This window comes from Labeo rohita, chromosome 7 (genome assembly GCF_022985175.1).
Source record: "Labeo rohita strain BAU-BD-2019 chromosome 7, IGBB_LRoh.1.0, whole genome shotgun sequence".
NCBI lineage: Eukaryota > Metazoa > Chordata > Actinopteri > Cypriniformes > Cyprinidae > Labeo > Labeo rohita.
In genome coordinates this window covers 42,059,856-42,131,944 of record NC_066875.1, presented here as the reverse complement: position 1 = coordinate 42,131,944, position 72,089 = coordinate 42,059,856, and the positions used below count along the sequence as shown (strand labels likewise).

At 34.1% G+C, this 72,089-nt stretch overlaps 6 protein-coding genes and 1 long non-coding RNA gene across 13 annotated transcripts in view; 5 read left to right on the top strand and 2 right to left on the bottom strand.

Annotated features, from left to right (window-relative positions):
- The window catches only part of LOC127167991 (A-kinase anchor protein 13), a 97,295-nt gene extending 93,297 nt beyond the window's left edge, over positions 1-3,998 (bottom strand). For 2 of the 6 annotated variants that reach the window (XM_051114436.1, XM_051114439.1), the window contains exon 1: positions 3,821-3,997. The gene's annotated coding sequence lies outside the window, so the exon portion shown is untranslated. Of the gene's footprint in view, positions 1-2,176; positions 2,324-3,820 lie in introns of those variants that run through there. The other 4 variants (XM_051114440.1, XM_051114442.1, XM_051114438.1 and 1 more) reach the window with 3 other exon arrangements.
- Positions 3,999-6,897: 2,899 nt separating this feature from the next.
- LOC127167839 (uncharacterized) lies at positions 6,898-11,699 on the top strand. The gene is made up of 5 exons (XR_007828032.1): positions 6,898-9,337; positions 9,613-9,695; positions 9,990-10,039; positions 10,226-10,347; positions 10,651-11,699. It is a non-coding gene; the product is annotated as an uncharacterized LOC127167839 (long non-coding RNA).
- A 3,481-nt stretch (positions 11,700-15,180) lies between these two features.
- Positions 15,181-31,610, top strand: sv2ba (synaptic vesicle glycoprotein 2Ba). Its single transcript, XM_051113947.1, has 13 exons — positions 15,181-15,301; positions 18,825-19,491; positions 21,401-21,581; positions 22,599-22,750; positions 22,941-23,074; positions 23,648-23,737; positions 23,923-24,036; positions 24,268-24,356; positions 25,136-25,300; positions 25,924-26,057; positions 28,044-28,247; positions 28,342-28,501; positions 30,435-31,610. Exons 2-13 carry the CDS (start codon positions 19,029-19,031, stop codon positions 30,616-30,618), a joined length of 2,070 nt encoding a protein of 689 aa, XP_050969904.1. The 5' UTR covers positions 15,181-15,301; positions 18,825-19,028; the 3' UTR covers positions 30,619-31,610.
- Positions 31,611-35,874: 4,264 nt separating this feature from the next.
- On the top strand, positions 35,875-37,753 carry mespba (mesoderm posterior ba). Its single transcript, XM_051113757.1, has 2 exons — positions 35,875-36,564; positions 37,660-37,753. Exons 1-2 carry the CDS (start codon positions 35,875-35,877, stop codon positions 37,711-37,713), a joined length of 744 nt encoding a protein of 247 aa, XP_050969714.1. The 3' UTR covers positions 37,714-37,753.
- Positions 37,754-39,048: 1,295 nt separating this feature from the next.
- On the top strand, positions 39,049-43,820 carry LOC127167728 (zinc-binding protein A33-like). The gene is made up of 4 exons (XM_051113921.1): positions 39,049-39,184; positions 41,023-41,262; positions 41,440-41,466; positions 41,556-43,820. Exons 2-4 carry the CDS (start codon positions 41,025-41,027, stop codon positions 42,101-42,103), a joined length of 813 nt encoding a protein of 270 aa, XP_050969878.1. The 5' UTR covers positions 39,049-39,184; positions 41,023-41,024; the 3' UTR covers positions 42,104-43,820.
- Positions 43,821-52,279: 8,459 nt separating this feature from the next.
- Positions 52,280-53,726, top strand: mespaa (mesoderm posterior aa). The gene is made up of 2 exons (XM_051113699.1): positions 52,280-52,858; positions 53,634-53,726. The coding sequence occupies exons 1-2, from the start codon at positions 52,280-52,282 to the stop codon at positions 53,724-53,726; spliced, it is 672 nt and encodes a 223-aa protein (XP_050969656.1).
- Positions 53,727-56,766: 3,040 nt separating this feature from the next.
- Positions 56,767-70,632, bottom strand: anpepla (alanyl (membrane) aminopeptidase-like a). 2 transcript variants are annotated; one of them, XM_051115998.1, is made up of 19 exons: positions 69,788-70,631; positions 69,057-69,199; positions 67,684-67,823; positions 67,114-67,240; positions 66,854-67,008; positions 66,631-66,744; positions 65,125-65,268; positions 64,971-65,036; positions 64,807-64,872; positions 63,324-63,499; positions 63,028-63,235; positions 62,726-62,781; positions 62,486-62,633; positions 62,302-62,393; positions 61,447-61,557; positions 59,711-59,878; positions 59,023-59,163; positions 58,864-58,945; positions 56,767-57,158 (listed from the first exon to the last, which is right to left on the bottom strand). In XM_051115998.1, the coding sequence occupies exons 1-19, from the start codon at positions 70,390-70,392 to the stop codon at positions 57,006-57,008; spliced, it is 2,895 nt and encodes a 964-aa protein (XP_050971955.1). In that variant the 5' UTR covers positions 70,393-70,631; the 3' UTR covers positions 56,767-57,005. The 2 variants fall into 2 exon arrangements, with proteins under 2 accessions (XP_050971955.1, XP_050971956.1); XM_051115999.1 differs by lacking the exon at positions 66,631-66,744 and having other exon boundaries at positions 69,788-70,632.
- Between the last annotated feature and the right edge of the window lie 1,457 nt (positions 70,633-72,089).

The following is a 72,089-nucleotide window of genomic DNA, read 5'->3' as shown; positions in this document are numbered from 1 at the left end:
AATAAATTATCTTTTAAAATATATTAAAATGGATAAGAGTTATTTTAAGTTGCAATAATATTTCACAATTTAATTTCATTTTGCTGTATTTTTGATCAAATAAATGGCGCCTTCACTTTTTAAAAATAATGGTTCCAAATGGGTTTTTTTGCAGTCATGCCATAAAAATGTGTATGTATGTGTGATGTATGTACAGTTGAGGTCAAAAGTTGACATACACCTTGCAAAACTGGCAAAATCTTAATTATTTTACCAAAATAAGAAGGATCATACAAAATGCATGTTTTTATTTTATTTAGTAGTGACCTGAAATGGTATTTCACATAAAAGAGGCTTACATTTAGTCAACAAGAGAAAATAATAGTTGAATTTATATATTATATATTATATTATTAAAAATATATTAAAACATATTTTTATATATTTTTAGTGAAAGTGGTTCATGAGTCCCTTGCTTGTCCTGAACAGTTAAACTGCCCACTATCCTTCAGAAAAATCCCGCAAAAGGTCTTCTAGAAAAGGTCCCACACATTCCTTGGTTTTTCAGCATCTTTATGTTTTTGAACTCTTTCCAACAATGACTGTATGATTTTGAGAACCATCTTTTCACACCAAGGACAACTGAGGGACTCATATGCAACTACTACAGAAGGTTCAAATGCTCACTGATGCTCCAGAAAGAAAAACAATGCATTAAAGCCAGGGGGTGAAACTTTTGAAAAGAATGAAGATGTGTACATTTCTCTTATTCTGCCTAAATATCTTTTTTTTTTTTCATTTATTACTGCCCTTCAGAAGCTACAGAAGATATTTCCATGCTTCCCAGAAGACAGAACAAGTTAAATTTACCCTGATCTTCAAACTCCAAATGTTTTCACCCCCAGCTCTTGATGCATTGTGTTTCTTTCTGGAGCATCAGTGAGCATTTGAACATTCTGTAATAGTTGCATTTGAGTCCCTCAGTTGTCCTCAGTGTGAAAAAATGGATCTCAAAATCATACAGTCATTGTTGGAAAGGGTTCAAATACACAAAAATGCTGAAAAACCAAAGAATTTGTGGGACCTGAGGGACAGGGCAAACAGGGCAAACACTTGTACTAAAAAAAAAAAAAACACAGCTGTGGATCATTCAGGTAACAACACAGTATTAAGTATCAAGTGTATGTAAACTTTTGAACAATTTTATAAATTCAACTATTATTTTCTCTTATGGACTATATGTAAACGTCTGTGAAATAATGTATTCAGGTCGGTACTAAATAAAAAATAACATGCATTTTGTATGATACCAGATTCTGCAAGGACTGAACTTTTGAACTTTATTTTGAAAGTCTGAATTTTTTGCTTGACAGTACATTCGTTCACAATTATTACCACATAGATCACCAGATTGTACAATCTCACACAACAAAATACTAGATTTTGCAATAGACACTACAGAGAAATGCTTTATTCAATTCTAGGACAACTTGATGCACAAAAGAGTGTTTTAGCCTCACACAATTAAACCTTGGGACCTTGTAGCGCCGATTATATGATAAACAAAATCATTACACAGCACATGATTTGAGTCAAAAACAATTATTAACCAGCCTTAAGAGATTCTTATAAGATTATTCATATATCTTTTCAAGAACCTGCCCTACAGTCTTCAACAGCTTTGTTTTTAACATACTGTAAGAGACAAACCCATGACCACAGACATCAAGAATAGTATTTTGGGTTCTGCAAAGAACCTTCCAGAGAACAGTTCCTTTTACTTGGTGTAAACAACATTTTAATCATCTAAAGAAGCCTCTTCTACTATAAAGAACCTTTTGTGCAAAGAAGAGTTTCCACAGATTCTTCATGGAACCATAAAAGCCAATAAAGATTTTTTTATTTTTTAATAGTGAATATTAAAAAATCTTGTCAACCCCAAACCTTTAAATGGTAAGGTATAATATACTAGTTCAGCTTGTTGTTTACTCATGCTCACTCCTGTAGGTACCGCTTTGCACTTCATGTGACATATGACAGCATGATGTAACAACTTTAAACGACTGAAACTAGATTTAAAAGAAATCTAGTGTTTCTAAAACTGCCAATCACATTTAATTTGCCCTTTAATTGGCTCAGAACTCATGCCACAGGTATTTAATCCATATATTTCAAACATCCTCAGATGACATCTTACCTCAGATCTTAAGATCTCCAAGCTGAGTCCAGCAGAGCTCATAGATCCATTATTTCAGCATATTATGTGAATTAAACATAGCAAAAAGCACACCTGAATCTTCATGCATCTCCAGTGCATGGCAGGTTAGGTCACAGCGCTGATTACCGTGAGCTAAATGCGGCTTTGTGTTTGGCAGCAGATAAGAGCCGTGTGATGTCATGGGTGGGGGAGGACGAGGAGGCCGTGGCTCAGGTGTCTGTTTCCAAGAGCACTTGAGCAACAGAGGCCACTACTGCTGCTCGCTGTGCCGCCTGATGCCTGTCTGATTAATGTTCTCCTACCTGATGCTCTCAAAACCAGCTGCTATTGCGGTTTACTCCTGCTGTTTTACTCCCAGGGAGTGGTTACCCTATTTATGGGTCAACACTTACCCGTATTGCCTTACTAACCTCACATTGTGAAAACTGAAGGAGGAAACCCTGCCGAAAAAACACTAAAAACAACAACCACCAGAAAACTACCGTAGTGTGTTTTCACGACACGTCATCAGTCTGCTATATTGGTGCCAATGAAACAAACAAAACTCACATATTTTGCTGATTATTGCTGCTTAGAATGCTCAGGTATTGTCATGTCTGGGCCGTACTAATCGGTTGGACCAGGAAAAACATTTGGAGTACTACAGACTGGCAAAAGTTATAGCGAATCAAGGAGAAGAGTGCAAAAAAACTGTCTGAGGAACAAAAGGCATTTGTGGTTAGCCAAACTAAACCAGGATTTCCAGGGCAAGAATCTTGACAACATTTGTGTTTGTTCTTATCGTTTCCAGTCAGTGAAATATTAGGCTAATATCTTAATTAACACCGCTTGTACATATCTTTGCCACCTATTAACTTCAGCTAAAAATATTGCGCCCCTTCCTGCGTACTATGTCCTTCTCCATGTGAATTAGCAGCTTCCACACGTTTTTTCTGTGGTTTACACAGCATTAATTAGCAGAACCACGTTTTCAGTAGTACATTATTTGTACAATTCATGCTGTTGTTTACATCCGATTATAGCCATTATGGCCGCGCATCCGGGCAACTCACCAGAACGTAACTAATCGCATTAGTGGATTGATTTGAATAAAAAATTAACATTTCAATTACAGCATTTCATTTTCGTATGATATTACATTACATGAGCCAAATAAATAAATAAACTTACCTCTAAATGTAACCCCGCATTATTTCTCAGATTAACTAAGTTTAAATGTACAGTTAAATTAGATATCACTACGCTTTTAAACAGAGTTAAAACTTTTTTGTATTGCATTGAAGGCTTTTATTTAAAAATCTCAAAATTTTAGGTTTTAAAGACATAGGCTAAAGAATAAAACAGTATTTATTTAAACACTTTCATTAAATACTAGGTTCTGTGCACCTGTTGGCTTTTTAACAAGATGAAATCGATAGTCAAATTAAATTTCCAACTAATAAGCTGCCTTAAGAGTAAACGTGTAGAAACATAAAACCTGTTTTGATGTTTCCCTTGTTAAACGCGCGTCCATTATAATACATGCCGAGTGTATCCAGAAAGTAACGTTATAACTGAACAAAAGCTGTCAAGCATTCACAATCCTCTATATTTCTCCAAGTGGGCATGAAATGAACCACTTACCTCTTAACTGAACACGTCTCTACCGCCGTATTTTGCCTTTAAGACGCATGAAGATGCAAATAAACTGGAAACCAGTCAGATGAAATCCACGTTTCATGATACTCTTTGAGGAAATATATTAACCGTGATCTTTAACCAGCGGGAGCCAAATGTTGATGATCAAAAAACTTTCCTATCAGTTTTTTTGCGTCTTCCAAGCGGTGGCCCAGAAACCCGAATCCACTATTGAGACGCATTGAAATCTTATGTCGTTTTTCTCTTTACTACAGACGTTTGTACGCTGAAAAGCGTAATCATTTATGTTTATTATTTATAAAGAATAGAATTTGACTATCAAACAGTACTGCGCTTCAGTAATCTCTCTAAAATTATCACACAAAACACTTTATTCTGTAATCACAATCGAATGTGATTGGTCCATCTTCATCAGCGATGAGAAAATAATCAGGTGTCACGTGACATTGGCTGCGTCAACATCGGGTTGAATAATAATTTACACCTAAATAATGGCTCTAAAAACGTTGCTCTACACTGAAATGAAAATACTCAGGAAATAGTCAAAATATAAAAATTATTATTTAGACCCAGCGTACCTTGGCTAATCACAGACAACCTTCGGGACGTTTAAGCCACGCCCATCTTATTATTTCGCTTGAGAATAAAAGGAAACATTATTTTGTTGTGCGTCTCTACTAAAGACATTTAAAGAATTTAGTTTCTAAAACCGGTAAATTAACAACATTGTATTGATTATTTTGCCTTATGCACTTCTAATCTACCTTTTTTTTCTTTGAGGATGTTAACAGTTGAATATTTTCAATAAGATATGTCATCAGCAGGTGTTTTAGAGTTTGTTGTGCCGCCCCCTAGCGATAAGTAAATAGACTGCATTTCAAAAACATGATGTCTAGACATGAGAGCATTTTTTTATTTACTTTTTTATTTATTTTTGGCAAATTGAGGACAGTAAGCAACATTTTAAGCCATAAAAGGGAAACATATGATCATATTAACAAAATAAATAGCTTCTAAATATATACATTCGGTACTGGGCTGTCAAAGTTAAAGTGTGCACTACTTATGATATTAATAAAATAAATTTATCATAATTATTTTATTATGTTTACAATCACTAAATGTAATTATTTTAATTTCCTTTCCAAAGACTGGTCAGAAGTCAATATAAATTCTATTTTTTCTACTTCTCTTATAATATATATAAACATTACAAATCTTATTATATATATATATATATATATATATATATATATATATATATATTAGAGTTAATTAAGAGTTAATCCCATGTGAATTATTAAACATTAAAAAAACTATTAAAATAATTAAAAATAAATATTTCCATATTTTAACCATTTTAGTAAAATGCCAAAAAAACTGAATACTTTGTATTAATTTTTGAAAACAATTACTTTTAACAATAATAATAATAATAATTACTAATATTACATTTACTATTTATTTAATAGTTTAATCATTTTAATTTAGACACATCCAATATACAGTTTTTTTTCATTATTTATTAATTTATTTATTTGCGTCTTATTGGATTTTGTTCAGTGAAAAATAAGATTAATCATGTACTCATTTGTGAATTTTAAAACATTAAAAAAAACTTTTAAAATAATTAAAAAAAATAAATATTTCCATATTTTAACAATTTCAGTAAAATGCCAATAAAATCTAAATACTTTATAATTATTTTGAGTACTTAGTTAGTAATATTACATTTAATATTTTTTTTTTTCACACAGTATAAATTAATTTTCACACATCCAAAAAAAACACCTGCCTTTTTATTATTATGATTAATTAATTTATTTATTTATATGTGTGTCACTTATTGGACTTTTATCTGTGAAAACATAAGAGTTAATCTCATGTACTTTGTGAATTTTTTAACATTTTTTTAAAAACCTTTTAAAATAAATATTTCCATATTTGAACAATTTTAGTAAAATGACAATAAAAGCTAAATATTTTAGATTTATTTTGAAAACAATTATTTAGTTAATAATATTACATTTAATATATTTTCTTACACAGTACAAATTAATTTTCACACATCCAAAGACACAGCTGCCATTTTATTTTATATTTTTGGGTTTTTTAAAAAGTTTTTAAAAACTTATCCAAGATATCTTGCACTGGAACAACAAGACTCTAGATGAAAAGTTCAGTGTGAAACAGTAGAAAAGTGCTTACAGCTGACACTATTAACCCTTTAAAAACAAATAACATTTCCAACACACACTATTTGCATATATACAGTGAGGCGCTGCTTGTGTGCGTTGTGAATGAAAGTTCAGGGGTCTCTGAATAATGAGCTTCATGATCCTCAATGAACTGTCTACAGTGTTTAGAAAGCCCTGGATGAGCCTTCTCTCCTCCCCAGCAGAGTTCTGGTGTTAGATAAATAAGGAAACAGTGAAAGAAAAGACTCTTCTCTCTGTGTCACGCTGAGATGCACTTCAACGCAATTGCCATAGTCAGAGTAGGGGGGAACGTGAAGTGAATTTCAATATCCCGTCTGCAATCCGTTGCTCCCAGTCTGCCACCAATGAAGAGAGATGGGAAACAAGCCTGACACAATGAAGTACATTGCCAGCTTTGTCCCGTCACAAAAGCTGTTTTGTACGTTGAAGGACTTGCTGGAGGAGGAAAGTAACGGTGACAGGGTGACAGGGTGACAGCGTGGGCTGTCAGACTCGGGCCAGCTATGTCAAAGTTGATTCATGTAGATTTAGGAACATTTTATGGTGGTCAACAATGTTGTTGTGTTTTTTCACTTAAATGTGGACTGTACTGCTACTATTGAAGATTTAAAAAGATTTAATGTAACTTAACAGATTTAATGTAAGCTGTAGAATATCACTTTTAGGAAAGAGTGCCATTTGTGTCCCCTTTATTGACTACTAATATAATTAATGATACTGGAAGATACTGAACTTATTGTATTACTTATTTTTGTTTGATATTTCTAACTGTTTAATGTTTACAAAAGAAAAAAAAACATTTGGGGGGGGGGGGATGGGCATGCCTTTTATTGTGTTAGGACAGTAGAGAGATGACAGGAAAGAGCGGAGCTGGATCGCCAAAGGACCTCGAGACGGGAATCGAACTCGGGTCGCAGTGAGCAGAGGCTTACCACAAGGCTATTGGTGTCCACTTGTTTATCTGTTACACAACCGTTCAAAAGTTTAGGGTTGGTAAGATTTGTAATGTTTTAAAGGACCTCACTTATGCTCACCAAGGCTGCATTTGATCATAAAATATAGTAATATTGTGAAATATTACAATTTAACATAACAAACTTATTTCTATAAAATATATGTAATATCTTTTAATGATGATCATTTTTTTTTCAGCTAAATTTTTTAGCTAAAAAAAAACAATTATTATCAACATTATTATAATTTAATACTTAGTGGAAACTGAATCCTTTTTTTGCACGATATCTTCACTGATGAACAGAATTTCAAAAGAACAGCATTTATTTCAAACAGAATATAAATAGAAATAATATAAATAAACATCTTTACTTTTGATTAGTTTAATCCATCTTTCCGGAATAAAAGTTTTTTTTTTTTACTTACTCAAATATTTTAAATTTATGTTTAGGAGACACTTTTATCCAAAGCAACTTACAAATGAGGGCAAAACAACAAAAGAGCGACAATATTTATTTATTTATTTATTTGCTAGTAGTAGAGGAAACGTCACCAAGGCTCGCCCCAATCGCTACAGTGATCGAAAGTACAAAATCGCTCATAACTAGGGCTGTTCGATTCTGAAAATTTTGGAATCGAGTCCGATTCCGATTCCTGGTTCTGGAATCCTTTAGATTCGATTCCAAGAATCGATTCCTCACTGTTGTTTTCGATTCTTTTTCAATTCTTATTTTGTTTAGAGTGGAGGAACCTAATTTCGCCATGACTGTAGGATATAAAGGTCTTAGAAAGCAGACTTATCATAATAGGAAGCTTTATTTTAAAAAAAAAATTATGATATATTTTTGTATTTAAGTTGTAATTTTGTGTGCATTGCACATGAAATTAGTCACAGCCCACAGCGCAGTTCAGCTGAATGATGTGTACTTCAACTGTATGCTTTGCGCAAAATGAACAAACTGTACACTGAAACAAAATAACCAGAACAACAACACTAATATACAGTGTTGGGGGTAAATGTGAACATGCATTAATTCATCTCACTCAAAAACAAAAAACAAAAAACAGATTCAGTATTTCTCAAAATGAATAAAAACGCAGAACGCAGAATATGATGCAACCCTGCAATAATTAAACATGTTAAAACAAATATCCTTTATGTATTTAATCCCATTTTATTAACCAGTGTCTTTGCTGCTGTTAACTTTCGATGATGCAATTCAACCATACTAATAAGCAAAAATTACTTTAGATATATTAATATTTGTGCTTCATTTTTTTATTACTGAAGAGTGATCTCCTGCATAAATCTTTTCTTTCAGTCTGAGGTGAATTCATTTCACTTTTGGTGTAAAATGGCTTTTACATTAGAATTGTTTTATAATAAAAACTAAGAAGCAAGCCCTGCCCAGATTTTAAAAGTAAGGCAAAAGTAGCGTAACGCATTACTTTGCATACAAAGTGAATACGTAACGTAATTAGTTACTTTTTCGGGCAGTAACACAAAATTGTAATGCATTATTTTTAAAAGTAACTTTCCTCAACACTGCTAATAAGAGTTCCTTGTTTATCTGTAAATCAGATGGGCTCTCGGCCACTGATCTGCACTGTAGAAAAAATCCGTAAAAATACAGTACAATATACCCTAATAATTACAGGAAATTTTCCGTTTTTGGTTTTTACAGGTGTTTTTCCGTATTTTTGAATTACGCTTTGCATTGTGGGAACAAGAACGTTGATGGCTTACATAGGCGCGAAAACAGTGAAGAGAAGACGCGGAGAGTTTCTCGGTCAAAGTTTCATTTTAATGTCGGCTTTCGAATTTGGGAAACATGTTTTTCATATACTCTTAGTGGTAAACGAGTTAAATGTCACATAAATTGTTTACGTAACGTTAACTTAGTTGCTGTCTGGCTTGTTTGGCAAATGAACGTCAGAGCTGTCGCACTCAACATTTCTCTGCATATCGTCAGACATCTTCCTCGTGGAGTTTTCTGCCAAAGGAGGTAAGGTTTGACCTTTTATTGTCTTTTTTACACACACACGGAAGATAAAATGCAAAACGGAAACTAATTCGGTAACGTTACTAGCAAGCTGTCTGTGAAGCGACTGTGTAAACAGAGGCCTCCGATGCGCGGTAACCGCGCCAGATGCCGCTTGCCAGTAACGTTAACGTCAGCTCCTCGAGTTATCTTTATCACTCTAATGGACAAATGCACACGACATTATGTCAAAATGACCGCTGTGTTTCTTTCGTTTTCTTTTTTAATGACAGGATGTGATTGCTGCTGTACTGTGAATCTCAAGCACACCCTCATTCTTATCATGGGTTTGTATTCTGTTTTATTAAGAGTTTTATTTTACATTAGTGTTAAGTATCAGAAAGAAAATAGTTACTGAGTCATTTATTCTGTTGACTTTCACAACAATGTGAAGTTGTTTGCTGTCTGATGCGTCGGAAGCCACGTCACAGACAACGTGCTAACGTTACCAAAATGATTGGATTGATTACTTTTGCATGTTATCATCCTTGTGTGTATAAGGTGTGTTCAAACTGCTTGTCATTATGTATATGGTAATTTTGTAATGTCTTTTGTGTTTAAGGTGATGGGCAGTTCAAGAAGTTAATGACCACTGTTGCGGTTGTGAGCTACAAATACCCAGAAGAGGCGGCACTTCATACAGAAGTAAGCAACACGTATGTTATGAAATGTGTATCTGTTTATTTAATTGAAAATAATGAAGTATATTGTTAGACACAGATGATCTGACAAGCTCGTATGACAGATGTAAATGGAGACTATTGGAAATGTCAGTTAAGCAATTTATACACAGATGTTTTAATTGGCAAGTATTAGGGTTAGCAGTTCATTTAATGATCTTAAAATACTGTATGATTGATTTTTCCATCTCCAACCTGCATGTTACTCTGTAGTTCAGTTTCATTTATTTCATTTTTATCATTATTCCATTTCTTTTAGAGTTTTCCTGTGAAGAAATCCTAAATGAGGGTTGAGATGAAGGCAACCAGGTGGGTTTGTATTCTATTTCATTTAACATTAGTGTTCAATATTGAAAAGAAATTGAGTCCTTTGAGTCATTTATTCTGTTGACTTTTACAACAATGTGAAGTTGTTTGCTGAACACGCCTTCAAAGGTGTTCAGAGATGCTTGTCCTTATGTATATGGTCATTTTGTAATGTCTTTTTTGTTTAAGGTGATGGGCAGTTCAAGATTGCTGTCGTTTGAGAAGTTAATGAACAAACCTTCTTTCCTGTTGCGGTTGTGAGCTACAAAATACCCAGAGGAGGCGGCACTTACTCTGGAGCTCATACAGAAGTAAGCAACACGTATGTTATAAAAAGTGTATAAAGCATTTGGTCGTGTTGCTGTTTATTTAGTTGAAGATAATGAAGTATATTTTAGGACATAGTTGATTTGACAAGCTCATATGACTGATGCACATGGAGACTATTGGAAATGTAAGTTAAGCAATGTGTAAACAATTGGAAAGTATTATGGATTGCAGTTGATTTAATTAACTTAAAATACTGTATGACTACTTTTCCACTCCAAGCTGCATATTACTCTGTAGTTCAGTTTAATTCATTTCATTTTTTTTGTCATATCCATTTCTTTTAGAATTTTCCTGTGAAGAAATCCTGAACGTGGTTTGAGATGAAGGCAACCAAGTGGCTGTGCATTCCTCCAAGACTCTTGCATGAACAATTTTGGAAATCCATGTAATATTTGAGTTTTCAAATTGAAAAAAATGGCACTTGCATTAAACATGCAGTTAAATGGGAAATAATACATCCCCTATAATGAATTGCATCACTTCAATGATATTTCTGGTACAATGAACTTCAAAATTCTGTTGTCAAGCCACTGGAGTCACATACTTTATACCTTTCTGGACCTTGAAAATGGTAGTTGCATAGACAATCAATAGAGGGACAGAAAGTACCCAGATTTTTCTGCCGCTCCATGTTAGATTAGCCCCCTCTATCTCTGCCTTCAAGTCTGCTCTAAAGACATCTTTTCTCTCTTGCTTTCAATACTCCTTGAACTCTATTCCATTGTTGCTTTTATTGTTGTTTTTATTTTTGATACTTTTGTTGTGCTAATTTTATGTCTGAGATTTTCTTATTCTACTATGTTCAGCACTTTGGTCAACTCTGGTTGTTTTTAAATGTGATTTATATATAAATATTGTATTGTATTGTAACTAAAAATACTCTTAATTTGTGTTCCAAAAATGAATGAAAGTCTTATGGGTTTGGAAAGGTATGAGGCTGAGTAATTGACTGAATTAACATTTTTGTGTGAACGATTCCTCTAAACAATATTGTTTTCTCTTATAAGAAAAAAAAGTTTTGAGCCTTGACTGTTTTACAGTTTGAAGTTTAAATTTTGTGACCACTTTTTAGTGCAACACCTGTATTGTACAGATGCTCATGTTTTCTTTTTCTTTTTTTTTTTTAATTCTGTCCTTTACTGTTTAAAGCTAAACTGTCTTTTACAATACAGCCATTTTGCCTGAGTTAACACATTGTTAAATGAATTTAGTATTTGATATTGTTTAGTCCTAACCCACTTAAGGCAAACAAAAGCCATTGAATGCACTTTTAAGAATGTTTACATGAAGTAAAAATAAACCATGTTCACTTTGTATATTGTGCTGGATTTATTTGCTTAATGTATATATAAATATATAAATATACCATTAAAACAGAAAAAGTCCTGTTTTTTTTTTACCCGTGGCAGACTGTAAATTAACAGACTGTAAATTTACGGTACAAAGTCCAGGTAACGAGCTGCCAGTACTTTTTCCGTTTTTTTACGATTTTTTTTTTTTTTACAGTGTGTGCTCGGCGTTTTCTTTAAGAATTAGCATTGGTTGATAGAAAGGTTAATAAATAGCCGTTTATTTAAGATGGAAATCAAGATCCTCGATCATGATCTTCTGGGGAGTCGATTCCCCTTTCGAATCCCGACGCCTCGGAATCGATTCTTTTTGGAATCAACTCCCAGCCCTACTCATAACTTCTAAACCGTCAGTCGCAGGCTGGAGTGTCTTATGTCGTTGGAATCCTTGGCTCATGGTGGACAAAACGCATGTCCCAGATTTTATCGTGAGTCTGCCTAAATTTTCAGGTATTTCACATTTTTTGAAAAACCTACTTTTGCGAAATAGTTCTAGGTTTTTCTCCCGACCGGAATCAACCCAGTACAGAAAGCTTCTCTGGAGAGTGAATATCAATAATTATCCAAAAAAAAAAAAAAAAAAAAAAAAAAAAAATCATTATGATATTAAATAAAGATCATGTTCCATGAAGATATTACTGTAAATATACCAAAACTTAATTTTTGCTTAGTAATATGTATTGCTAAGAACTTCATTTGGATAACTTTAAAGGTGATTTTCTCAATATTTATATTGGACCCTCAGATTCCAGATATTCAAAGAGTTGTATGTCTGACAAATATTGTCCTGTCCTAACAAACCATCAGAAATGTTGAAATTTGCTCTTTGGGATGCTATAACGGGGTTGTTAAGAAAAGGGGCCTGTCCAAATGTACCCAAAATCCTATAAAAAGCCTAAAGGAAAACTCAAAATTTTGCAAAACCTGCTGAGCACATGCAACATGTGATTCTGAACAAGCATGCAAAGTTTTAAAGGGATCAGACCACAGCTGGTGTTATAGGAGTCATAAACATTTAAAAAAAAACATCATATTTCTATGGATTTGCCAAAAATGTGTTTTTACAATCATTTATTTAGCTGGATTTAGGTAGGTAGTTTTTTTTAACAAATAAAACAAGTAGATAGAATAGAAAGTTCAAGTGTTAGAGTGTATACTGCAGAATATTTTAAAAATAGTAAGATAATGTTCCATTCCTTACTTGCTATTTTCAGTCCATGGAAAACGCTAGATGGCGCCTTTCAGTCTTTTAATGTGGAGAAGGCCTAGATTTGAGGATAAAGTCATAAATCTGAAGACCAGATACAAAATGTTAGTCAGTGGAGTCTCTGTACTTTTGTGAAACCTTTACATAACATGAGATTATTTATCATTGAGCAAGAACTACCTAAAGAAATTAAATACTTGGGTTCATCACTTATTACATTGAGACTCGCATGTCTGTCAGGTGACTGGAACTGCGGTCACGCTCCAATCAGCTCTGATGGTTTTGATTGGGTCAGTTTGCTTGTGACGCTTTGCTGTCTTTCCTTCCCACCTCTGTTCTCTTAATACTGTGGGATTACACTCGCAGACCTGGAAAACAAGATCAGTGGAGGAAGAGACTGACCGTGTATGACACCAACACAAACCGTCAAATAAACTGTCAATTAATGGAAGATATTTTTCTATAGTTTCTTATACGTTATAATTTACAGAGCACTGATCCATGTTAAATATACTCTGACAAACTGTTAAAAAATGCTATTATAAATAATATTTTTTAAATTGATATCAAAATGGTACCTTTTAAAATTAAGTACAATTAAATTAAATGAAAATAACAGGAATTATCAAGTGAGCTCCTAATACCTGTGATTCAAAAATGAAATGAAATGAAATTAAATTAAATTAAATTAAAGTATAATAGGGATTATTAGTAGAACATTTAATACCTGCAATTCAAAAAATGAATGAATAATAAAAAAAATTATATATTAAATAAAAATAAAAACAAAATAAAACAAAATAAAACAAAATAAAATAAAATAAAATAAATAAAAGTTGGCTCCAGAACGCTGATCCATGTTAAACATACTCTGGCAAACTGTTAGAAAATGCCATTATTATTATTATTATTATTATTATTATTATTATTAATAATTAATTAATTAATTTATTTATTTATTTATTTTTTTTTATTAATTTATTATTATTTTAAAATTAATATTATATTATTTTAATATCAATAATAGTACTTTTTTTAATAAAACAAAATAAACTCAAATTAATTAAATTAAATTAAAATAATAAGAATTATTACTGGAGCTCTTAATACCTGTGATTAAAAAGTTCAATTAAATTAAATTATTAAATTAAATTAAATTAAATTAAATTAAATTAAATTAAATTAAATTAAATTAAATTATTAGTATTTATTATTAGTAGAACATTAAATACCTGTAATTCAAAAAATGAATGAATAATAAAAAATAAAATAAAATAAAATAAAATAAAATGAATAATAAAAGATGGCTCCAGAACGTTGATCCATGTTATAATAGTAAGTATAACGGTACTTTTTTTTAAAATAAAATGAAATAAAATAAAATGAAAATAATAGGAATTATTAGTGGAGCTCTTGATACCTGAGATCCAAAAATTAAATTAAATTAAATTAAATTAATTAAACTCACAAGACATTAAATGTGGTGCATTAAGTAGTTTGCCATCTGACAAGGTCTGAGAACAACTGTGTTAAAACAAGGATTTGTGGAGGTGAAGCTGGTCTTACAGTAGATCAACTGCCCACTTAGTAAGTTTAGATGAATCGGTGGGAGGGGAAAGTAAAGAGGCGGAGCAAGTGGAGAAAACACAGGGAATATGTGATCTAAAAATAGCCAATGGTTCTGTTGGGGTGGAGCTAATCCTCTTTGCAGCAGAATTACTGGCTGTGGGATTAGGCAGCTTTACTGTGGGCAAGACATCTACCCTCTATAATACTGTCCCGGAGCAGGCCGTACAAACTAACTCTGAACATCGCCGGAAATGGGCATTTCACTTCAGCTAGTTAAGCCATATTGTGTCCTAAAGGAACACAAAAAGTTTCGAAAAGACATTACACTTCGACGCAAGCAAACCTTTCAGGCTATGAAAGCTAAAAGGAATAAATTTGTCTATTCAAAGGCTATAATCTGTGCTTAATAAGTTAAACATGAAATGTTTAGTTAACATTTCTCATTCAGGACCTTCTCAGTGATTATTTAGCATCAGTGGCATCATAAGCTTGTGAGGAAAAATCATTTACATTCATGATTGTAATAGTATTCTGCTCACCAAAACATGCAATAGCATCTGATTCGGTCTATTCATGTGTTTTTTAAACTGGACTCTACCATTTGTTCTGGCAGCATCAAGTGTAGGGAGAATCCATCTGGATGAGCCGGAGGCGCTGATCATGAGGTCGACCCATAATCCTCTGGTCTGCCCAACAGCCTCCTGTTAAGGTGACATGTAGGGCTTGCCTTCTGAAACTCTGCCAGGATTTCCCTTTGGATTTTTAAAATTTGTATCAAACACCATAAGACATAAAGGAATAATAATTCTGGTAAGTTCATTTAATTTCATTTTAATTTTAAGATCTTAAAACTGCTTTCAAAGCCAGTTTTTAAATCACGCTTGTATTTAGTGATAAACTTAAAATGTCTGTACAAATGACAAATCACAATATTTGACAGTATCTATTTGGATCACAACAGTGAAATGAAAACCGTAAGCAGAGATTAGAATTCTAGTTTGAAAGTGACTGTTGCATGCTAGTATTTTGCAGATCTATAAAGCTGATGGAAAAGCTTCATGACATGTTGCCTTTCATTGCAGATTGTTTATTGACTTTTAGCCATTGACATTTTTGGTCCCGTCTGTCCTCCAATGAGATTACAATTATAAAATGACGGGTCTAAAACAAAAATAGGTATTAAAAAAAATGTTAAGTATATATATTTTTTCTTACATTTAGCTTTAAAACAAATTGCATTAAACAAATATCATTTCATTTTAAAATAATTTGTCTTTTTTTAAAAAAAATAAAAGATCTTGCACAGCTGAATCTGTAGCACGTATGTCAAGTAAGCATTCATAATAATTATATATATATATATATTTATATATATATATATATCCTACACACAACTCAAACTTGCTTAATATTCTTTTTGTGAATTTGTTAAGCAAATAAGCACATATATTTAAACTAACGTTTCTCAGTTCACCAGTTTTAAAAATTGATTTTTTTTATTACTAAAAAATATTTTAATACAGATCAATGTCAGATAGTGACAACAAACAATTAAAATATATCTGAATGAAGAATGTTGATACAGGGTTAAAGGTGACTGCCATTGTCCAGAGGCTACAGGTGACACGCTTAAGCAAATGTGCCCTTCAGACTTGCCCTCTGTTAGGTACCGTCTCCTCCCGGTGACATCACTAAAGATCCGCCCACACCATGTGCACTTTCAGCCGTATAAGGATATATCACCTAACGGAGAGGATGGCACAAATGAATTTAGTGGGAAGATTGTATAAACACTTAATTATTGATTTCAGTTTAGCTTTCAGATGTTAGAGCATATTTTAAATGAAATTAAAAATTTAAATGAATAAAATATTACCATTATTAATTATTAATAACTTATTATTATTATTATGATTAATGTAGGTTATTGACATTTTAATATGTATTAGTTGTGGTAGTAGTAGTAGGCCTAGTAGTTTTGTTTTTTTGTTTTTGTTTTTTTTTATGTCATCTACTTTAATAATTTGCCTTGATATATATATATATATATATATATATATATACCATTTTTATTCAGGCATTCAGAGCATTGTAAACAGTTGAACATCATGATATAATCATATAGTCCACATAGACCTAACTGCATGCATTTGCCAGGTTTGTTTTAGTTTATTTTGTCTAAAGTCTAAAGTTATGTAATGGCCATCTGGGACCGTCAGATCATGATGACCAGGTCAGGATGGGATACTCAGTGAATGCAGATGTATTCTCTCAGTAATCTCTTTTTGACCATTTTTAATATTTGGGCAAGGGACAACTGTCAGTGTTCAGGGACAAATGGCTCAATTTTTGATATTCTGAAAAACTGTGTGGTTTTTTTTTTTTTTTTAACTAGTTCTTTATATCTGTTTTGATTTTATACGCCAAATCGTATACTCTGTTGTACTCCAAACATTTGAATATTCACCCTCCAAATTTAATCTGGCCTTCTGGGAATGAATAAAATTCATCTGTTTTTAAGCTGGATTAAATCATAGCTCTCACTTGGAAAGCAAGAGAAAATATGGCACATGTCAGGGCACAAGAAAAGCAGTGTGTCTTTATAGCACTTAGACATTTTTTTCATATTGCCAGTGTCCTGATCCATTGCTAAATAGACACACATGAATATGTGCATTGCCATAAAAGCTGCCACATTTTGATGCATTGACATTTATTTATCAGGTCTGCAAATACATAACTATTCGATATCTCGTCTCTTGCATGGTCAGATCAAATGCTTTATGTGATGCTACTGCATTTTCATTGAAAATATAACTCTGTTAACATTAGTTCCGGATAGCCATATTTATTTTTCTTGAATGAGAACAAGGCTGAGGCATCGACGTGAAGTTTGTTCAGTAAGTTGTAGCTGATGTGATGAACCAATAGTCTAATTATTTAGAACCCGTTCCCCTTTTTTAAATACCTGGAACGAATGACATTCCGTTCCATTTAAAATTCTCGCGCGTGCGTTTGGAATACCGTACGAAAATATTCTGGCAGTAGGCTAGTGTTGTTAACTGCTTCATTAACAGTGAATTTCGATTACAGAACGAATGACTAATGAGTCGGTTCTTTTTAGTGAATCAAACATGTGCGCGACTCTCACACAATTGACTAGTGAGTCGGTTCTTTTTAGTGAGTCAAACATATAGCGCAACTCTCATTCGAATGACTAGTGAGTCGGTTCTCTTTAGTGAATCAAACATATAACGCCACCGGTATAGCTCGATTCTCATACGAATGATTAGTGAGTCGGTTCTTTTTAGTGAATCAAACATGTAACGCCACCAGTGTAGCGTGATTCTCATATGAATGACTTGTGAGTGGGTTCTTTTTAGTGAATAAACCATATTGTGCGACTAGTGAAGCGCGATTCTCGTATGAATGCTCAGTGAGTCGGTTCTTTTAAACATATAGCGCGACCGGTGTAGCGCGATGCTCATACGAATTATTAGTGAGTCGGTTCTTTTTAATGAATTAAACATATAGCGCGATCAATGTAGCGTGATTCTCATATGAATGATTAGTGAGTCGGTTCTTTTCAGTGAATCAAACATATAGCGCGACCACTGTAGCGTGATTCTCATACGAATGGCCAGTGAGTCGGTTCTTTTTAGTGAATCAAACATATATAACATATATCACGACCAGTGTAGCGCGATTCTCATCCGAATGACCAGTGAGTCGGTTCTTTTTAGTGAATCAAACCAGTGTAGCGCAATTCTCACACGAATGACTAGTGAGTCGGTTCTTTTTAGTGAGTCAAACATATAGCGCAACTCTCATTCGAATGATTAGTGAGTCGGTTCTCTTTAGTGAATCAAACATATAACGCCACCGGTATAGCTCAGTTGTCATACGAATGATTAGTGAGTCGGTTCTTTTTAGTGAATCAAACATATAGCGCGACCAGTGTAGCGTGATTCTCATACGAATGAGTCGGTTCTTTTTAGTGAATCAAACCAGTGTAGCGCAATTCTCACACGAAGGACTAGTGAGTCGGTTCTTTTTAGTGAATCAAACCAGTGTAGCGCAATTCTCATACGAATGACTAATTATTTGGTTCTTTTTTTTTTAACTTTGAATCAAACATTTGAATCAAACACACACGCAAAAGATTGTAAAAATGAATTACAGTAAACAGCTTTTGTTAGATGAAATTAATTTGGCAGTGGAATTGCGTTGTTTTTTTGTTTGTTTGTTTGTTTTTTCGAATTTTAGCAGTCCATTGAATGGACTGCACATCCAAAATTATGGACTTTTACTAACTATGTTCTTTTTCCTTCAGGTTTAGCATGTGGCCTTGTGTAGAACCGACCAAAGGGAACTAACTCATTTGTCATAAATACTGAGGCCTTGACATAAGCCAGGTGCAATTTATATTTTTAAACCTCTTTTGGATTTGGAACTCTCACCAAAGACTCAGAGATTCTGGGGATTATACTTATTTAGCTATTTTTTGTGTTCAAAAATATAACAAATTCAAGCCAAAATGGATGACCCTTACCACAATAACATCAATCAGCAAGGAGAAACGTATCCCACATACGGAGAAGGAGGAGAGTACACTTACCCCTATCAGACAGACTTCCCTCCTCAGGAGGAGGAAGATGCTGCTAGTGATGTCACCGAGGGGCATGATGAAGATGATCAGATGTACGAGGGCGAGTACCAGGGCATCCCTCATCCGGACGAGATCAAGGAGGCGCGGAGAGCCGCCCGAAGGGAGGCCCGCATGAAGGCCAGGATGGCAGCTGAGGTGGAGGAGGAAACGTTGCCTGAACAATACGAGTCCATTATGGAAGACTGCGGTCACGGCCGCTTCCAGTGGACCCTCTTCACGGTGCTGGGTCTGGCCCTGATGGCTGATGGGGTGGAGTGCTTCGTAGTGAGTTTCGCCCTGCCCAGTGCTGAGAAGGACATGTGCCTGTCGAATGCTGACAAGGGCATGCTTGGTGAGTGAAGGAATGGGGATTCGATTCAGATTTATGATCAGACTCAATCAATTTGAGTCAATCAAGTCTTTGTTTGTAGGAAAGCCCAATCAAAAATTCGACTTATTTTTAATGTGGTTCAATACAGAGTTTTCAGAACTAAAAACAAAATGTGAAGTAAGTATAATAGCAAATGTAAATGCTCTTCACGTGCTTTTGAAGAACATATTTTCTAGATGTCCCAGAGGGTTTCATATTTGTCAAATCAACATCTAGACCTAAACCATTTTAATCTGGGTTGATACATAAATAATTTAAAAAGTAAAATGATGTCCCGCATTTCACAAATGGTTCCTGATCATCTCTATGTAATTACTTACATTTCAATAATTTTGTATTTAGTTTAAATTTAATAATAAATCATTAATAGTAAATAATGATATAAATATAGTTAATTTCCCCTGCAATGTATTATTAATTATTATTATTACTATGTTGTTGTTGTTAATAAGTAATATTTATATTTCACAAGACAGTAAAGACAATTATAATGTTATTAAAAAATAATAAAAATAAACTTTCCATTCATCAAAGAATTCTGAAAAGTATTAAACAGCACAACTCTTTACAACATTTAATAATAAAGAAGAAATATTTCTCAAAGACCAAATCAGTGTGTTAGAATGAAAATTCAGCTTTGCCATATCACAGGAATGAATTATATTTTTAAATATATTCAAATAGAAAGCAGTTATTTTAAATTGTAATAGTATGTCATAATATTACTATTTTTACTATATTTCTTTGTGTACTGTTATTTTTTCATTTTTATTTTTTGGCGGTGATGACAGAACTACAGCACAGGTCAAATAAGAACGTTTCTCTGATCTCGTGCCATAGAAAGGAAGAGCAGGAAAAGTTTCAATCAGGGATGAAAGTAGTCTGCTGTCTAGTACGGTGTGTAATCCTTTGGGAGGTTCACAATCCCTGCCACGTGCCTGATAATCACTTATCCCATTCTCTAATTAGCTGTTTGAGACTGTGTGTGCATGAGTAAGAGAGAGAGAGAAGCAGATCACTGAAAAATGCAAGAGAGACGCTGTGTGATATTCTGATGCTTTTGTTAAATATTGATTGTCCAGACTAATAAATACTGTACCTTAAGCCCTATTTGGACAGAACTAGTTTTACAGTGAGACTAGTAAAACTAGCAAATTATCTTCTGTTTTTTGGCAAACTCAATGGTCCTCTGAGGAATCTAATCCCATCTGAATGTCAGTGTCTATGACTGCTGATATTGTATTATCCCAACACTTCTCTTCATGTGTTTTTGGCCTACCTGAGTTACCATTTGCATGCATCGGACGAAAAAATTAAATAATAAAAATTCATAAGAAAAGCCAAATCACGGAAGCTGACTGGCCATTTTAACATCACCGTCACCATCCTGCTGAAAAAAGCCAGCTAAAACCAGCCTAAGCTGGTTTTGGAGGGGTTTTGGCCATTTCTTTAGCTGGTCAGGCTGGGAGACCACCTGTGACAACCAGTTAAAACCAGCTTGGCCAGGCTGGGAGACAAGCTAAAACCAGCTACTTCCATCTTAAACCAGCTTAGACCAGCCAACCCGCTTAGGCTGTTTTTAGCAGTGGGTTTATTATGAGCAGGCACTTTTTTGTAAACTCATGTGAAGTAGATTTAAAAAGTGTTTTTATAATAAAATATTTTATTAGACATATATGCCCTATTTGATGCAAACAACCACATCATGACTAGAAATTTCTTTTTGCACGAAATTAAAATTCATAATTTTTTCAAACAAAAAAGCTAGAAACTTGTTTTTAACTTAAATTTTACAGAAGTACCATATAGATCTATTATGATTTATTGTGTTATTGTTCCTCAGTAGCTGACTTTTGTTTTCTGTGTTTAGGATTAATAGTGTACGTGGGGATGATGATCGGCGCTGTCCTGTGGGGCGGTCTGGCTGATAAACTGGGCAGACGACAATGTTTACTCTACGCACTGGCCATCAACTGCATCTTCTCCTTCCTGTCTTGTTTCGCACAGGGTTACGGCTTCTTCATCTTCTTCAGACTCTGCTCAGGAATCGGGTGAGACTCGCTGAAACCAGCAGGAATTAATATATGCATATTCACTCCTGATTTAAAGTTTGGAATCAAAAAGTTTTACCGTTTTCGAATGCATTCAGTCGATCTGATGGTCTGGCGGTCGCACTTTTAACATAGCTTAGCATAGATCATTGAATCTGATTAGACCGATAGCATATTGCTCAAAAATGACCATACATAATGACAATATTTTTCCTATTAAAACTTGACTCTTCTGTAGTTACATTGTGTACTAAGACTGACGGAAAATGAAAAGTTGTGATTTTCTAGGCTGATATGGCTAGGAACTATACTCTCATTCTGGCGTAATAATCAAGGAACTTTGCTGCCGTACCATGGGTGCATGGGAGTGAAAGTGACCGGCACTAAGTTTGTGTAGATGCAGAGTTGCAGCCGGCAGAGTTGACTCTCACAGAGAGAAGAGAGGGGTGGGGCGAGCAGAGCTCATTAACATTTAAAGCAACCTCGACCAGAACAGGATGATTTTTGCAGAGCTGATTTTGGCAATGGTTTACACAACCATAGAGAATTTTTAACCAAAGTATATTATAGACTTTTCATTAAGACCCTAAAGAATCATATCAACTTGTGGAAAATGGGCATCCGATGACCCCTTTAAATTTTAAGACTAAGCTCTATTTTTGGCATCGGCTTGTCAGATGTTTCGTTCAGTTATTACTGTCTCATAACAATGACTCATGCATATTTAGCGGATTTACTCACATCATTTTTTACACTCGCGTTTGTCATTCTTGAAGTGGTATACATAGATGTTTGGTCCTCTTAGGCAAACAAAACTTTTCTTCGAATTGTGAATGGATTATGTAGAGAAAACAAGCAAATGACACTCCTATTACGAGAAAGTAATCTGTGCGTACGGTCAATTGTTGTAGATTACTGCAAGGAGGAAATATCGTACTATACTGGCTTTATGGTAAAATTACATTTTATTAGTCAGTTAAATGATATTAAGACAATGTCTCTGATAATCTCCTGCAGGATTGGTGGCTCAATCCCTGTTGTGTACACATACTTCGCTGAGTTCCTGCAGATGGATAAGAGAGGAGAACATCTAAGCTGGCTGTGCTTGTTCTGGATGCTCGGAGGACTGTACGCTTCCTTCACCGCATGGGGAATCATCCCACATTATGGTCATTCATCATAAATCATAATTAGATAACAAAAGAACTGCAGTGAGCAAAGAACTGAAAATAAATATATGTGTGAATCAACAGTATACAATATTAGAAGTTTTCTTGAAGTACCAAAACCGCTTGTCAAGATTCATGTTGTCATTTTTCTGCTGAGGTTTCTGAGGGTTTGGGGTGTTTTTTGTCACAGGCTGGGGTTTCAGTATGGGAACAGAATTCCAGTTCCACAGTTGGAGAGTGTTTGTGCTGGTTTGTTTCCTTCCCTCTGTGGCTGCTCTCGCTGGGCTGGTATTCATGCCAGAAAGTCCCCGTTTTCTCCTGGAGGTAACATAATAAATGATAATTAACTAGAATGGCACAGAGAATTTTAGCAGGTTTTTTGTCACATAAATGTATTTATTTAGACATATTTATTTATATTTATTTTATTATTTATATTATTATTTATAAATAATTTGTTTGTAGAAAAAATTAATTAAACAAGTATATTATATATTTTATTTTTTATTTATTTTTGGCTTTTTTATTTAAATTGATATCCATTATTAAAAAGTATAAAAAAAGCACAAAAACCTGCACAACATTTTCTTTATATACAGTCCATAATAATACAAAAATGCTCAGTGCATAATAAAAAAGTGCTGTCATACAAAACATTTATGATTTCTAAAACAGTAATGAAATAAATGCATAAATAAGATGTCAATAAAATAACAAAACATTAGGTGATATTAATTTTAGTTTTTTTTTTTTAATTGTATTGTATTGTATTGTATTTTTAAGGCACAAAGTATATTCCTTTTGTATAAAAATAAGTTAAAAAAATAATCGGCACAGACCATGGCAAGAAAGCCCTGTGCTAAACAAAATTCATGGTTTTTATTTTGTGAATTTCAGACTGCAAGACACGACGAAGCCTGGATGATCCTGAGGCAGGTTCACGACACCAACTGGAGGGCGAAGGGAGAACCAGAGAGAGTGTTTCAAGTAAAGATGTCCACTTTTATACTACCAGACTACCAGACTACTACCAAATAACTGACCCTAGAAAAGCATCTCTGATCCCTGTCTGTGATGAGTTTACTGAGACTTTTTTTAATAACTGAATTGGCGACACCTTATAAATCCTGTTATGTGGCTCAGCTTACATGCTCTTATCTTATCTCTTTCAGGTTTCGCAGATCAAAATGCCTCAAACACAGGATGACGAGTTCATAGAGATTCAGAGTGAAACTGGCACTGCCTTCCAGAGATTCATGGTCAGACACATGACCCTAGTTAAACAGGTATGCTAACATTTCTTTGAAAGTGCAGTCCGTATCTTCCAACATGTTCTTTCTCGTCCTGCACCATTTGAGCTAAAGACCTGAATGATGGTTAAAAGTATGAGGCTTGTTAAGGAGAGGTGTACTGTTACTTTTCTAAGTGATCAGAATTACAGGTTTTGTCGGGCAGATGATAAAAGTGTTGAAACATGGATGTTAAGATGTTTGTTTTGTTTCCAATGTTCTCCAAAGGTCATGAAGAACCTGATGTCACTCGCCGCACCTGATCTCAGACTCAATGGTTTGTTCATTGCCATCGTGTGGTTTACAATGGCCTTCAGGTGAGCAGCTTTTGATATAGCATGTTTATAGCTGACCTACACTACCAGTCAAAATTTTTGAACAGTAAGATTTTTAAAGTTTTTTTTTAAAGAAGTCTCTACTTCAAAAACTGTAAACTTATGAAATATTTAAAATAACTGTTTTATATTTGAATATATTTTAAAAAGTAATTTATTCCTGTGACTAAAGCTAAATTTTTCACATCATTACTCCAGTCTTCAGTGTCACATGATCCTTCAGAAATCATTCTAATATGCAGATTTGCATATTAAATTTTAAACTTTTTTTGAGCAGAAAATCAGAATATTAGAATGATTTCTGAAGGATCATGTGACTGGAACAATGATTCTAAAATTTCAGCTTTGAGATCACAGAAGTAAATTAAAATATATAAATACATTTTAGAATACATTTTTAAATATATTCAAATAGAAAACAGTTATTTTAAATAGTAAAAATATTTCAGAATTTTACTGTTTTTGCTGTACTTTGGATCAAATAAACGCAGGCTTGTTGAGCAGAAGAGACTTTAAAAAAAAAACATTTAACATCTTGCTGTTCAAAAACTTTTGACTGGTAGCGTAGCTTCTTGCTATGTTCTACGTCGCCTATCCTAACAGTCAGAGAACCTCATAAATGATTGTTGTAAAATGTTCTTTAGTCGCCATCATGTCTGGATCTTGTAAATAATGATCTCTCTGTAGGTGTTAGGTATGTAGCAAAATGACTTCTTTAATAGTAAACAACGTACAGTATTAATCCACCTTCCACCACACAGCTATTATGGCCTGGGTGCGTGGTTTCCTGACCAGATCAAGTACCTCCAATTTGAGGAGTATGAGTCCAACGTCAAGATCTTTCATCGTGAGAAAGTGGAACGCTTTCATTTCAACTTCACTCTGCAAAATCAGGTCCACAAGGAGGGGGAGTATATTCATGACAGGTACATTTATTTATTCATTTACAGTAATACACATTCTAGATTATTAACTTAACTGTCTCTGTCTTGATATATATGATGTTTTATAGAATGAAGGACTATTGCAGGCACATTATTGTTTTAAAGTTTAGGGTTGGTAGAATTTTTAAAAAATGTTTTTGAAAGAAGTCTCTTATGCTCACCAAGACTGCATTTATTTGATCAAAAATACAATAAAAACAGTAATATTGTAAAATATTATTATAATTTAAAATAACTGCTTTCTACTTTAATATATTTAAAAATGTAATTTATTTCTGTGATGCAAAGCTGAATTTTCAGCATCACTACTCCAGTCTTCAGTGTCACATGATCCTTCAGAAATCATTCTGATATGCTGATTTGCTGCTCAAAAATCACTTTTGAAAACGTTTTCTTTTCAGGATTTTTTGAATTGAAAGTTCAGAAGAAAAGCTTTTATTTGAAATAGAAATATTTTGTAACATTATAAATATCTTCACAGTCACTATTGATGAAATGAATGCATCCTTGCTGTAAAGTATACATTTCTATACTGACCCCAGACATTTGAATGGTAATGCTTGTGTATTGGTTTATCAGCCAGTTTTATGTACTTTGCATTCCAGGTTTATCAGCATAGAAATAAGAAACGTGAAGTTTGAAGAATCACTCTTTGAGAACTGTTATTTTGAGGACGTCAGATCAACAGACACCTTCTTTGAGAACTGCACCCTTAAAAACACAGTCTTCTACAATACTGGTATTCAATTCATACATTTTTGTATATATTAGGGTACAACGGGGCTAAGAAGCCCCAGGGTAAAAGACGCCTTTGATATTATTTTCCTCTAAACCTCTAGATGGCAAAAAAACGTGGTGTAGCACTTTTCAAAACATCCGCTTTTCAAGATACACGTGCAAATTTGGCTGATCCTTGATGCGATTGTGAACAGGATGTCGATTCTGTGCTTAATGATCTAATATTTGATGCTTTTAAAAATATTGTAGATTTAAAGGGGTCATCGGATGACAATTTTCCACAAGTTGATATGATTCTTTAGGGTCTTAATGAAAAGTCTATAACATGCTTTGGTTAAAATTTCTCAATGGTAGTGTAAATAACACCTTTTTTACCTTGTCAAAATCAGCTCTGCAAAAATCATCCTGTTCTGGTCGAGGTTGCTTTAAATGTTAATGAGCTCTGCTCGCCCCGCCCCTCTCGTCTCTTTGTGGAGTGACGAGCCTGTTTACTTTAGTCGCAATTAGCTGCGTTTAGCCACTAAACTTGCTAACTAGCACATTATTAGGAAAGGCGATTGCAAAGATTCATAAAAAAACCCTTATACTCACTTCTGCTGTAGGTGAAGCTGGATCACAAATGATTCGCGTGAACGTAGACACATTTATGTAGATGGGGAGGCGCATTCCCTTCACAAACAAATGTAATCCACTGCATCTTCAGCAGCTCAGATGTCAGGAGTAAATGACGACCACTATGTTCATTATTACATCCAGCAACACAACACCTCAGTCGCTCAATCGGAGATATTCTTGTCTAACTTACATCCCTGCTCCGGCATCCAAACAATGGAGGTGGGACTGTTACAGCTGATTTAAGACGGGTCTGAGTTAAGATGCTCATGTCAATCAACTATCGTGGGAGCGGCCTCTGTTGGTGTGACGCCTTACTGATTTGCAAAAAGGGGATATTATTTTTACAGATTAATTAAAAACCACTTCATGGATTTTTATCATTATAGTGTAGATTTGTACATACACTGCCAACACCCATTAATGTTCAAACAATATGTAAAAGTGAACTTTGCATCCGGTGACCCCTTTAAGTAGCAGAATTGCTAAAATTCTTTAATATATGTTGAGATAAAGGTCTTCTTTTTGATTTTCAGTTTTGTTTAAGATAATTAAGGCAACAGTTTTTAAATAACAAAAGAATATGTAAAAGTATGGTATTTGGGGTAAAAGCACCCCTGCTGTTGGGGCTAAAAGGCTCAATAATTAACATGATAATTAATAGAAGGCTGACTTTTCCATTTATTGACATGACATTGTTAGATTCAGATGGTAAATATCATATATTATGTTGGGTGTCCGTCACCATGTTTAGAATGAAACCATCATATTTAAAAACATGCTATTAATTATACAATATAATAAAATATAATTTTTTGTTACTACTGTAAATCTATATTAAATTACTACGAGATCTCCTTCAATGCTTTCAGAATCTTTACATTTTAAAATTATTTTGTTTCTGTATTTTAAAATGTATGTTTCATATTTTAATGACAGTATATTTACAGAACAAAAAATACTTATTTTATTTATCAAAATAAGCAGAAAATAGTACAAACTTTGCTAAGGTGATTGTTTTGAACAAGTATTACCTTAGACATTATTTTAAAAAAACATTATTTTAGCTATTATATCAACACTGTGTACCTTCTGCCCCTTTGCAACCTCATATATTTATACGATTTTTAAACAAAATAAACGAATTGTATGATTAATTTTCACACAAAATCTGTTGGTCCATAAATGTTCAATACAAACGTATATATTTTTCTGCACTCATACACTTCGGGCACATTGAAAAGCACATTTTTTTCTTAGGGTGTGCCTTTAGCCCTGTTGTAGCCTATATATTAACCTTCAATCTATTAGATTTATGAATGATATTTTGGGGTTTTTCTTTCACTAACTATCCGTTTTATCACATTTCTTGCAGACCTGTGGGAAGATTCCAAGTTCATTAACTGTAAGCTGCACAATACAACATTTCTGCACCCCAAAAAAGGCTGCCATCTAAATTTCCAAGAGGAAAATGACATCGTGATCTATCTAGTCAGCTTCCTGGGTAGTTTGTCTGTATTACCTGGCAACATCATAGCAGGTCTATTAATGGACAAAATAGGACGGCTTAAAATTATAGGTGAGTGGTTACACAAAACACTTGATGCTTTGTCAATAAGTTTCAGTGGGTTTAAAGTATCTAAAAGAATTGTGAATTGTGTGTGTGTTTGCAGGGGGCTCCATGTTAGGCTCCGCTCTCTGCACGTTCTTCCTGCTCCTGTGCTTCAGTCAGTGGGCCGTCGTCCTGTTCCAGTGCCTGTTCTTCGCAGCCGGTGCGGCAGCTTGGAACGGCATTGAGGTCATCACAGTGGAGCTCTATCCAGCCTCAAAAAGGTACAAAAGATCATCACTAAAAGATATCTCTAATTCTTAAAATTCATACGAGGCAAATGGTTTAAAAACAGCCTTTAAATAGGTTCTTAAAACTGCACTTTTTGAACTATACTACAATTAAAAGATTTTTAAAATGTTTTTGAATGAAGCCTCACCAAGGCTGCATTTATCAAAAATAGCAATATGGAAATATTATTACTTTTTTCCTATTTGAATATATTTTAAAATGTAATTTATTCCTGTGATGCAAAGCTGAAATTTTAGAAGTCATTACTTCAGTTTTCAGTGTCACATGATCCTTCAGAAATCATTCTAATATGCTTGATGTTTTGATGACTTGGAGCTCAAAAAACAAATTTTAATAATATCTATACTAAAAAAGTGCTGGTTAATATTTTTGTTAATTTTTTTCAGGATTCTGATGAATAAAAAGTTCAAAAGAACAGCATTTATTTGAAAAGAAAGCTTTTGTAACATTATAAATTGCTTTACTGATACTTTTGATCAAATCAGTCCATCCTTACTTAATAAAAGTATAAATGTTTTCATCATACTAACCTTATAAACTTAAAAGTTTTGTAAATAGTAGCATAAATCCTTGAAAGATTTAGATAAATAAAATTCTTTGATATTATGCTGTGGTCAAGATGTAAAGCATAAAACGAAATAAACTATTTATATACACTACTGTTCAAAAGTTTGAGGTCAGTAAAATTTTTAATGATTTTAAAAGAAGTATCTTATGCTCACCAAGGTTGCATCTTTGTAATAAAATATACAGTGAAAATAGCAATATTGTGCAACATTATTACAATTTAAAATAACTGTTTTCTATTTTAATATTTTTTGAAAAAATTTTTTTTTCTATAATGGCAAAGCTGAATTTTCAGCAGTCATTACTCCAGTCTTCAGTAAAATTATTAGAAATTCATTCAAATCAAATCAAAAAGAAATAATTCTAAGTTGATTTGTCACTCAAGAAACATTTTTTATTATTATCAATGTTGAAAACATTTGTGCTGCTTTATACTATTGTGGAAACCATGGCAAATCATAAAATGTCTTAAAAATAAAATTAAAAATGCCTTTACTATCACTTTTTTATCAATTTTATTGCGTTCTTGCTGAATAAATAAGTTAAATAAATAAATAAATAAACCTTACTGGTCCTAAACATTTGAACAGTAGTGTATAAATGTTTAAAATATCTTTGTTACAATATATACCATATTTATTTGATTTATTTTAGTGCTGTCAAATGATTAATCGCGAATAATTGCATCCAAAATAAAACGTTTAATATATGTGCGTATATTGTGTATATTTATGTATTTATAAATATTTAATATTTATAAATATTTTGAAAATATTTACAGTACATGCATATATTTATATTCATATAACTGAAATGTTTTTAATATATAAACAACATATTTTTGTTAAATATATACATGCATGTGTGCGTATTTATATATACATAATAAATAAAGAGTACACATACATAATGTAAATGAAAACTGTTATTTTGCATGCGAATAATCGCGATTAATCATTTGACAGCACTAACTTACTTATGAAATTGAGGCTGTATGAAATAGAAGCATGTTCAATATGCTTTGTTAATCTATTTACCTATTGTTTTTTTTGTTTGTTTGCTCTCTTTGTTTTGTTTCTTCTTTAATTTTGCTTTGTGTATTATTTTGTGAGGTGTACCGTCTCGTACAGTCTATAAGTTACCAAATTTTCACACCTACTTTCAAGTTTTTGTCTGGAAATAATATAATTTGAACGATCCAGTTACACAACAGTGCAACATATAAAACAACCTGAACTTCAATGCCTCACAGCCTCATTTACATCAAATTAAACATGATGTTGACTCTGAATAAAGACAATAACACTGTGCTCACTCATCCATCATTTGTGTCCTCAGAGCCACAGCTTTCGGTGTGCTGAATGGCACATGTAAACTGGCAGCTATCATTAGCACTTTCATCTTCGGCAAGTTTATCGGCATCACCAAGATCATCCCCATCATTCTGTCTTTCTCGGCGCTAGTGTGCGGAGGACTGCTAGCGTTTAAGTTACCCGAGACACGAGAGGTGATTCTTCAGTGAAAAAGCCAAACTCCTCAAGGCCTCAGCGCTTGGTCCAGCTGGACACTGGATGACCGCATGCTGGACTGCTGAACACTGACAGCAAAAGGGCTGAATCATGTAAAGCTGATATGGTGTCATGTTAGAACCAATGTACTGTGGTATTACTGTACTTTCATAGTATTACTTCTCTTAAACTAAAGTTGTAGAGCATATGTTTGTTTAAAGTGTTCACACTGGCTATATTTTGAGTATATTTTGAGAAATCCAAAATTGTGGACAAATGGGGAAATATGTTTTCTGCGATTACACAAAATGATTTAGAGCCAAGTACTGATATCAAATTTCCATTTTATATTGGAAGAAATAATGAATTTGACAATTAGTTCAATGAGATCGCTATATTTTATGGTTATTTAATATGTAAAAATTGAGTTCTTTTTGCATTTTTGGTGCAGAAATCTTTACCAGCGTTTGGTCATCAGCTAGTTTTTGTTGTGTTGTATTTGTTAATACCGTGGTATATATTTATTTCATATTAGATAATTATGTTTTCACTGTGTTTTAACTCTGATTCCCATCTTTTCAACTATTGTTTGTCATGCCTTTTCATTAGAAAATGACCATACTACATAAAAATGACAATGTTTGTATGAAGATAGACATTTTTTGAATTTGACTTATGTGAAGTGTGTATAATGCTCATTTCCTCTGAGAAAATGTGTAGATTATGTGATTTTGTTTTTATTTTTCTTATTTCTTTTAACATATGTGAATAAGAATTATGAAAGGAACAGCTCATAACAAAAGAAAGGTCACAGAAAAGGTTATTCAAATTTATTTTATTTTAATGGGTCAACATTGATTACATACGAAAGGGCCTCAAAAGGGCCTCCATTGCAAGTCTTAAAAGCTTTATGTCAAATCTAAAATATATTCTTTTTATATTTTATGTTCAAAAATTGAAATATCAAAAAAAATCTAATTAATCTAATGTTTTTGTTTGTTCTGGTTTGTGATGGTATAAAAATAAAATAAAAAACATAATTTTACTTTTGATTTTTAGTGACTCGTGTTCTTTCTCAGCCCAATATACTGAAAGAAGATGAGAAAACCACAGTGTTTTGGTCTTATTTTAAGTTCCCATGCTTTTCTGTGAGTATGTGAGCATGGAAAGGCAATTGTAAAAACAAGGCCAGGGCTCACGTGTGAATCGGTCACACCTCTTGTGAGGGTCACTTACTTATGCAAAGGTGTGAAACAAAAATCTAGATAATTCTTTCACCAGATTTACTAGTTTATAAGATGCTGTGCCTTCTTATAAAAGCTAAATATGCTGCTTTTCTAATTTATTTATTTTTTTAACCTTAAGTTTGTGGCTGCGTATTGTTTTCCTCTTAGCACAGCTGTATTTATTCATTTACGAATCAACTTTAGCATTATTATTGAGTGATGTCAAACAGGGAATTTGATTGTGCAATAACAGTTTTATTCACGCACAATGTGCTTCTCAGTTTAAATCTACTCTGTGATTACGTTACTTGTCACGTTTCATACCAAGGGTGTGAAAGGCCTCACTTTATACGATCTTGCCAGACCACAGTAAAGAAATTTATTTTAAGTAAATAAGTAACTAAGTACAGTAACTAAAGTCAAAGCTGGTAACATCCAAACTGCCAAATGTGCAAATGCATCATGATGTATGTTTCCCCTTTAAAAATAAGCCATGAGGAAAAGATATTTTAGCTGAATTTCTGTGGGAGTTTGACAGAAGCTTGCAGACGAGTGGAAAGACACACACAGGTGCCAGCTTCACTCATTCTTCTGCAATACGGACTACGAGGTGCCAAATCTAGCACGCTACTCATTCACTCTCACACTACAGAAAGACAGAAAGGAGGCGAGCTGGAGGTCACAGCATCGGTCACAGAGGTCAGAGAATCTCAAGAAATGAATCTAGAAGATTAGTCAAAAGAATTATGACAAACAAAACAAACAAAAGCTAATATTTATTTGAAAACCTCAGTGTAGCTGACATGATAACATGATTGAAAATAACTTTGTTGTAGCAGGTTATTATGGATAAGCTGTTTAGAATCAGAATCAGAATCAGAAAGAGCTTTATTGCCAAATTTATTTAGTGCGACTGATTCGCTTTTCCTGTGTGCTTTCCGTAAATACAATGTGTTTTGTTTTTTATTGAGATTTTATTGTTGTTTTCTTTTCCAGTAAGCATATGGACAAGACTTCCAGTTCATTAGCCGGTTCATAGGTATAGGAAAATAACGAGAAGCATAACAACATGTAGTAAACATGTAGTAAACAAAAGGAAGAAAGGAGAAAAAAGAAAATTACATAAAATTCAATGCTTTCAGAGCATTACAGGTTTCCAGTGCTTTTTTGTTTTTTGATTGTTCCAAAATATTTACATACAATGTAAAGTCAATAATAAAATGGGGAAAATTTGGTCTACATTGAGCCCACTTTTTCTTATGTATACAGTATTTTCCTAACAAAATAAGCAATTGTATAATTACACACTTTCGTCATGTTCAAACAGTCACGCAACAACAAACGTCATCACTAGTATAGCTACAAGGCACGTTCTGCTTGGCATCGGCAACAACGATATCGAAATTTCCAACATTCCTGCTCCGGCTTGGGTTCAAGACTCTCCAGCAATTTGAAGACATCTTCTCGAATCAAAATCCAGTTTGAAGAATAAACTCGACAGGTGGCATCACGCTAGCAACACGCTAACAAGCACACTCACTTTACTTCTAATACTTCTAAACTGATAAATTGTGTATGCTATGTATCATTTATTTATTAAAAATATCGACCAGAAATGAATGCAAAGGCAATTTTAATGCTACAAAAGATTTATATTATAAATAAATGCTTTTCTTTCTATCAAATAATACAATTTTTAAAATATGTAAATGTTTCCTAAACTGTCAATCAGCATATTTGAATGATTTCTGTAGGATAATGTGACAGTGAAGACTTAAAAATCATCTTTGTCATTACAGGAATAAATTACATTTTAAAATTTATTAAGAAATTTCACAATATTACTGCTTTACTGTATTTTAGTTAAATAAATACAGTCTTGGTGAGCATAAGATATTTAAAAAAAATTAAAAGGTCTTACCATCTCGAAACTTTTCATTGGTACCCTGTACATTATGCATTTAATACATATTGATGCTTTTCCATTTAATAAAATTACAGTTGAAGTCAAGATTGTGCAAAATGTTAATTATTTTGCCAAAATGCATGTTATTTTTTTAGTACTGACCTGAATAAGATATTGTACATAAAAGATATTTACATATAGTAGTCCACAAGAGAAAATAATAGTTGATTTTATAAAAATTACCCCATTCAAAAGTTAACATACACTAGATTCTGTTTTTTTTCTTTTTATACTTGTTCATGAGTCCCTTGTTTGTCCTGAACAGTTAAACTGCCTGCTGTTCTTCAGAAAAATCCTTAAGCTCTCACAAATTTTTAGTTTTTTCAGCATTTGTATTTGAACCCTTTCCAACAATGACTGTATGATTTTAAGATGCATCTTCTCATGCTGAGGACAACTGAGAGATTCATATGCAACTATTACAGAAGGTTCAAACACTCACTGATGCTTCAGAAGGAAACACAATGCATTAAGAGCCGGGGGTGAAAACTTTTGAACAGAATGAAGATGTGTACATTTTTCTTATTTTGCCTAAATATCATATTTTTTCATTTAGTACTGCCCTTCAGAAGCTACAGAAAAGACTTATAAGTTTTCCAGAAGACAAAATTATTTAAATTTACTCTGATCTTCAAAATCAAAAAGTTTTCAAATACACAAAAATGCTGGAAAATCAAATAATTTGTGGGACCTGAAGGATTTTTCTGAAGAACAGCAGGCAGTTTAACTGTTCAGGACAAACAAGGGACTCATAAACGACTATCACTAAACAAAAAAACAGTTCATTCAGGAAACAACACAGTATTAAGAATTAAGTGTATGTAAACTTTTGAATGTGTCAATTTTATAAATTCAACTGCTATTTTCTCATGGACTATATGGAAATGTCTTTTATGTGAAATATCTTATTCAGGTATAAATAGTAAATAAAAAATAACATGCATTTTGTAAAATAATTAACATTTTGCAGATTCTGCAAGGTGTAAACTTCTGACTTTAACTGTATGTTAATATAATTGTTTTTCTAAAAACAAGTTATATATTTCTAACTCTACACTGATCAGTCAATCAGATACAATTAGTTTTTTTTTTTATAATGAACTCATTGTCACTTTGAATCTCTGAATGAGACACACTTGACTGACTGCAGTGACTATCTCCACCACTAAACTGCAAACCTGGTCACCAGTGTGTGTGAATGTCACACCTCAAGTGTAATCTACTAATGGAGTTTATTAAGCATCATTAAACATCATTAAGGTCAATTATGCTGCTTAGCTCTTTGAAATACAACCCGTACAAACAACTAGCAGTAGTTTTGAATTATTGGGCTGAGGATTGGGACTATATCTTATATATAATTAGCTGTAGGCTGCTTCCACTGATACTGGGAAAAATTGTATGATTAAACTGCTTTATCTTACTAGTTTAACCTAAACAATTTGAAAGTACTATTGAAACACTGTTTATTTGATATACATTTGATATATATTATAAGATTTGGGGTCAAGATTTTTTTATGTTGTTAAAAGAAGTCTCTTATGTTTACCAAGGCTGCATTTATTTGAATAAAAATATAGTAAAAACAGCAATGCTGTGAAATATTATTACAAGTTAAAATAACTGTTTTCTATTTTAAAATATACTGAAATGTAATTTATTTCTGTGATGCAAAGCAGAATTTTCAGCATCATTACTCCAGTCTTCAGTGTCACATAATCCTTCAGATATTAAAAAATGTTTTTTGTTTTTTTTTTATTATCAAAGTCAAATTATCAGAGTGAATTTCCTAGATAAATCAGAATTGATTAAACAGAACTCATTGTTTGGTCAGTTGCACAAGATCAGTTTTCTGGTAGAGTCTGCACTGGTTTGTTGTTTTGAAGAGGAGTCAAAATTCACACCTCTGCTCCTGTGGCCTCTCAGAGTCTTTCCCAGACAGACCCAAGCCGAGTCCTGGGGTCTGAGAGACAGCGATGGCTACCGTGAGCCTGCAGAGGTGTCACCTCGCACCTCTGAGTCCAACATATAAACCTCCAGCCCTCCGTCCAGCCTTCATTCACCCTCAGAGTCACAATATGGAAAGCTCAAGCCACAGCCAGCAGAACCAGTGGAGCTGTTCAAGCTCAGAATCCGAGTTTTACAGCGTTTCCTCTCCAGACACCGTCTCGCCAGATCCGTCCATGGACCGGGGCTTCTCCCCATCTCACCAGGCCCAGCCTGCATGCTCAAAATCATTCAAACCTGCAGGTGTTGGCAAGAGAAAACGCAGACTACGGCTGAAGAACCCGAGTGAGCAACGACAGAACGCCAGTGAGAAGGAGAAGCTGAGGATGAGGGATCTGACCAAGGCTCTTCACCATCTCAGGACCTACCTGCCTCCGTCCGTAGCTCCCGTAGGCCAAACTCTGACCAAGATTGAGACGCTAAGGCTCACCATACGCTACATCTCGTTTCTGTCTGCTCAGCTGGGTCTCAGTGAAGAGGAGCTGAACCACAGGAAGAACATGAACTCCAACGGCTGCTCATATTCTCCAGAGATCGTTGGTTATTTTCAGTGCAGGTCTATGGCTGGAGATTGGGTTGAGCAAGGACAGGGTTACGCTCACTGTGAGGGTTGCTCTGGTCATACAGGGCAGTGTGATGAGATCAGAATGGATCAGTATGGTGGTTCCTCACAGCAGCATTCAACAGAGCAAAACTTCTCTGCAAATATAGATGCCTTCCTCCAGTCACAACAGTGTGCTCAAACAACACAGACATACCAGGTATGTAAATAATACTTTTTATGTATTTTTTAAAATTATTTATTATAGTATATATTTTTAAATTATATTTAAATGTAATTTAAAATATACACTACCTTTCAAACGTGTTAGAATCGGTAAAATTTTAATGATTTTTAAAGTCTTTTCTGCTCACCAAGCTTGCATTTATTTGGTTCAAAGTACAGCAAAAACAGTACAATTTTGAAATATGTTTACTATTTAAAATAACTGCTTTATATTTAAAATGTAATTTATTCCTGTGATCAAAGCTGAATTTTCAGCATCATTACTCCAGTCTCATGATCATTCAGAAATCATTCTGATATTTTGATTTGCTGCTCAAAAAACATTTATTATTATTATTATTATGATGGTGAAGTAGAATTTTTCAGGTTTCTTTGATGAATGGAAAGCATTTATCTGAAATAGAAGAGACTTCTTTAAAAAGTTTAAAAATCTTACTGTTCAAAAACTTTTGACTGGTAGTGTATTTTTATAATTTTAATTATGTTTTTTATATAATTATACATTTAAATATAATTTATTATATAACTACTATATAAAAAATACTGCAAAAGCATTAAAATAATCATTAGATATGTACATCTGTATATGTACATACATTAGATATACATTAGGTACATTTTAAAATCATTTTAATGTGGGAGGGTCAATTAAATATTTAGCTGAATTTCATTTTAAGTGAAACTGTTCACTATTTTCGATTTTTCAACATTTTAAATAACCCAAATCTATTTTAATTTTTTATTAAATTGACATTTTTTTTTTATTTTTTTGCAGTGTGATTAAATAGCTTTTTGCTGTGTCTAAAAACATAAATGTACAAATATTCAATTTATCAACCTATGTAACAATCTACATGCTGAATATTTAACAAATACATTTGAAAGATATTTATAGATGATAAAATAATATCTGAATTACGATTAAAAATTGTTATGAGCGTTGAATCCAAGGCAATTTTCTTACTTGGAATATAATACTACCATCAGTGTAATTTAACTAACAGTTGAAAATGAACAGATCAAACTTAGATGTACTGTACTCTAACCAATTCTCTATCCTCTGTTTCAGGTCTATGGCAGAAACTTTGGCTATCATCTTGTTCCTCAGGCCTACTGGAGCTGACAGCAGAATTGTCTCCATTACACCCAAAGCAAGACTGAGGCCTACTACTGTATTGTGTACAGTAGAAAGCAATAAATGTGAAGTTAATCCTGTTATTTTTGTAATTTAAGTTTTATGTGTTATCCATGTCTGTCCTATGTAAATACAAACTATATTTGATACGTATTTATAATAAAACATGTATTATTCAAAGTTGTTTCTCTTTTCTTGTTATTTATTGGTATTTCCAAATATTACTGGTGTTTCACATGTTGATAACTTTTTTTTTTTTTTTTTAGATTTTATATACTATTATTAAAAATAAATATCTATCATTTATAAACAGAAAAACAAATTTATTTTATATTGCAAACATTAAAGTAGAAGTTCACTTCCAGAACCAAAATTGACATATAATTTACTATATAATAGGGAAAAAAATCAGGAATTATCTCCATATAATGGACTTTAATGGTGCCTCTTTTTCTTCCCCAACTTCAAAATCATCTTACATCGCTGCAGAAGTACCGACCCAGTGTTTACAAAGTAAACATACAAAAAAGATCAAAAAAAAAAAGAAAAAAAAAGGTGAAACAGCGATGTAGGTGATTTTGACATTGAAGAAGAAAACGAGATGGGAGTTTTACGACATACCCTAACTGTATTGAGACTACGCATGTGCATTGGAGAGACAAGACAAGACGAGCATTTGAGGTTAAAAAGTATATAAATTGTCAATTTGTTTCGAAAATTACTGATCATTTCGCTAGATTAGACCCTTCTTCTTCAGCTGGGATCATTTAGAGCCCTGGAAAGCTGCATTTAGACTGCATTTTGGAATTTCAAACTTGGGGGCACCATTGAAGTCTGTTATATGGAGAAAATACCTGAAATGTTTTCCTTAAGAAACATAATTTCTTACTGACTGAAGAAAAAAAACACAAACATCTTGGATGACAAGGGGATGAGAATTGTTCTGGAAGTGGACTTCTCCACTTAAAATTGGCTATCTGACATTATCCATTAACATTGATGACTGGAGAATCAGCTTTACCGTCAACTAGCCTAGTCAGCTAGTGGCATGAAAAACTGCTGTCAAAGTTAAATTGCATGTAAAATGTTGTAGCTGCTTGTAATAATAGCATCTGAATAAAGAAAAATCACTTTCTATGAGTAGATCATTGATATTTTTGTACTCTTATTGTCTATGAATAATCTGTATACATCATGCAGCATTTGTCCTTTAGAAACTCTTACGAGATGTTGCCAAACAATCAACCTTTTCTAAGTAGGCTATTATATTTTAGTTACGACCTACAGAAATATGGGAGGAGCTCTGACATAGGCTAACTGTAATTCAGCGAGAGAAAAAGTGAAAGTAACTTCACAGATGATAACAATATACGGACGCCTGAAACTATAAACGTCTTTAAACATTAGAATATTCACTGAGCCATTCAAAGACCCTTGTGGAAACATCTGATACCCACAGGTAAGTGATAGAAATAAAAGAGAGATTGTTTAGCAGGGTTTATGTCAAACTGTTGGCCTAGTAAGCGGAATAGGAACAGGTTTAAGCACGTAAAATATACGATCAGTTATCAGAATTGTAAGTATGTCGTTTGATGGCAAAAGCAAAGTCTAAAAAAAGTCCAAAAAGATTTTTCTGTATCAATATAAACTGATATACGAAACACGCAATGAAACTGATGAGACGTGGACTATGGACAGTTATTTTTCAGACGCAAAATCTATGGATGGAAAGCATTTAAAATTAATGCAAGAGGTGTGTTCTGTTTGAAGCGGCGCTGCACACACCGATCGGTGCATGACATCAAAATACCGCAAGAACGATTAAAGAGCAGACGGCTTCTTATGGTGTGGAATCGCTCTCGCGGTACTTTGATGTCAAACACTGATCGGTCTACGCAGCGCTGCTTTAAGAAGAACACAGGTAATGTAGTCAGTTTACCGCTATCCACCTCATTCCTGCGCTCCGTGACACTTTGCGCAAATTATGGGTATAACCTCCTTTAAGATGTAAATAATCAGTGAAAGGCTCGCTCTATAAACGAGTAAATCTGTATTATGTAGTAACATACATTGCCTTAATCAAAAATGTTTTTAGTAGCATTGCATAATACTATTTCAAATTGATTTCAGTCGTTTAGATAATAAATAGTATTTACCTGTGAAAGAGACGTGAAGATTTGAGGAGAAAAACAAGAGATTCGTTGTGCATTCCAGGGAATTGTTAATGAGATATATCATACATCATATGGGGAGATAGTCATTTTTCATACTATTACAGTGAAATGCAAAGAAAAAAGATGTGGAAATCATATGGGAAAGAATACAGCGACTGAAAAAAAGCTCTTGCCATATTTTTTCTTGTTATAACATGTCAAGTTAAAATAACAAGTGTTATGTTATTCTCATGATTTCTACATAAAATAAATACTGGTGATACTCAGATGTAAACAACAGCATGGATTGCACAGTTAATGTACTACTGAATACCTTGTTCTGCTAATTACACTGTCTAAACCACAGACAAAAAACTGTGTGGAAGCTGCTAAATCAAACTCTATAGAGAAGGACTTGGTAGGGGCGCAATATTTTGACATACTAAAGTTAATAGGTAAAGATACACACAAGCAGTATTAATTAAGATATAAGCCTGATATTTTCACCTGCCTGACTGGAAATGATAAGAACAAACACAAATGTTGTCAAGATTCTTGCCCTGGAAATCCTGGTTCAGTTTGGCCAACCACAAATGCCTTTTGTTCCTCAGACAGTTTTTTGCACTCTTCTCTTTAATTTCTTATAACTTTTGGCAGTCTATAGTTTTAGGTCCGACCAATTAGTACAGCCCAAAACATGACCATAATTGGTCATTTTCAGCAGCAGTAATCAGCTAAATTTTCGTGTTTTGTTCGATAGCATTGTTTACATTCAGTGCCACCGATATGGCCAAGTAATGACGTGTCCTGAAAACACTCTATTTAGTGTCCCAAAATGTTTTTTTTTTTCTTTTTAAGTTAGATTTTTGGGCTTTTTTGTGCCTTTAATGGACAGGACAGGAAAGTACTGGGCAGAGAGAGGGGAGCAGGATCCACAAAGGACCTCAAGACGGGATTTGAACTCGGGTCGCCGCAAGCACAGTTGTGTTATATGTCCCAAAAATGTTTTAACCCATTTTGCACCTGTGTTGTTAGTAGATTACCTACACCCAACTGATTATCATAGGTTCTGAGAAACATGAATTGTCAAGGCAAGTATCTGATTATAGTGAGGGTAATTTATCATCAATATTTCTCTTTCCAGATATGACATCCTCCAGTGCTCTACTGACTGAGGAGCTTCAGTGCTCTATATGTCTGGATGTGTTCACTGATCCAGTCAGCACTCCATGTGGACACAACTTCTGTAAGAACTGCCTGAGCCAGTGCTGGGACAACAGTCAGACATGCAAGTGTCCATACTGTAAAGAAACATTCAACCACAGGCCTGATCTCAAGATTAATATGACACTACGAATGGTTGTCGATTATTTTAAAATGAAAGGTACTGCAGAACACAAGTGACAGTATTTAGCATTAGTTTAGTATTTTTTATTTAAAATATATGTGAAATGCTGTTTGCAATCATAATATGTAATAAATCCCTAAAGCCTGCCTATAATTCCACACATAAAAATATCTCAAAGATCTCATGATCTTTTATTGTCATTTGTCTCTACAGAGCTTAAGAGGAGGCAGCAGTATGCAGGTACAGTTACTGTTTGCACAACACTGGTTTACATTTATATACTCACAGCTTCATATTCTCTTTGTGATTCATATTCTCTGTTTTCTCAGTGGATGTGACTCTGGATCCTGATACAGCTAATCCATATCTCATCCTGTCCGATGGCGGGAAACAAGTGAGACATGGAGACATTAAACAAAAGCTCCCAAATAACCCAGAGAGATTTGATTACTATGTAAGTGTCCTGGGAAAGCAGGGATTCTCCTCAGGGAGGTTTTATTTTGAGGTGCAGGTGAAGGGAAAGACTGCCTGGGCTTTAGGAGTGGCCAGAGAATCTACAAAGAGGAAGGGAGACATCATACTGAATCCCAGGAATGGATACTGGACTGTATGGCTGTTTTATTGGAATGAATATGCGGCTTTCTCTGGTCGCCCTGTCCCGCTGTCTCTGAGAGTGAAGCCACAGCGGATAGGGGTGTTTGTGGATTATGAGGAGGGTCTGGTCTCCTTCTATGATGCGGAGACCAGCTCTCATATCTACTCTTTCACTGGCCAGTCTTTCACTGAGAAACTCTATCCATATTTTAGTCCATCCTTTGGATATAATGGTACAAACGTAACCCCACTGATTATCACACCTGTCAGTTGCAAAAAATGAATCTACACCATTAGTATGAAACACAAGATGAAAATAATGCTTTTCATAATAACATCTGGAAATATTATACTGAGAAGTGGACAAATTGGTCTGTATGAAAAAAAAGAAGAAAAACAAAACAGAAACTGATAAGGTAATAGACGTCCATCATCATTTGTTCCATATTTAATAAAAATACAACTTTGTTGTATTACTTTAAATATACAGTTGAATCAAAAATCAAAAGCAGAATAAAATGGCACGGTCCAAACGAAGGGACCCTTAACCTAATATTTTGTTTCACGACCCTTACAGGCAGTGATTTCTCTGTAGATCCTAATGTGCTTCTGCACCCGTCAACATGTACTGTGGCTTATCAAGATGCTGATTAGACAGCATGATTATTGCACAGGTGTGCCTTAGGCTTGCCATAATAAAAGGCCACTCTAAAAAGTGCAGTTTTACTGTATTAGGGGGGTCCGGGGGGGGGTCCGAAAACCAGTCAGTATCTCACCATTTGCCTCATGCAACAATGGGCCTCAGGATCTCGCCATAGTATCTCTGTGCATTCAAAATGCCATCAATAAAATGCACCTGTGTTCGCTGTCCATAACATACGCATGCCCATACCATAACCCCACGGCCACCATGGGCCACTCGATCCACAACGTTGACATCAGCAAACCACACCTGTGAGGTGGATGGATTATCTTGGCAAAGAAGAAGTGCCCGTTACACAGCTCATGAAAAATCGGGGCAAAAACAAAAGTGTTGCGTTTATAATTTTGGTCAGTTTAGATGTTCAATAGCATTCAGATCGAGGTTCTTATTAGGCCACTTCACAATAGTCCAATGTTTTGTCCTTAGCATTTCTATGTGTTTTGGGTCATTATCCTGTTAAAGGACCCATGACCTGTGACTGAGACAGAGCTTTCTTAAAATGGTCAGTACATATCGCTGTAGAATGCCTTGGTGGTTTTGAGATTTCATTGTGTACTGCACAAACACTTTCAAAGTGGAATTGGTGTTCTTTTTTCATCTGTGGACTATCCTTTTAATGCTTCCCAAAAAGCTCTAGTTTTGTCTTGTCCGTCCAAAGGACATTGTACCAGAAGCATTAAAAGGATAGTTCACCTAAAAATTTAATTTGATGTTTAAATGCTTTCCCCCAGGGCATCCAAGATGTAGGTGACTTTGTTTCTTCAGTAGAACACAAACAAAGATTTTTAACTCAAACCATTGCAGTCTGTCATATAATGGCAGTCAATGGGATCAACAGCTTTGAGAGTCAAAAAAAAAAACATACACAGACAAAACCAAATTAAACCCTGCAGCTCATGATGATACATCGAGGTGTTAAAACACGAAATAATCGGTCTATGCAAGAAACTGAACCGTATTTATATCCTTTTTTTTTTTTTACCTCTGATCCACTGCAATGTCCCCATGGCCATTTATAAATTTAATATGTCTGGTTTTCGGTCTCATCTGCTTCAAGCTGTTTTTATCTGTACAAAACAGCTTGTTTTGCTGCTTAATATTGCAAACTGGTGTGTCTTAAAATATTATTTTAACGTATTATCTTAATTATGAACACAGTGGTTTGTAGTGCAAACTGTTTTACCGTTTACTGCACTTCGTTATTCCTTCTCGTTATTTCCCTATGTCAGCTTATGTACTGGAAATGCTGCTTTTTTTCAGTTTTTCATATCTACTGTAAGTACATATTTTAAATATTAAAAAGCTATATAACATTTCTCATTTATTTAATCATGTTTAAAACAATCAAGTCATTTATTTTTATTCTCTCCACCTGTTGAAGTGAAATTACATAGGCGTATAAAATGATGCAGCAAGTTTTACATCAAAATGATTTCAGAATCTTAGTAAATACTGGAATACACAACAGATCATACACGTACTGTATATTAATAGTCACAGAGGAAAAAATGTCCATCATACATTAAATGTCTGAGGATCATACACAACCAGACATTCAAGTCGTTCAGATCACAATGATGTTGTTGCAAGGAGACACGTGACAAATGAAAAACAATGCGTGTTTGAAAATCAGCTAAAAATATCAAACATTTTGACTACTCTCCAACTGGATGGAATAGTCTGCTGATATCTCTTCTTTATGATCTGACAGAAACATCAGTCTCAATATTAACAGTTTCTAACTATAAGTTTGGGAGACGTTCGGGTTTATTTTATAAGTTGCTGTTTACCTCACTTCCTTAAAAAGAAGAAGAACAGTCTACAGCTGAAAAATGGTGTGCAATCACTCCGTGTTGTCGCTAGATGGTGATAGTAATCAGAGGGAAATACACACTCTACAGAAGAGGAGGCGTTTTGGCGTTTTGAGCGGCACTGAAGAGTTCTGACGACGCTACAACGTATGTCTCAAAATTTAACCATGAATAGAACATAACAATTAAAACCAAGTTAGTTCGATAAACGAATTCCAAGACATTGGTTTCATTCAAATGCTCATTTGTTGGACTTACCTGTTAAATATCTAGATGGTGCTGATATGATAGAGATACCAAATTTAAAACCTTATAAAATACTTTTTCCTTCCGTAATGACATATTAGAGACAATTCTATAAAAGTTACACACTTTAATTATGTTTCTATTTAACGTTTTTAGTGCCGTCAAATTAATCACGACTAATCGCATCCAAAATAAATGTTTTTGTGTACATAATATATGTGTGTGTGCTGTGTATATTTATTATGTATACATAGACACATACACACCCACACGGAAATAACCTATATAAACATATAAACACATATGTGACATATATAAAATTGGCCGTTTTCCTATATTATATGTACATATATGTGCATATAATATAGGAAAACGGCCAATTTTATATATGTCACATATATTAAAAACCTATATCAAAACCTATATTAAAACATATGTTTATATAGGTTATTTCCGTGTGGGTGTGTATGTGTCTATGTATACATAATAAATATACACAGCACACACACATATATTATGTACACAAAAACATTTATTTTGGATGCGATTAGTCGTGATTAATTAATAGTTATTGCCTTGATAATAGAAAATATGAGCTAGGCATCATGTATGACAGTTGCCAAAGTGAGATATGAGCTAAAATGACCAGATCCTGCCATGAGCTATATAGGAGACATATCTTGTATGTACATATAGGGCTTTTTTGTGGATATAAAGAAGCAATACAGGAGACCTATATGGCCTGTATATGCACATATATGCACCTCAATTTTGCCTATATGTGGCATATATACGCATATATGCAGCATATATATTATCATATATGTGCATATATACTGCATATAGGTTTCATATATCCGCATATATCCTCATATAGGTTCTTTCCATGTGGGCACATATACAGTGTATATTTTGAAAGTATTTACACTGTCCTTTAAAAGTTTGGAAACACCCCTGGCAAAGTGTGGTTTTGGATGATATCAGCACAAATCCTTATCATTTTTTGGTGCAAATACATTAAAGTAACTTGACATTATCGTTGAAGACCAACAATAATAATTTTCATTTTGATTGCATAATAATGGCAATATGTACATGTCAAAGTCAGACATGCCCCCTAATAGCTTCAACAATTGATTGCCAATTAAGTTTAGCATGCAGTGAATTTAGGCCCAGATTATGCTGAGCTGTAATAGCTGCTAATGATGGAAATTTTGATGAATCGAAAATTTAAGTTTTTTTATGTATAAACTATTTATGTAATAAAATATGTTCTCGTAGTTTGTGTTGTCCCTTATCACTGCAAAATGATCACAAATTAAAAAGGATTCATGCCAGTATTGTCCAAAACCCCACTTTTCTAGGGCGTTTCCAAACTCTTGGAGGGCAGTGTACATGTATTTATATGTATTTATTTATATTCATATAACTGATATTAAATATAAACATTTTAATGTATAAACATGACATATTTTTCTTAAATATATACATGCATGTGTGTGTATTTATATATACATAATAAATATACACAGTACACACACATATTTTATGTAAACAAAAACTTTTATTTTGGATGCGATTAATCACGATTAATCGTTTGAGAGCACTAAAATCTATTTGAAATTTTGGATATGGTCTGAGGATGGCTGGCTTAACAGTAGATAGTGTTATTATCACCATCACTAATGTCATAATTTTAATAAAACATCTCAGTAAATTCAGTGACAGTAATTTTGTTGTAATAAAATGCTCATTTTTACCATACCATTATTATGGTAATACCGTGCCATTTGAAAGTACATTATATTATTTTTTAAAGAAATTTTAAAGAAATTAATACTTTTATTCAGCAAAGATGCATTCAGTTGATCAAGAATAAAAGTAAAGACTACTGAACTTTCTAAGCATCAAAAAATCATAATAAAATGTGTCGCAGTTTCTGCAAAAATAATAAACAGTACTGTAATAAACTGTTTTCAACATTGATAATAATAAGAGATGTTTCTAGAGCACCGAATCAGCATATTAGAATGATTTCTGAAGTATCAAGTGACACTGAAGACTGGAGCAATGATGATATAAATATTTATTTTTAAAACCATTAAAAATCTCTCAGACCCTATACTTTTGAACAGTAGTGTATATATAATGTCAGTACCAATATTTCTGGACATAGTACCTTGGTATTCTTCAGTATTCTTTATTTCCAAGTACCTTGGAGCAGCATGCAAATACTATAGTAATCATTCAGTACCATAGGCCTATCAAAATATTACCATGCGATATCACCATGGTGCTGCCAAAGTACTTCATTCTGTGCACTAATACATTTGAACTAATGTTCAGACTTCCTCAGAAAACAATGAGTTCAGAGTAAAACGAACATGTTTGAGTAAAAACAATGGAAACTCGATTTGGTTTTTTGTTAGTCTGTAGTTTAATAACTATTCATAATGGATCTTTACCGTTTGTTGGATGATATTTCACCCTCATTTGCTGTTTCCACATTTGTTTGCGTGTTTACAAAGTATTGCCACTAAAGAATGTCTTGTTATGTTCTGATTCAACTAATCTTGTAATTATAGCCTATTTGAGTAACGCTAAAGCTGGCACAGAGCTGCATAATAATAACCAAGCAAATGTGACATTTCCTGGATAATTTAACTAAAACAATAAACAGAAAGGAAACCACACCGACCTCTAATCACAGATATTAGTTATTTCGTAAGCCGTAGTGTATTCCATCCAAGCACCAGGCTTGATCCTTCAGATGTGATGTGTATTCGGTCTGTGTCAGCTGAAGCCTATTGCTGCTAATGAAGTTCAACTGACTGTGAAAAGCCCTTCACGCCACAAAGTCTAGCCACAGATTTACTTGTTGAGACCCCCTCACAATGCTCATGTCCTAATGTGAGCGAGATGCATTTTAAATGCATAGAACAGTTGCGTGTGAATTACGGTATGTTGTGGAATTAGCCAACAAAGTTTATTTTGCCAGCTTGTGAGGGATATTTGATGTGCAAATCCCAATGTCAAATACACACATTCAGCTCTTTCATCTTGGAAGGCAAATACACAATTAAAACGTGTGAATGTGTGACAATCACGTGTTAATCGGCTCATAATCACTTGGGTGTTAAACAAAGTTAGAGGAAATCCTACTAATTAAAGGAATAGTCCACCTATGTAGATGAGTTTGTTTCTTCATCAGAACAGATTTGGAGAAATTTAGCATTCATCACTTGCTCACCAATAGATCCTTTGCAGTGAATGGGTGCCGTCAGAATAAGAGTTCAAACAGCTGATTAAAACATTACAATAAATCCATCATTTAGGTGTTTTAAACCTTAAACTCTTGTTTCTGGCCAAAATAGTCCTCCATCCATAGTCCATAATCCATAGTAATGCTTCCTCCAGTGAAAAAGTACAACTTTTGTATAACTTTTTCACTGGAGAACGCAATATGGTAGATAAAGGACTCATAATATTGTAGCTGGAAACAACAGTTTAAAGTTAAAAACATGTTAATGATAGATTTGTTTCTTACAGACACACAACTTTTTACTTTATAAAATGTTAATTGATGAACTGGAGTGTACTTGTGGATTACTTGTGGATTATTGTGGCGTTTTTATCAGCTTGGAGTCTCATTCTGACGGCACCCATTCAGTGCAGATGGTGAGCAAGTGATGTAATGATGAATTTCTCCAAACTTCACCTGATGAAGAATCAAAGTCATCTACACTGTAAAAAACAATTTGTTGAGTCAACTTAAACTAATTTGTTACCCAGGTGCTTTAAAAGTTTAGCCAACTTGAAATGTTAAGTTGTATCAAGTGAGTTGATTCAGCTTAAAATTTTAAGGCAGCTTTTAAAGGAGAAGTCCACATCCAGAACAACAATTTACAAATAATTTACTCACCCCCTTGTCATTCACGGTGCTCATGTCTTTCTTTTTTCAGTCATAAAGAAATTATGTTTTTTTGAGGAAAACATTTCAGGATTTTTCTTCATATAATGGACTGATATGGTGCCCCGATTTTGAACTTCCAAAATGCAGTTTAAATGTGGCTTCAAACGATCCCAAATGCAGTTATAAATGATCCCAGCCAAGGAAGAAGGGTCTTATCTAGCGTGAAGATCGGTTATTTTAATAAAAATAATACAATTTATATACTTTTTAATGTCAAACGCTCGTCTTGTCTCACTCTGCCTGGACTGTTTTTGTTCTTGTTCATGACAGTTAGGGTATGTTGAAAAACTCCCATCTCATGTTCTCCCTCAACTTCAAAATCATCCTATATCGCTGTTTTACCTTTTTTGTTAAGGGTGTTCGATCTTCTTTTGCATGTTCACTTTGCAGAGACTGGGTTGGTACTTCTGCAGCGGTGTAGGATGATTTTGAAATGATTTTTGAAGTGGAGGGAGAAAATACAGTCTGAGTTTTTCAACATACCCTAACTGACTTGAGCCAGAGTACAAGGACTGCAAGGCAAGACAAGTGTTTGGGAATAAATCATATTTAAATTGTATTTTTTAATGTAAATAACTGATCTTTTCACTAGATAAGACCCTTCTTCCTCAGCTTTAAAATCTGGGCACCATAGCAGTCCATTATATGGGGAAAAATGCTAAAATGTTTTCTTCAAAAAACAATTTCTTTACGACTGAAGAAAGAAAGACATGAACATCTTGGATGACAAGGGGGTGAGTAAATTATCTGTAAATTGTTGTTCTGGAAGTGGACTTCTCCTTTAAGTTTAACAAACCAAATTGTTTGTTAATTCAGCTCAAATATCTAAGTTGTCATTTAGTACATTTAGACTAAACTTATTTGAGTTGACTGAACTTAACATTTTAAGGCAGCAGGGTAACAAATTATTTAACTTTTTTTTTTGTACATCTTGGATGGCCTGAGGGGGAGTAAATTTTCAGCAAATATTCATTTTTAGATAAGCTATTCCTTTAAGTTACATAAGACGCCCTCTTATTCTGGTAGTTTATTTCGGTTTATGAAATCTGCAATCTACAGTAGGTTCAAATAGTGCTAAAAACCAGCATGTCATGAAATCGTGTTTTTCTGGTGAAGCCCATGAGAACTTTCTGAAGTAACACCATAAACCTTTCTGAGGTGTGACTTCACACCTTTGATTGGGAAACTACACAGTCTTCTTAGTAAAAACTTTAAAAATTAACTTAAAATTTTTAACTTTAAAAATGTAAAAATTAAACTAATACATCAATTGCGAGCACATTCGTTGAGCACATCAGTGAGATCTTTCTGATAAAATTACAACATATATGATTGGTGTTGATATCTATGTATATGTGCATCTCTGTTGTTGCAGGAGTCAAATGCGACACTTCTGTTTGTGGGAACTGCAGTCCCTGATCTCGTCCACCACTATCATCTGCTTCATCACTACAGGAGCCCTGAAAAGGTGTCATTTTCAGACCCCTGAGGTCAAAACTTCATGTCTAGCTATGAATGTAATCAAAATGGTGTTAATCATGTTAACATGAAGGAGCGGGTGTGATGTGATTGTGTTTTCTCATGCTTCTCTCCTCATGTATTTTGATGGAAGCCAGATTTACTGATAAACTAAGTCTTATCTGTTGGTAGAGCTACTGTGCATGTTAGTCAGGGGATGATTTGGATTTGTAATCTGAGATGCAAACATCTCTGACCTGAATCAAACATGTCATCAGCAGTAAATTAGCAAGTAAATTGAAAAGCCCAGGGACTCTGGAGCACTGGAGTCTGAGATCATGAGAAAAACACACATAAAGGCAAATAAAAGTTCTTCATTATGGTTGCTCAGCGTTGTGCAGCGTTGAAGGCATTGCTGTATTTCTCAGAAATACTGTATAGATGTGACAATTGAACTGTTCTGCACTTAACAATTCAAATGAATTCTTGCTTTGTACTGGGTAGCTGACTAATAACATGCCTGTAACTATTATCATTATTCATTCATTATTATACTGTGTTTTTCAGTATTTTTTTAATCATATTTTAGCTTTCTTTAAGTAATATATTTTTTATGTTTTTTAAAGAAGTCATTTATGCTTACCAAGGCAGTATTTATATGATCCAAAGTACAGTAAAATAGTAATATTGTAAAATCATTACAATTTAAAATAACTTTTGTATTTTAATTAGTGCTGTCAAAATTAGGGCATTAACAGTCAATTATTTGTTTGTTTATTTGATTATTTGTTATTTATTTTTCGATTAATTTTAATTTATTTTATAAGTTTAACAGTGTTAAAAATGTCATTTTATTTTGTCTTATTTTATTATTTTATTTTATTTTATTTTATTTTATTTTATTTTATTTTATTTTATTTTTACTACCAAGTCATAAGATTAAAATACAAATTTCCATCAAAGGTACATACAAACATTGCTCACATCCACATAAATAGTTTTGCTTTATTTGTGCTGTTTTTAAGTAAAATATCTCTATATATTTTTTATGTTAAAATAGAAAACCATTATTAAAAAACAAATGATTCAAATGAATTCAATTTCTGGGCTAATGATGCTGAAAATTCAGCTTTGCCAACACAGGAATAAATTACATTTTAAAATAAATAATCACAATTTTTTTTCTGAAAATAATCGCAATGAATCCCACCTAGCATTAAAGTTTTTAAATATACTTTTTAATGACATTTTTAATTTTATATATATATATTTATACACACAACTTTTTTTGTACTATTTTTAACATAAATTTATTAGTTGATTTTTAACCATATTGTAGCTCTCTTTTCACTTTTTTTTTGACTTAATTTCTTTGTTGAACTTTTTGAATAATAATAGGGTAAAATACAGGAGAATAATGAATAAATATTGTTCCCACTTCAATCAAACGCCCAACTTAAAATAAAATTCAATTAAAATTAAATTAACAAGCTACTTTTAAAAAACATACATATGAAAAAAAAATCATATTCAGTACCTACTTATACTGTACAATAGAGTATGTCAAGCATGTAAATTAATTTTAAAAAGTATACATGCATTTTTTTTTTTTTTTTTTATTTAGTAATTGCTCTTCAAATTTAGTACAGTATTTTAATACTATATATATGCATACGTGACCATGGACCACAAAACCAGTCATAAGGGTCAATTTTTTGAAATCAGGATTTATATATCATCTGAAATCCGAATAAATAAGCTTTCATCAAAATATTGAGAAAATCGCCTCTAAGGTTGTCCAAATGAAGTTCTTAGCAGTGCATATTACTAATCAAAAATTAAGTTTTGATATACTTACGGTGGGAAATTTACAACATATCTTCATGGAACATGATCTTTACTTAATATCTTAATGATTTTTGTCATAAAAGTAAAATTGATAAATGTTGACCAATACAATGTGTTTTTGGCTATTGCTACAAATATGCCCATGCTTTTGTAGTCCAGGGTCACATATACCCATAATTTTGTGGTCTCTTGCAAGGGTTGTGTGCACATGCTGTCTCTGCTCCTCACACCTCAAATCTGAGGCAGGAGAAGCTGCTCTTTCCCACACACCCCCTACTTCTGGTGTCACTTCTCCTCTCAAGTACTGACCGGGATCCTCTGAGGTGCCAACTCGCACCTCTCAGAGGATATATACAGGAGCAACGTGGTTCACCAGCAACCACAACCTCATTCAGCAGAGACCTTCTCAACTCAACAGCCATGGATATCTCCAGCTCTTCCCTTCAGCTCCAAGACAGCGGTGCTTTCCTGTTCAACTGTGAGAACCTTCTAGATCAGAGCTACGCCGTATCAGATGCGGGCTACTACAGCGCCTGCAGCAGCCTGTCTCCAACTTCGTCCGTAGACTCCTGCGGCTTCTCTCCTCCGGGACAGGACATACCGCAGATCTATCCACACCAGGAGAAGAACAAGGTTCAGCAAGCCAAGAGAACCGGACGGCCAAGGTCAAAGTTCCCTGGAGTGAAACGGCAAACCGCAAGTGAACGGGAGAAGCTGAGGATGAGGGATCTGACCAAAGCTCTGCATCACCTCAGAGCGTACCTGCCTGCATCAGTGGCTCCTGTTGGAAAAACGTTGACCAAGATCGAGACGCTGAGGCTCACTATCCAGTACATCTCCTGCTTGTCAGCTCAGCTCGAACTCGGTGAAGACGAGGCGAAGCGTGGAGCTCAGGCCGAGGTCAGCACCGCATCAGCCGCCTTTGACGGCTTCACTGCGACTCCTTCGGTTACTCAAATTTTACCAGCTCAGCAGTTCCCATCTATGACCTGTTATCAGGTATGTTCAACACTATTCATATACTATTTTAATCAATACTTAGTATTAAATGTAAGCCTGGACCACAAAACCAGTCTTAAGTAGCATGGGTATATTTGTAGCAATAGCCAAAAATATCTATTTTTCTTTTATGCTAAAATCATTAGGATATTAAGTAAAGATCATTTTCCATGAAGATATTTTGTAAAATTCCTAGCGTAAATATCAAAACAGTTAATAAAATGTAAAGGAGATTTTCTCAATATTAAATTTTTTTTTTTTTTTTTTTTTTGCATCCTCAGATTCCAGATTTTCAAAAAGTTTTATCTTTGCCAAATATTGTCCTATCCTAACAAACCAAAATGTCAATGAAAAGCTTATTTATTCGGCTTTCAGATTATGTGTAAATCTCAGATTCAAAAAATGTACCCTTACGACTGGTTTCAGGGTCCCGGGTCACAAATATTTAAATACGTGGTAAATTTAGACTTTACATGCAATATTTTTTTAAAGTATAACTGAGATACTAGTATAATTTATATTTCTATATTTTCATTTATTATTTTTTTTTATTGATTCTATATGAGTTATTTTATTTAGTTAGTTAGCTTTTTATTTTATTTAAAGCATTTTTATAGTTTAACAGTTTTAGATTTAGTTAACTATAATAACCTGGTTTTATATTTATTTAGAAAATAATTTTTAATAATTATGATTCAATTCTTTGTATTTAAAAATGAAATTAAATTTAAAAAAATGCTCAATGCTTAATTTGATCTCTGTTTTATTTTTCCAGACTCAGAATCCAGTTGAAGGCGATTTCCTTTCATTCCCAGCTCAGGATTTTTGGCTTCTCGAGCAACACAATTTCTTCCACGGACAGTACTGATCAAAATGGACTGAAATGCACAATGTGAATGCAAATATTAATTTGCACAATGTTTGTACGATAATGAAAATGAAAGACTTTATATTTGTAAATATTTTGTATAGTTATTTATATTTTTCTATTTTTAAAAATATATTAATATTTATTAATTGTAAATGTTCTGGCAAATAAAACCTTGAAACATTACTTCTACGCTCCTTTTGTGAGTTGTTTTTAATTTTACATATAAATGATTTCACTATGATGCCTTTTAAACAATGTACATCGTAAAGCAGATCCACTTAAAGGAGAAGTTCACTTCCAGAACAAAAATTTACAAATAATGTATTATTTGTAATAAATTATTTGTAAGATAATTTATTCACCCATTGCCATTCAAGATGTTCATGTCAAGAAATTCCTCAAGAAATTATGTTTATTGAGGAAAACATTTCAGAAATTATCTCCATAAATTGGACTTAAATGGTGGCCCCAAGTATGAATGTCCAAAATGCAGTTTAAATGTAGCTTCAAATGGCTCTAAATGATCCCAGCCGAGGAAGAAGGGTCTTATCTAGCAAAACGATCGACCATTTTCTAAACAAATTGACAATTTATATACTTTTTACCCTCAAACGCTTATCTTGCCTTGTCTATGTCTGCGTGAACTGTTTTTTTCCGGTTCAAGACAGTTAGGGTATGTCAAAAAAACTCCCATCTCGTTTTCTTCCCCAACTTCAAAATCATCCTACATCACTGCAGAAGTACTGACCCAGTGTTTACAAAGTGAGCATGCAAAGAAGATCAAACGCCCTTTACAAAACAGGTAAAATAGCGATTTAGGATGATTTTGAAGTTGGAGAAGAAAACGAGATGTTTTTTGACATACCCTAACTGTACTGACCCCGATTACACAGAGTTCGCATGCGCAATGCAGAGAACAGAAGAGCGTTTGAGGTTAAAAAGTATATAAATTGTCAATTTGTTTTGAAAATGATGATTGTTTTGCTAGATAAGACCCTTATTTCTCAGCTGGGATCGTTTAGAGCCATTTGAAGCTGCATTTAAACTGCATTTTGGAAGTTCAAACTTGAGGGCACCATTGAAGTCCACTATATAGAGATGATTCCTGAAATGTTTTCCTCAAGAAACAAAATTTCTTTACGACTGAAGAAAGAAAGACATGAACATCTTGCATGAGTAAATTATCTGTAAATCTCTGTTCTGGAAGTGAACTTCTCCTTTAAGCAGCATCCTAATGAGAGACAGCTGTGATGGTCATTCCACGTTGTAATTCACACGTTTAAGGAAACACCCCTGCAGAGCGAGCATTAATGTGGGCAGGATAGTAAACTAACTCTCACAGGTGAGATCCTTTAATACCCCTCAGACTGTAAACAAAGCTCTGTGGGGATCTTCTTCTGAAATGCAAGGCCTGATGCCTCTTTCAAGCCAAAAAGATAAACGGGTTTCCTAATCTTAAATTCTCTTAAAGGCATAGTTCACCCAAAAATGAAAAATTGCTGAAAAATTCATCAGGCGATTTAAGATTTGGATGAGTTTGTTTTATCATCAGAACAGATTTGAAGAAATTTAGCATTACGTCACTTGCACACCAACAGAATCTCTGCAGTGAATGGGTGCTGTCAGAGTCCATAATCAATAATGACGCTTCTTTCATTCTGACAGCATCCATTCACTCTGGAGGATCCATTGGTGAGCAAGTGATGCAATGCCAAATTTCTCCAAATCTGAACTTTCCAAACTCATCTACATCATAGATGGCCTGCAGGTGAGTAAATTTTTATCAAATATTGCATTTTGGGAGAGCTATTGCATTAAGTATCCTTGATGGCAGCAACAAGATGACACAATGAGAATCTCCTGATGTATCATCCATGTCAGATTGCACAACTGCAATTACAACAAAAAAACTTGCTGTGACTTAATTAAAGATATTAATAGCACCATTAGTGACGTAAGTGACAGCTGTTCTTCAGTGTCCATTTATATGTGGTAAAAGTCGTAGTAAAGAGTCTTAAAGGTGACAAGTCAGCAGCTGCTTTCGGACACTATAATAATGAATCACTTCCTCACCCTCCCTTCCTCCCATTTGTGCAGTCTTGTCTACTTCCTCTGTCCCTAATGACACTGAAGAATTAACCACGTTCATCTAGTTACAAAAACAGAACATCCTGTATTGTGCTGTTACATCTTATCCTGTCCATTCCAATCTGGATGCCATTAGTTTATCATTCATAAGCAGTATGTGCAAAATATATTTTTCCCATTCATTTCCTCCATAGGTAGTTCAAAAACAATTAAGTTAAAGAAGAAGTCCAGTTCCAGAACAAAAATTTACAGAGAATGCACTCACCCCTTCGTCTTCCAAGATGTTTGTCTTTCTTTCTTCAGTCATAAAGAAATTGTGTTTCTTGGGGAAAACAGCAAAGATCAAATTCCCTTTACAAAAAAGGTAAAACAGCAACGTAGGACGATTTTAATGTTGGAGGAGAAAATGAGATGGGAGATTTTCGACATTCCCTAACTGTACTGACCCGGATTACACAGAGTTTGTATACAAGAGAATAGATAAAATGAGCATTTGAGGTTAAAAGTATATAATTGTACTTTTTTTTTTGGAAAATAAACAATCGTTTTACTAGATAAGACCCTTCTTCCTTGGCTGGGATTGTTTAGAGCCCTTTGAAGCTGCATTTAAACTGTATTTTGGAAGTTTAAACTCACAGACACCACTGAAGTCCACTATATGGAGAAAAATTTGGGAATGTTTTCCTCGAGAAACATACTTTCTTTACGACTGAACAAAGAAAGGCACGAACATCTTGGATGACAAGGGGGTGAGTAAATTATCTGTACATTTTTGTTCTGGAAGCAAACTAATCCTTTAACTAAACTTTTTGATTTGAGGTTGACTTTCATAAAAAGAAAAATGGTCTTTTGAAAGGCAATGAGACTACGCATTCTATGAAGAAATTACAATAAATCATAAATGAAGAAATGACAGTACAATATAAAACTGGTGGTTATAATGATACAATGTATTTCATGTTTATTGCAAAATATTTAAATACATACAAATATATAGACTGACATCAGAATTATAAACAACTACATAAAATACTGCAAAATATTTGAGTGATTTAATTTAATAATCAAAGGCACAGTACAGCTGATAATCAAACTTGTGTAGAAAATGTCTGTATTTTAAAAAAAAATTATATAATACTCATGTAAGTATGAAAATATTATACAGAAACATTCATAATGAGAGTGTGTTTAGGCTGTTTGTTCAATCAGCCAGTTCATCAGCTGCGCTTTGTTTTCAGACATCCATTTACTGTTGGCTTTTGTCTGTTCAATGGCCTGCTCTATTGCCTGAATACCAAAATTTAAACTGCTTGCTTCAAATTCCTCTTTAAATTGTTGTAACTGCAATTTGTCAAAGAAACAGAGAGAGAGAAAGGGATAAGTTTCACATTTCCATTTTTTCAATACGTCATGTCACTGTAAAAATGTTCACCAGTTTCAACGTAAAAACTTAAGTACTTAAAATTTTAAGTTAAATCAACTTAAAAGTACAAGTAATTTCAACTAATAAGTTTAATCAGTGGTTCCCAAACTGGGGGGCGCGACCCCTGGGGGGGGGTGGCAAGGCTAGTGTACAGCTGATTTTTATAGAAATTCGAAAGAGATAAACGGCCGAAAGTATCTACCGCGCAGTCCGGCAGTATTCAGTGCACACCACTCGATGTGTGACGCTCTGCTCAATATTCCGCTCTATGAATGTAAAAAGAAACATTTTTAGGGTGATGCAAGACCCCACTGTGAAATTATCTTACTTACTATATGGCTACTTTCCACATATGTAAATAATTTAACACAAAATATGAATTTCATCATATTTTATTACCTCAAGACGACTTGTAGTACCCGCTGCAGCTGTCTGTTATCAGTTGTAGCAGTTTTTGTCCTAAAATAACAGACCACTAGATGGTGCAATTGATATCAGAAATGAAAACTGCGGTTTGCTGCGAGTAAAATTATGAATGAATGACGCATAGTAGTTCTGCTGTAAGCATGGACAAGTTTTTGAAAAGACAACAAGTGCCAGGTAAACGTAAAGTAGATGATGAATCTACTTCAAAGATCGCAACTACAACAAAGAGAAGAAAATATGAGAAAATCTGTTTAAAAAACAATGAATGCTGTTACATAGTACAAAAAATAGTACATAGTAAAGCTGCATGCTTTACTTTTAATGTTTCTACTCTAAAAGTGACTAGTTCCTTGTTCTTTTATTTTTTTTCAGTAAGTTGTCACACACTGAATTTGAATTATTACGTTTCAAATAAATCCTTCTGAAGTTGTGTTTATGTTTATGTGTAAATGCGGGGGTGGGGCTTGAATTTTTTTTTATTCACTTATTAAGTCATTTTATCTCACTTTATTGTAGTGAGTTGAAATGACTTGTAGTTTTAAGTTAATCTAACTTAAAATTTTAAAGCAGCTGCTGAACTTAAGTTTTTAAGTTGAAACTGGTAAAAACTTTTAACAGTGTACCACACATCTCAAGAAAAAAAAAAGAAAGAATATAGCATCACAACATATCATTAATATTATTAATAAGTTATTAATATAAAATATTACATATATACTGCTGTTTAAAAGTCTGAGGTCAGTAAGAATTTTTAGAAATTCATAATTGAATGAAACTGATGCATTTATTCAGCAAAGATGCATCAAATTGATCAAAAGTGACAGTAAAGACATTTCAATGTTATGAAGACGTTCTATTTTGACCTTGTATTCAACAAAGAATCCTGGGAAAAAATGTCTAATGCTTTAAAGAAAAATATTAAGCAGCACAACTGTTTTAAACACTGATAATAATAAAAAATGCTACTTGAGCTTTGCTGTCACAGGAATAAGTTACATTTTTAAATATATTACAGTGGAAAATGTTTTTTCTTAATTGCAGTAGTATTTCACCGTAATACTTTGTTTTATATGCATTTTTGGTGAGCACTTTCAAGAAACATTTGAAAAATAGTACAGACCCTCGACATTTAAACAGTACTGTAATAATATTTGTTTTGTGTTTGCAAATACAAGCTCTTATTTAAATAGCACAAACCTGTTTCAAGTCAAATTCTGTGGAAAACTTTTTTGTGATGCCGTGGATCAGTCTTCCCAAAAAAAAGGACCCGTCTTCAAAACTACGGAGATGATAGAAAGTGTCAGTAGAGATTATGAATATAGATTTAAGAAAGAAAGGAGGAAACACAGTACTTACTCTTTAGTTATACGTTCCCAGTTGCCTCTGACAAAATCCCAAACCAACGGCTGCCCAATTACATTGCCTGCAATATATACAATGGCGTAGGTAACGTCCTGCTTTCTGATCATGTTTGGATCTATTGTATATTCCAGATACCTTTAGAAAACAGAAAGCAATTAAATGATCATAAACAGACTTCCATATATAGTATAGCATAGTATAGCATCATTCAAAAGTTTGGGTCAGTAAGATTTTTTTGAAAGAAGTTTCTTGTGCTCACCAAAGCCTCATCTATTTGATCATAAAATACATTGAAAACATCAACATTGTGAAGTACTATTACAATTTTAAAAAACTGTTTTCTATTCAAATATATTTTAAAATGCAATTTATTCCTGTGATGTAAAGATGAATTTTCAGCATCATTACTCCTGTCTTCAGAGTCACATGATCCTTCAGAAAGCATTCTAATATGATGATTTGCTGCTCAAAAAACTACTATTATTATTAATGTTGACAGCAGTTGTACTGCTTAATATTTTTGGATACTTATATTCCTTGATTACCAGTAAGTTAAAAAGAACAGCATTTATTTGAAATAAAATGTTTTTGCTGTCACTTTTGATCAATTTAATCCATCTTTACTGAGCACAACCTACATTTTTGGTAGTTTATGTTCTAAGATGCAGGATATAGGACTTGCCTGTTTAACAGCCAGGGCTCTTTAGTGCATGATAGACCATATGCCAGTTTCTCTGCCTCTGCAGCAATGGTAGTGTTCTTGAACATCTGCCATCCGAAATCCCACTCCTCAACACCACCAGCGGCGATGGCATTACAGTACACAGTCAACTTTAGATTTGGGGGAATTCTTGAGTGGAAAAAATAAAATTGAAATAAACAGAACTGAACTGAATCACTGAACTGAACCAAACCACAAAGATCTAAAGTGAACTGGCTTGAACTGAACTGAACAATATCTGAACGAACAGAACTAAAAGAACAGAGATGGCTTTAACTGAATTCTGAATTTAACTGAATTAAATCGATTAACTGAACTAAACTAAAATCACTGATTTCAGTAGATTTAGAAAGAGCTATACTGGAAGTGAATTGAATTAAACTCCCATAAAGAACTAGAAATAAGTGAACTGAACTGGCACGAACTGAGTTCTGACTAAAATAAAATATATTGACTGAAATAAACTAAAATCAATGGTGTGGACACACCTGTAAAAAGCTGAACTGGCTTGAACTGAATTCAAAGTGAAACTGAACTCCCATCAACAGATAAAAAAGAACTAGAAAGAAATGAACTGAAATAAGTCGAAATGAATTCTGACTTGAATTAAAAGAAACTGATTAACTAAACTAAACTAAAATCAAGAACTTAACCTGGCCTCAAATGAATTCTGAGTGGAAATGAATTGAACTTGGCTCCCATAAACAGACTGAAAAGAACTAAAAAGAAGTGAGCTGAACTGAATTAAACTGAATTCTGGTTTGAATGGCACTGAATGAAACTGATTAGCTGATATAAAAACTAAAAGCAAGTGAATTGAATTCAGACTGGAACTGAATTAAACTCCCATAAACAGATAAAGAAGAACTAGAAATAAGTAAACTTAACTAAATAAAATATATTAACTAAACTGAACTAAAATAAATAGTACTGGCTTGAACTGGATTCAGAGTGAAACTGAACTGAACTCCCATAAAGAGATAAAAAAATAGAAAGAAGTGTACTGAAATAAGCTGAAATGAATTCTGACTTGAATTAAAGGAAACTGATTAGCTGAACTAAACTAAAAATCAAGAGCTAAACTGACTTGAACTGTATTCTGAGTAGAAATTGAGCTTAGCTCTCATTACCAGATTAAAAAGAACTATAAATAAGTGAACTGAACTGGCCTGAACTGCATTCTGATTTGAACTGAATAAAATATAATAACTGAACTAAACTAATATCAGTGGTATGGATAGACCTAAAAAAGATGAACAGGATTAGGAGTGGAACTAAACTAAACTCTCATAAAGACATAAAAAGAAGCTAGAACGTAGTGAACTGAATTAACTTGAAATGAATTCTGACTTGAATAGAAGGAAACTGATTAACTGAACTAAGGTAAAAATCAACAGCTAAACTGGCTTGAACTGAATTCCTAGTGGAAATTATTAACTTGGCTCCTATAAACAGACTGAAAAGAAGTGAACTGAACTGAATTAAACTGAATTCTGACCTAAAACTGCATTGAATTAAACTAAAATAAGTGGTATGAATAGACCTAGAGAGAGATGAACTGGCTTGGACTGAATTCAGACTGGAACTGAATCACTGAACTGAACTAAATTCAGGTGAATTAGCAGAATAAAAAAGAGCTGATCTAAACTGGCATGAACTTAATTCAGATTTCAGGCAGAGAGAAGCGGTTTCCATACGGGTTGCTGCCAGGGTTCTTCATCCATTGTCTGTACCACATTCTAGTGAGCTCTGAACATCCTTTCACTCCAGTTTTGCAGGCCATTGTGATTGCGTTTACTTGATTGTATCTATAAACAGAAGTCACACAAACCATATGATATTTCAGTGAACCTTCCCTTAAATTCCCTTTCATCACAGTTAATGTCATTTATATTACTAATTTTTTATGCAAAAACAGAAGTGATTTAAACTCTCATATATTACGTAACTTTATAGAGAGTTTAAAGGCGTCATATCATATATTTTAGTTTTTTTCTACTGAGGTCCACTTAGTTTTTGCACAAGTAATTACTGTAATAATTTATTTTTTTATGATCATATTAAATAAGCTGTTCTTGTGGTTGTGCCTATATGACTAATATGTAAACATCCTCTTTGCGTGTAAAATTATGTGTGGGTTTGCACAAGCTCTGACAGATTTCCCCACACTTCTATTCATATTTACCACATTTGTCTTATGTTTCTTAATAGTATATATTTCCTCATTACCTCAGTGTGGTAATGTTAATGCGTATATATGGGTGGTTCTTTCTTCTTGCGATCTGTCTGACGCCAGTACAGAATGAGTTGCCTAGTTTTAATAAACGGTTCTATATTTTTTTTTACTGGGGAGAACGTTTTTATAGTACGTTAACTCTTTAATATCCAAAAATCAAGACAGTTTGATTTCTCACGATGTGACCCCTAAAATTCTTCGTAACAGCTTTAAGTTTGTGGTTATAGAATTAAAGTTACAACTGATTGTGGTGACACGCTGTGGTGTTACTAAAGTAATATTTAATAAACTGTGAACAAAATAATCATATATTTACTGGTCCATGAATCTTGAGGGTTTCTGAGTCCAGTTTGATGTAATAACTTTGAAGTGATCAAAAAGAGGCTGCACCTTTCTCCGCAGATAAGTCTGGAAAGTTTTAATTAAATGTATAAATGTTAAAATGACTATGCAGTATGTGCCAGACATGTTTTTTTTTTGTAATAAGAAAACAAAGATACCTGCAAATGTCCATAGACTTCTGTTCGTTCAAACATGAGGAAAAAATATTCCAAATTTCTTATGGCAGATTCCCACGGTATGTACTCCATCTCCTCAGACAGATACTTGGTTGTTCCCAGCGCTAAGGTTATGTTGATTATCTCTGCCCTATGAATAATCAGATTCATATTTCAGCTATTTTAATATTTACAGCCAAATAATTTTGTCCGCTGATGAAATATCTGCAGCAGAGAGCTCACCTCGCCAAATTAAATGCATCATCGATGATCTGGCCCCTGTTAAGAACTGGAATAACCTATGTGAAAAGATAGTAAAAACAAATGTTACATATGTCATTATTTATTATATTAAATTACTAGTAATATATAATTATATATTAGAACAATTCAGAACATTAAAATGATATAGTAGAACAATTAATGCTTTGTTATATAATATAACCATATAATTTGGGTCATTTTTAATATGCACTTTGCAATTTGGAATTTATTAATTTACTTTGATGCTCCTTCTTTTAAATTAAACATAATGAGATACTTACTTTATGATCTGAGGTCAGTTGTTTGAGGAGACGTTCCCAGTTCTGGGGATCATAATTAACTCTGTAGTATCCCGTGACATTCAGGTTGGCCAATATCCAGTCAGTATCTGTCTTCATGGGCTTGTATGATTCTGTTTTACTAAGCAGCCAGTGCTGGCCCGTGTTATTGCCACTCTTCATCCATGTGATTGGCACAAACCATTCATAACTGCAAACATTTTTGAAGAAACACACGGTACACTTTAAAAGTACAGAACTCTAATGTAATCTTGCCACATTTGTCAGTGTAAACATACTTGTAGCCAGACGGCCTGTCCATTACTGCCTCTGGGTGTATCAGGAAGTGCTGCTGAGAGATACTTCCTGTTTGAGTGTCAATAGTTACGACAGGGAAACCCATCTGAAGAATCCAGCGATTCATAATTTCATTTATTGAGGCTGGGAGCTGAATGCTTGAATCTGCATCTACAGCCTGAAAAGGAGGTATAATGAAATATAATATGTGACCCTGGACCACAAAACCAGTCATAAATGTCAATTTATTTACTAAATCATCTGAAAGTTGAATCTGAGGGTACAAAAAAAATCTAAATATTGAGAAAATTGCTTTTAAAGTTGTCCAAATGAAGTTCTTGGCAATGCATACTACTAATCAAAAATTAAGTTTTGCTTTATAATTATAGTAGGAAATTTACAAAATATCTTCATGTAACATGATCTTTAAAGGGGAAGTCCACTTTCAAAACAAAGATTCACATATAATGTACTCACCCCTTTGTCATCCAAGATGTTCATGTCTTTCTTTCTTCAGTCGTAAAGAAATTATGTTTTTTTAGGAAAATTTCATTTCAGCATTTTTCTCCATATAATGGACTGATATGGTGCCAAACTTTCAAAATGCAGTTTAAATGCATAGTGCAACAGTTGGTTATTTTCATAAAAATAGTACAATTTATATACTTTTTAATGTCAAACGCTCGTCTTGTCTCACTCTGCCTGGGCTGTTTTTTTCCAGTTCATGACAGTTAGGGTATGTTGAAAAACTCCCATCTCATGTTCTCCCTCAACTTCAAAATTGTCCTATATCACTGTTTTACCTTTTTTGTTAAGGGTGTTTGATTTTTTTTGCATGTTTACTTTGCAAAGACTGGGTCGGTATTTCTGCAGCAACGTAGGGTGATTTTGAAATGATTTTTGAAGTTGAGGGGAAAAAATACGACTGGAGTTTTTCAACATACCCTAACTGTCTTGAGCCAGAATACACAGTTCAGGGAAAGAAAGGCAAGACGAGCGTTTGAGAATAAAAAAAAGTATTTAAATTGTATTTTTTTAAATGAAAATAACAGATCGCTTCGCTAGATAAAACCCTTCTTCCTCGGCTGGGATCATTTACAGCCGCATTTGGGATCACTTGAAGCCACATTTTGGAAGTTCAAAATCAGGGCACCATAGCAGTCCATTATATGGAGAAAAATGCTGAAAACAATTTCTTTAAGACTGAAGAAATAAAGACATGAACATCTTGGATGACAAGGGAGTGAGCACATTATATGTGAATCTTTGTTTTGGAAGTGGACTTCTCCTTTAAAATCCTAATGATTTTTTGCATAAAAGAAAAAAACGATAATTTTGACCCATACAATGTATTGTTAGCTATTGCTACAAATATACCCGTGCTACTTATGATTGGTTTTGTGGTCCAGGGTCACATATTGTTGTAAAATCAAACCCACTTAAACTAATATTTAACAATTCTACTGCATTAATTTTGTAACTTACTTCCTGGAGTTTTCCCCAAAGATCTGTGTACACAGTGTTGCTGTATGCATACTCATGCAAATAGTTCTGTGGAAATAATGTACAGGTTATAATGTTATTTTGAGAAAAAGCCAGTTACATAAATAAATCATAATATCTCAAAATCCCAAACCCTTCAGACATACATGAAGTCCTTTAGCAAAGACAGGCTCTGTCAGAAACTCAGACAGCATTCTCAATACTGCAGCCCCCTGAAACGACAACAATTTAGCATGAAATAAAACACTGCAATTTGACACTGCTTAATAGTGTTATTTTAAGTTTGCACATAAAAGAAACCTTGCTATATGTGATGGTATCAAATAGCTCATCGATTTGACCCGGTGTAACGACTTCATCCTCTTTCGAAGAAAGCGGGTGGGAGGAAACAAGAGCATCGACGGTGAACGCCCTCTGAACCTGTTGCAGCACCATCAGATCTTTCTTCAGGAAAAAAGACAGCAAATTCGTCGTATCTTCAGAGGTGGCTTTAACAACACTCCACACTTTAGAATATATATTTATAATACTTAACAGATCAGTAGTTATATAAAATATCTTGATGTAGATCAAGATCATATACTTGATGTAGACATACTTTTTGTAGTCAGTTTCAAGTAACGGCTGCACGTTGCTTATGAATATTAATTACGTGACGTGACGTTCGCCTGGTAGCAGTAGCCCTGACGTTTAAAAACAAGACGTTACTATCTAGCTAGTAAGTAAAAGATGTCTTATATTTTGAGTGTATGATTCATGAATGAAACAACTTAACGGAAGTTTACCAACCCCTGTCTGCATGACTTATCGGGGCGCACACTGTAAAAAATAAAAAAACACAATTTGTTGAGTCAGCTTAAAATAATTTGTTACCCTGCTGCCTTAAAATTTTAAGTTCAGTCAACTAAAATAAGTTTAGTCAACTTGAAATGTTAAGCTGGACTAAGTAACAACTTAGATATTTGTGTTTGCTAAACTTAACAGATGGGTAAGTAACCCAGCTGCCTTAAAATTTTAAGTTGATTTAACTCAAATATCTAAGTTGTCACTTAGTATAATTTAACATTTCAAGTTGAATAAACTTTTTTTGAGTTGACTGAACTTAAAGTTTTAAGGCAGCCAGGTTACAAATTATTTTAAGTTAACTCAACAAATTGTTTTTTACAGTGCAAGGATAGGACGTTTTTCGTTGGATATCAAGCAGGCGGAATGCACCTGAATGGTATTATTTTTAATGCACTACTCAATCGGTCCATGGCCGATTTAAATCTGAGTAAACACAGTTAAACTGCAGGTTAAACACAGGGACTCTTCGGCGTTCACGTTTACTGGTCACCTGAATGAAAAGCAACGGAAAATGACCAAACGCACTGTGACGTCATCTGTGTAAACATTAGATGCATTACGGAGTTGAAGTCTACAGCCTTCTGATTTCTAGTGTAATATTGTTTATTATATTGTTTGCTACAATTTTGTGAACATACCCTGCTGAAATAAACAACAGAAACCATTACAGTGGTTGTAGAAAACAATAGAAAACATCACAACCATTAAAAAATGATTTTCTGTAGTGTGGGACATATTCCATTAAGATTTAGTGGTTTTAACAAGCCACCAATAGAAGGCGTATATTACTAGTAGAAACCCACAGGGTCCACTACAGTTTCTATTAAAACCAACACAAGCCCTATTAGAACCAGTAAAATCATTACAAATTTTGTGACGGTGTCTGTTGTTGTTGTTTTTTTTTCAGCAAGGTAGACATGATTTTCATATATTTGGTGAACATAGTGAATTAAAACTTACAATATTCCAGGTGGGTTCAGCATAATCAGCTGCAAGATATGAAACATAACTTGCAAAACCTTCATTGAGCCACAGGTCGTTCCACCATCTCATGGTCACAAGGTTCCCAAACCACTAGCCGATAATTTGACTCACATAAATTAATTACATCATTCAAATTAGTTACATAACACCAATTTTAGAGAGAGAGAGAGAGAAAGAAACAGAAATGTACTTCTCATACCATGTGTGCAAGTTCATGTGTGATTACAGTGGCCACCCATTCTTTATCTTCAGTAGAGGACACTTTAGGATCGTAGAAGAGCGAGAGCTCTCTGTATGTAATCAGACCCCAGTTTTCCATGGCTCCAGCAGCAAAATCAGGCAGTGCGATTTGGTCTAGAGATAGGAAAGTATTAGTCTGACTGCTTCTCTTCCCAGTGGCACAGCTTTCATGGATTGAGACATAAAGTTTGAAACGAACTTGCATGTTTAAACTCTCACCTGATTTGGATAGGGGGTATGTGGTGTTGTAATAGTTTTCTAAATACTTCAAAACAGGGAGGGTCACATTAAGAGCATAATCTCCCTGTCCACTTTCAATGGCTTCTCTACGTCCCCAGATTCTGATCTAAAAAATTATATAAAATCATGCATTTGGTGAAAAAATATACTGTGTACCCATTTTTAATTTGTTATCTGCATTTAAAATACGTATACTGTATCCACCTTTTTCTTCAACACGGAATTAAGCCTATGAGACTTTCGGTTTGTTAGCTGCTATAAGAAAATTACTAGAAGAGTGTGTTACAATGTGCAGTAAACTGTTTGCACTACAAACCAGTGTGCTCATAATTAAGATAATACATTAAAATAACATGGTTAGACACACCAATTTGCAATATCAAGCAGGAAAACAAGCTGTTTTGTGCAGCTAAAAGTAGCTGGACGCAGACGAGACATGAAGCCTGACCCATAAAATTTACAAATAGCTGTGCCTGTTCGTACAGGGAAGAAAAAGGTGGATAAGAGAAGAGAAGGGAGCAAGAAAGTAAGTAGATCTTGATTGTCTACCAAAACATTGGCCTCTGGTGGGGATCGTATGTTGGTAAATTCACTGACGACAAAAGCCAACAGATATGTTGACATTTTTTCAGTTGGCTCAAATGTGGTCCGTAAAACCTTTTGATTATCTATGGTGATGTTTTCAGTGCCTAGAAAAGAGAAAGTCAGGACATGAATGAAGAATTAAATTGTGTCCACAGATAAATCCACGAAGTATACAGTATTACTGTTCAAAAGTTGGGGTCTATACAATTTTTTGATTTTTTTAAGTCTATTATGCCATTTATTTGATTAAAAATACAGTAAATACAGTAATATTAGGAAATATTATTACAATTTAAACTGTTTTCTAATTAAATATATTTTAAAATGCTGAATTTTCAGCATCATTGTTCCAGTCTTCACTGTTACTTGATCTTTCAGAAATTATTTTAATTTGATGCTCAAGAAAATTATTATAATTATAATTATAATTATAATTATAATTATAATTATAATTATAATTATTATAATCAAGGCTAAAAACAGTTCTACTGCTTAATATTTTTGTGGAAACCGAAGTTAAAAAGTAGGGGTCGACCGATTATTGGCCTGGCCGCTTATATTAAGCATTTTAATGGTTATCAGTATTGTCATTTTCAAAACCAGTTTGCAGATAAAATAATTTAAAAGCATTTAAAGGAGCTTTTGTTGTTCTTAATTTTGACATTAATTTAAATTTTTACACTAGACATATATATATATATATTCATTCAAAATATCAGTTATCAGTTAATCTGTAATAACTGGTATCACCATTAAAAATAATTGTTCGGAATGTTAAATGTAAATCTTGTCAGTGCTTGAATAACACCCCAGGGGAAAATGTCGCCTCGATAAGTGATTAAAGAGCAGGTTATAAGCCACCAAACAATCAAGGCTACAATTACACAACTTTGGAAAAACTTCAGTCAAGCTGACATAATTGGTAAGGTCTAAATTTAGTCTTTCAGAATGCCAATGTGTCTTCATCTTCAAAAGATTTGTGACTCAGAATGTGCCAGTGTGTCTTAAAGCCCATGTAGATTTTAAATAAAAAAACACTAGAAGTCATATCATAAGATATGCATGCAATCCAGAAGCATATGCTGGTTTTCATACTTTCATAATTTATATAATTTTCGTAATTTATATGATAATTAATTCAGCAAGTTATTTCAATTTTAAAAATGTCTTTAATATTTTCTTAATTACCAAAACCAAATCATCCTTAAAAAAACAATATGTGAATGATCAAAACTCTTTGGATAATGTAGGGCTTTGTTTATCAAGTTAAACTTTTTCTATTTTCTAACAAAATATTTTCATGTTTTCAACAGCTTGTCATTGATGTGAGCACTTACCCAGCTCCATGCCATTAGCGAGGGCCACAGTTCCAGGAGGGTGTAGGAGAGTCAGGTGAAAGACGGCCTTCATTGACGGCTCATCAAAGCAGGGGAAAGCATTCCGGGCGGCTGTGGGCTGCATTTGAGTTGTGGCAACAACTCTGCCAAAATAAAGATATCTCAGTTAAGTGCACAGGAAGTAGTAGTTCAGCTTGCAGATGTCTTCATCAATGTTTTGATAAAAATTCAGTGAGTAATTTAATGGGAATCATTCACTACACCTAGTAATTAATTAACATTTTACATTTACGCATTTATGCATTTAGCAGACAGTTATAGACAACATCAAAGTAAATATAAAAATTTCAATAGTTATAAAAAATATAAAGCAGTGGTTTGTGATGTATTGTAATACACAATTGTAACTTTTACAGGACCTAAAATACTTTTACCTCATAAGAATACTATAAATAGGAAAAGTTGTTAAAAAGGTCATTTAAAAAAAAAATAATGGACATAAATTGTTTGTCAAACTGTCAGCCTCTCTCAGTTAAATACTGAATTAGTGGGGCTATATAAAAATTATATATTGTTTGCTCGTAAATGACTTTATATTTAAACAATTATTATTATAAGCTTATTTTATGATTAATTAATTAGCATTTACTTTGATGTTGATTACAAACAAAATTTCAACCCTTTCTTAGCAAAGCAATGTCACCACTACTTAAAGATACAACTTGTCTTACTTTTTTACACCTTTCTCTGTGTATTCGCTTTTGTAAAATCCTCCTAGATCATCTGACAGCTCTCCACGGAATTCCACGTACAGCCAATAGGATTTTCCAACTTGTAGATTTTCCTTCAGCTGAATCACCATGAATTGTGTTTGTGTTTGAAGCCAGGTTTTCAGTACAGCCGGAGCGCTCGTACCTCTCAAACCGGTCAGCTTGGCATGGTGCATCTCCGAGGTCAAGGTGAAGTTGAGCTCGTTGGAATGAATAATGATCAGGTCGGTCTCCTTCACGCATTTGAACGCAACTCCAGATGTCCCAGTGAAAATGTACATGCCCTGCTCATCCAGCACCAAGCGAGGCCAAAGCGTCACATTGTAGTATTCAGGAAGAAGTGTGTCAGGCAGTCTGTACTTGTCCCAGGGCTCGTCCGATGGTGCCGAGGTGCTGTGGGGTGCAGCAGTCGTCAGCGTACGGGTCTCGACTACGGCATTTACCTCGTTTTTCCGTTTCTCTTGCGCATAGACCACTGACAAAGCAAAAATGGTGAGCACGGCCCCAATGCCCAACCCAAACAGCACAAACCCTAGAGGCTTACTTATATAAAAACCTTTCCCCATGACCGCAGAGTTAAAATGAAGTCTCAGGAGATGTTGTGAGGAAACATACAGGAGTTAATGATGGGGCCAGGACAGGATCAAGTCTATGCGGACAGCCATGAAGTATGTGTGATTAAATAGTGGTGACTGTGATGAATCATGCTGTGGTTGTATCCATGCCACTTCTGCGGAAAACAGTTGCTCAAGCTCCAAATATTTGCATAGTTCTCATTTTTAAATAAACAAAACAATGGCAAATATGTCTTTATTCTTTGCATTTGACATGACTCTGCATGTGAGTTTTGTTTGCCAAGTTAAACTGGGTCACAGGGCTTATTAGCGATCGCTTCGGGGTAATTACATTACTCTCGAGACTTGAAATTGCTTTATGCCTGTTCCAACTTAATATTTCAAATATTTTTTATGTGGTTGTGACAGTGGATATCACAGTGGATGTCACTGGAAAATTACATGCTCCGAGCAACACTGTATCGTTCTGAAGTTACAGGTTCAACATGTCATTATGACTCTGTATAAGCTCATTCAGAAAAGAGGAAGATGCACAGTTAAAAAAAAAAAAAAAAAAAAGACCTAGTTGCACAACTCGAAATGATGATTTCAAAACGTCTCTACAACTTAATTATTTATTACAGTAAAAGTACAGTAAAAAAAAAAGTGAAAGCCTCAAAAACAGTTTGTACAATTGTAACGTGGACGCTGAGGCGGCGTTAAAATCCATATGCAGAAGTTTATTGGAAACAACAGCAAACTTACACATGAAACAGGCAGAGGATCAATAACCAGGAAAGCAGTCCAAAACCATAAACGTAATCCGAGCAGCAAGGTGATAACACAGGCAGTGGGTCAAATACCAAGAAGTCAGTCCAATCAGGCAAACAATCCGACAAGGGTAATCCGTAAACTCAATAAACCAAAAGCAAAGCAAGACGGCAACAGGTAATCCAACAGAGTAAATATAGAAACGCTCAGTAAGGCAGGTTAAACTGGCAATACTTCGCAAAGTATAGAGCACATGGTCAGTCTTTAAATAGTGTCAAACAGGAAGTAACAGTAGAAGCAGCAGAGGGAGCATGCAGGCAGTTCTAGGGTGAGGGCTCCCTCTGCTGGCTTGGCGTTACAGAATCCCCCCCCCTAGGAGCGACTCCTGGCGCTCAAAACAACAACAGTCCATGTGGGTGGGGGAACAGAGGCTAAACAGGGGGTGGGGTGGAGGGCCAGGTCCATGTAGAGCAGGTGGGCCTGGATCGTGGAGCAGGGACGGACAGTGAAGCACTGGAGGACCTGGGCCATGGAGCAGTGGCAGACAGTGAAGCACTGGAGGACCTGGACTGGGGAGCTGTGGCAGACAATGTAACCTTGGAGGACCAGGGCCGTGGAGCTGTGGCAGACAGTGGAACCCTGGAGGACCTGGGCCGTGGAGCAATGGCAGACAGTGGAACACTGGAGGGCCTGGGCCGTGGTGCAGTAGCAGACCGGGAAACCTTGCAGGTCCTGGGCCGTGGAGCAATAGCAGACAGTGGAACCTTGGAGGACCTGGGCCGTGGAGCAATGGCAGACAGTGGAACCTTGGAGGGCCTGGGCCGTGGTGCAGTAGCAGACCGTGAAACACTGGAGGGCCTGGGCCGTGGAGCAATGGCAGAGTAGGAAGCCATGGTGAGGCAGGCAGAGCAGGCATAACAGGGAGCCACTGCAGGGCA

Coding starts and splice junctions, on each gene's coding strand:
- sv2ba (XM_051113947.1), top strand. CDS start 19,029: ATGGATGACCCTTACCACAATAACATCAATCAGCAAGGAGAAACGTAT. Junction 21,582..22,598: donor AGACTCTGCTCAGGAATCGG/GTGAGACTCGCT, acceptor AATCTCCTGCAG/GATTGGTGGCTCAATCCCTG. Junction 26,058..28,043: donor CACAGTCTTCTACAATACTG/GTATTCAATTCA, acceptor CATTTCTTGCAG/ACCTGTGGGAAGATTCCAAG.
- mespba (XM_051113757.1), top strand. CDS start 35,875: ATGGAAAGCTCAAGCCACAGCCAGCAGAACCAGTGGAGCTGTTCAAGC. Junction 36,565..37,659: donor AAACAACACAGACATACCAG/GTATGTAAATAA, acceptor CCTCTGTTTCAG/GTCTATGGCAGAAACTTTGG.
- LOC127167728 (XM_051113921.1), top strand. CDS start 41,025: ATGACATCCTCCAGTGCTCTACTGACTGAGGAGCTTCAGTGCTCTATA. Junction 41,263..41,439: donor CGATTATTTTAAAATGAAAG/GTACTGCAGAAC, acceptor TTGTCTCTACAG/AGCTTAAGAGGAGGCAGCAG. Junction 41,467..41,555: donor GAGGAGGCAGCAGTATGCAG/GTACAGTTACTG, acceptor CTGTTTTCTCAG/TGGATGTGACTCTGGATCCT.
- mespaa (XM_051113699.1), top strand. CDS start 52,280: ATGGATATCTCCAGCTCTTCCCTTCAGCTCCAAGACAGCGGTGCTTTC. Junction 52,859..53,633: donor CATCTATGACCTGTTATCAG/GTATGTTCAACA, acceptor TTATTTTTCCAG/ACTCAGAATCCAGTTGAAGG.
- anpepla (XM_051115998.1), bottom strand. CDS start 70,392: ATGGGGAAAGGTTTTTATATAAGTAAGCCTCTAGGGTTTGTGCTGTTT. Junction 61,558..62,301: donor CCCTCAAGATTCATGGACCA/GTAAATATATGA, acceptor TTCTGTTTATAG/ATACAATCAAGTAAACGCAA. Junction 57,159..58,863: donor CAGAATTTGACTTGAAACAG/GTTTGTGCTATT, acceptor GACAAATTGCAG/TTACAACAATTTAAAGAGGA.